Below are 72,089 nucleotides of genomic sequence, written 5' to 3'. Positions count from 1 at the left end.
ACTTACCAATCCAACAACATAGCTCAAATCTGGCCTGGTAATAGTCATATAAATCAAACTTCCTACTATGCGTCTATACATAGTAGGGTCTTCTAGAAGCTCACCTGCATCTGCGCTCAGCTTCACATACTGCTCCAAAGGAATTGAAATAGGCTTAAGCCTGTCATCCCATATTTGGACATCATCTCCAATCCATACTGCCTTTGCAAGAGCCGTATCCCACTTGGTGATCTAATCACCTCAATGCCCAAGAAATAACGCAACTCTCCCAAATCCTTCTGAACTTTGTAAATCAAATAAGTATATAAATTTTGCAATGCATTTAAGTTTCCCTACATGGATTAAAACATGCTTTATGTATCCTTTCCATGCGGGAATATTTTTCAAAACCTGGGCATTCAATATCGGGGCATTGTCCACTCTCGTACTTTGGGTGGAAGCTCTTGCGTGCACTCCTCTCGACTTTTGCTTAGGAGCCAGTGGCAAAGTAAATTTCGACTCAATGAAACTCTCGCTTGTCTCCCTTACAAGCTTCGGGGTTACTACTGCATGAGATCTCCTTCCCTGCATAGGAAACAGGCCTTGCAAGACACGGTCTTTAAAAAAAAAACCAGGGAGCTTCTTAAGCTTCTGGATGGATAGGGATGACGTGTGAAGACGTGATGGTGGAGATGATTGGAGTGATGATGGTGATGATGATGATGGTGACGACGACAATAGTGAGGATGACGATGAGAATGATGATGATGATGATGGCATTGGCAGCGGCTGCAGCTGGCGGCGCAAACAGTATGGCAGCGGCAGTAGATCGATGTTGGTAGCTCCTCACGATGCCCCTCTCCCTTTGAAGCTTGGGAGGGGGGTTCATATATAAGGTGGGGGTGGGGGGGTGGCCACACAGATGGCAGATTGCATGCTCTCCTCCCCATGCCCCTCCGCAAGATCCTACACACACTCTCTCTCCTCGCCATGCAACGGGTGAAGGAGAGGGAGTCAATATTAAAAAAACTTGCAATTTATTGATTATTCCTTTTCCCCCTTGAAGGGGAGTTCTTGAGGTGGGTTACGGTTTTGAGCCACGGTTTCCTATGCACAACACGGGGCTGGTGTTTGTTAGTACACGAGGATGGAGCACTTAGGCCAAAGTTTTTTGTTGCAAGAGATTACTTCGAATTGCTTTTGCACAGGATCTAGGGTCTTTAATGTTTTTCTATGAAAATATTACATTCTCTCCCCCTTAGAGGAATCGAGATGTCCTCATCTCAAGAAGATCTGGGGGTATTGTTGTTTGAGAGTACTTTCATCCATCCAAGTGGCATCCTCTTTGAGGTAATCTTTCCAATGGATGAGGAATTCTCTCAAGGTCTTGGATTTCAAATGAGATTCTGTTAGACTGTAGCTCAAGGACTCCTTGGCTGGTCATTACAATTTGTTGATCATCAAACACGTGACTAGGGTTAGGCACATACTTTTTCAATAGTCTAATATGGAATACATTATGAACTTTTAGGTTTTCAGGGAGTTGAAGTCTGTAAGTATTAGGCCCTAGGCACTTGAGAATCTTGTAGGGTCTATGATACCTTGGACTTAGCTTTTTGCATTCACCCAAGGATAGGGAACTCTTCTTTGGACGTACACAAATGAAGACCATATCACCTTCAATGAAGGATCTGTCTTACCGTTTCAAGTCTGCGTAAGCCTTCTATTTGTCCTTGGCAGCTTGGATGTCCTGTCTTATTGATTTGATTTGGTCATCCATGTCTTTCGGCATTTGCTTTAAAGCTCCAACCCTCAAGGTTGGATCTGAAAATCTCAAAGGACTACGACAATTGTGCCCATACAATGCTTGAAAAGGGGTCATCTGAATGCTTTGTTGGTAAGAAGCATTGTAGGCAAACTCGACCAGTGGCAAATATTGAATCCACTTTTTGGGTTTGTGATAGCAGTGTGCCCTAAGCATATCTTCAATGACTTGGTTGACTCGTTCTGTTTGACCATCGGTTTGGGGATGGTAAGCTGTACTGAAATAGAGTTGAGTCCCAATGGCCTTGAAGATGGCCCAGAAGTGTGAGGTGAAGAGAGAGTCACGATCACTAATGATTCTTCTAGGTAACCCATGCAGTTTGAATATTTCCTTGATGAATAACCTTGCGATGTCTGAAGCTTTATAGTTTGTCTTAACAGGGATAAGATGTGCAACCTTGCTGAGCATATCTACCACAACCATAATGGAGTTGTATCCTCCCTGAACTTTGGGTAGGCCAACAACAAAATCCATACTAATGAATTCCCATTTCATTTGGGGAATGTCCACTGGTTGCAATTTCCCTAGCATTTTGACATGTTCGGCCTTAATGCGTTGACAAGACAAACATTCCATGACATATTTGAGAGCATCACCTTTGAGCCTATCCCGATAATAGCTCTTCTTGACCGCATTAAGGGTCTTGGCAGAGCTAGTATGTCCTGAGAAAGGGGAGTCATGGGCTTCCCACAGTATCTTTTGCTTGAGTGATTGTGTAATATTTCTATGAAAAATATTTGTTGAGGCCATGTGAATTCTCGAAATTGGATCTTAGACGATACGAACTTAGATACGATGTGGCATTATCTCATTTTGCAAAAACCAGGACTCCGAAACTGCAGATGTCGCATGAATTCCCTCTTGGGAAGAGGCCATGGGGATAAGAATATTTGATTTTGATAAATAATAGTGTAATGACTTTTTTTTTTTGTTATTCCCCTTATCTCCCCAGTGGACTGTCGTGCTCGAGGAGGAGGGGAATAGAAGGTATGATCAAGCTCCTCCATGGAGCTTGCAGGGAGAAAGAGGCATGAGAGATGCCACGTAGGGGAGGGAGGATCCACCTCCTCTCCCCTATTTTAGTCTATGCCATGGGATGTGAAAGGAGGTGTGCATACTGAGTGGAGACACTGCCGTAGTGCTGCCAATTCGTTGTCATGAGCTGAGGGCCATGAGGATTTTCAAATCCTCGTCTGCTATGTGGTTGTGAAGGTGAGGAAGGAGAAGCTGCCTTGCACAAATGCCACCATGAAGGGAAGAAGCACGAGTCCCAGCTGCTGCAGCAGCGCCACCCCTACTGCAGTCCGCTTGTCCGTCGACACGCCGCCACAGTCACTCTTGGCCATCTTAACGCCGCCTGGGGGTCATCTCTCCCCCCCACGTGCCCTTTTCTTGAAGCTTTTGGAAGCTTCCAAGGGGGCTTCCTAAGCCCCCTTTCATACCCTTTGCTTTCCCCCCCCTCAAAAATTCCCTCCTAAGGGCTCCCTTAGGCCCCTTCCCCCCCCAATTTGCCATTGAAGGGGCTTCATGTGGTCCTTAGGCCCCTTTTCCCCTCATGAAAAAAATTCCTTCTTAGGCCCTTATATATCTTTATTTCCCCCCCCACACAAAACGAAAAGACCCCTCTTTAAGCCGCACACAAAATCCACTGTTAAGGGTTTTTGGCACCTTCTTCCCCCATACAAAAACCCTCGTAAGGGTCCTTTAAAACTTTTATCTTCCCCTTTCCTGTGAGTCCTTAGAAAGCCATTAAGCCCTTCCCCGTGGATTTAATGGGTCTTACTTGCAGAGGATTTTAAAACACCCTCTTCTCGGGTTTCAAACCCTTTCCATGAGGTTTCACCCCTCCTCCATAGAAATATCCCTTCAAAGAGCTTCTACGAAAGGAAGGAAAAGAAATCTCATAAAGGAAGGTGGAATTTCAAAAGGGAGTTCAGAAAGCCGCATCCAAGACAGAAAGGCTGCATTCGCGATGGCTCCTAAGAAAGGCCAAGGCACAACCGCAGGAGGATCGTCTCCTAGCATCCACGTGGACATCTCAACACAAGTCGAGGTTCCCTTCCAAATTTCATTTGGTATTATTATAATTCAATCGTGCGAGGATAATTGTTGGAGATAGGATGCATTTTTTGTCTTAAATACTTAGGTTAACTTTGAAAGAATTAGCTCACGAGACAAAAAAGTTCGATCATTAGTATTTTCAATAAAACGAACAAATTAAAGTGACGAGAAAATTGATATGCATTTTTAGCAAGTAGTTGTGCATTTCAATGAACTGAACTTAGATTAATGTCCATATTTACAAAAAGGAGCTAAGATAGTGCACTCGGTTTAGGCATGGAAGTATGAGTTGCATGTCGCATTATTAGGACATATCTTCTTCGCAATGAGTCATTATGGAAAGTGCTAATAATCCATAGGAAATTGCAAGGCATGAAATGATTCTTAAGTTAACTCTAGTAAATTGGTATAAACATCGTTTTTCAACTGCATATTTATTAGTAAAAGGCTACATGTCTTAGCATGAACCTTGTTTGCAAGTTATAGGATGATTAATCAGAGTTTGGCTATAACCTAACCTATGCTTGGCCTTAAACCAAAAAGTTAGGGTTTGAAAATCAACTTACGCGTAGACAATGAGTCATGTGGTTATGGAAACGATAGCGTAATTATCGTCAAGAATAAACAGGTTAAATTGGCATAAACCTAAACACCAAAAACCACAGAGTGCTCGTTTAGGAAAAAAGGGTTAATTCAATGCAAAGTATTCCATGGAACTGACTAGGGTTAGAATGGTAAAGATATTTACCTAGTCACACGCATTGCTAAAACTGAAACTCCTATACCCTAAATACGTGCCCATATTCACGGAATGTAGGGATAGTAGGACCTACTTGCGAGAAGTTATCTAGGGATTTCCTAAGAATCTCTCGCTAAAATGATGAAACTCGAAACCCTAGGACTAACAAGTTTCCCTAATGCCATGAGGAACAGACTATTTCGTGACTCCATTCGATGGGTAAATAGTCCCATAGTTGATGCGACACTTGTGCAACAAGTGGTAGAGTCGCATGATCTTGTGTTTTGATCACAAGGGAATGGCCAATTTCTCCGAATGAGATTGGTAGATTCTTACGCAAGTTATCTTGCAAGAGGATGAATAATCATTCTAACATAGTATCTTTCTTGGGTAAAGATAATTGCTTGAAAGCAAAAGACCAACCAATAAATTGGAATAACATATGAATTTAAGGTATTGACCAAGTTGCGTTAATAGGGTACGGCCCTAATCCCAGGATATAGGGGATCTTGCCAAGTCGGAAGTTCCCAGATAGAGTGCCGCATGCATTGGGAAAGAAGGATTCACTCTAGCTGTTGGCCAACAATAGCGACCAATGGAAATGATTGTGCTTGTTATAGATTTAAGAGCACTATTTTTCTTTGTTTGATCAAAGCATTAAAGAATAAATGGATATCTAATGCTTCAGGTTGAAGGCCTGAAGGGAGAGGGAGCTTCAGTTACCCCCAACTGCCTGCCTAACCCTAACCAAGGGGGTTGTTAACTGCGCCAGGAAGGTGGACCGAACCCACTGTGAGAGGTCTCTCCGTTGAGCGCTACTTGGAGCAGGAGGACGCTTGGGTGCCAGGGGGGATCTGGCCATAAATCCCTCACCTTTTGGGCCCTTCACAAGAGGCTAATGTGACTCGGGATTGGATATCGAGGCTCGCATACTAGTCTACGGGTGGAATCTTGGATTAGTGATCCCCGTGGATTGCTGGATAGCCTTCGGGCAGATTGTGGATAAGCCTATGGGGTGGACTTTATGTATTTCAAAGATAAATATGATAACCTATTAAAAGGGAACTTGTTTGACATTGCTTTTCTATGTCAAGTGCTATGGTTACGTGAAAGAACCAGTGCCTAACGGGCTAATTAATGAAGCTGATTGATACATGTCCAACTAAACATGTTAGGTAATTAAATAACTAAAAAACAACCTGAGGAAAGTGCGATGGATGTGGCCATAGGTCCGTCCTATGGATGGGTCGTGCCGGTTGGCCAGGAACTTTTCTAAATCAAGATGGGCAGCAGGAAGATTGTTCAAAGAACATGAACTACAAGAGTGTTGACCTAGAGTTATAACTGATCCTGATTTACGTTGTTTTAGGGAAATGGAATGGGACTACGCTTAATGGCAGAGAGGTTGAATGTCGCATCCTTCTCGTTTTCCCATTCTCCTTGAACCAAGTGCACAGTGAATCCGCTTCGAACCTGGCATTTCTGCATAAATTAGTTCGCTTGGGTTCGACGCTAGTTGTCGTTAGGAAATGACCAATAGGGAAAACCCTAATTCAGGTCGGTCCTAAGGGTGAACGGCTGGAATACTTCTGCTACGTGGTAGACGCGGAGAGTCCTAGATCGCAAACCCCGTAACATTCCATGGGAGTGCCAGGCAAAACCTTCTAGATATCCTTTCCGATGGACTGCTAAGACGTGTCCTGAAGATAACAGGTGGACACGTTACAGTTGGTATCAAAGTGAACCAATAACGGAATTGTTTTCATGAAATCTTAATAAGATGAAGTAAAGCAAATGTTGTTGTTCCAAACATTTCCTTACTTTCAATGCTGTCTTGCAGAGTTACAAAGCATGGAACAAGTTCTTAGTGTTCCAGTCATGTTTATGACTGCAATGCATTACCGGATTATCGACAAAGGGTTGAGATGATGAACATCCTAGAGCGTATCTATAATCCATCACCTTTGTACATGGAACAAAGATGGACGGGTGCCTCAGGAATCTACTATATAGCTGCCCACCGGTTTGCATACCTACAAACCAACCTAAAGAGAATCAAGTGGTTGGAAGACCTAAAAGTCGTGAAGCTATTCATTTTTGTGGAAGCTCATGTAAATTCAAATTTACATAATTGAGGTCGGAGGGTTGAATTAAACTCATATGTATATGAGGAAGTGACTCGTGTAATCCCCGCCGACAGGATTAAAGTATTGAGGCGCCATGAGAAGAATGGGTTCCAAAGGAAAGGATACCTTGGACATCCAATGACTTACTGATTCCTGAAGATCCATGATCCAAAACCATACTATTATACAGTTCCTGTAGATAAATGTAATACAACATTATTCTATCCAAACTAAATGTAAATACTTGGCTTATCATCCCAAGACATGTTGTATTCCAAAAGGGGTATGCCCATATAAATACAATAAGACTTCTTTTTATCAAATGTCTATTTATGCATGAGAATTGATAAGAAGTTAAGTGGTTAGATTACTCGGTTTTGATAGCTAAAATGGAAACAAAATACAAATCACTGCGTTTAACGAGTAATAACGTTAAGAAATCTTTATCCAGGCACAACCCTAGGTACAGGTCCCCAGTTCGCCTCCTACATCAGGTACTGCTGTAATCCATGAGAAGAAGTTTCTTTGCAAGTAGATTCAGCTGCTCGAATTTGATGGGAGAGGTAGGTTCGTCCAAGCAGATGCTGAAATTTGGATTGAATCCATGGAGGATTACTTTGAAGCAGCCGATACTGCAACTGCCAATCAGGCTATGCTCGCCAAGCTGAAGCTCACCGGAGAAGCTAGGCTTTGGTAAAAGCAATGGTGCAGGGATCAAGGGATCACGGAAGGATCCGTTACCTAGGAGAAGTTGAAGAAAGCCGTGCAGGGAAGATACTTACCACCTACATATCGCACATAGAAAATGAATGAGTTCTATGAGCTAAAACAGCTGGGACTCACTCTTGACGCTTACTACTCCAAATTTGTCTCACTTCTTAAGTATGTGCCATAGATAGACATGACACAGCAGGTGCCAAAATTTTGTGCTGTTTTAAATCCAGCAATAAATATCCATCTTGAATCTATGCATCCATTAGATCTTCAGGATGCTCTCATTCGAGCTGCATCTATAATTCAGGAGGTGCAAGCTAGACCAAGGGGCAACAAAACTTGGTCTTATAATGGCCCGAACAGAGGAGAATTTAGGCCTCAAATAAAGAGAGTTCAAGGTCAGAATCAGGGACAAAGAAAGAAAGCAAGAACTAATAACATCAACAACTTTGTTCCTACTCAAAGCAATGGCCGAAACCCTTGTTGTTTCCACTGCAAGGAGCTTGGTCATTTCAAGAGGCAATGTCCCAAGCTTGGAGGAGGACATCGCCAAGCACCTTTCCAAGGAACGGGCCGTGGTCAGGGAGCTGCTACCCGAGGAAAAGGAAGAACCGCCTGTGTTGCTAATAGGCAAATGTGCGAAGAAGAAGAAGATCCGACCATGGAAGCAGAATTTGAAAGGGCGACAGTCGATGCCGCTCTACACAAGAAAGGCCTGAATCGCCAATTCTCGGTGATTCAGACACCGTCGCACTATCAAGGTAAAAGTTTCAAGACCTTGATTGATTGTGGTAGCACACATTCCTTTATCTCACCAGCTTGTACAAAAATATTAGGAATAGCCACAGTAGAAGCACCTATTTTGCTTGTGGAATTGGCAAATGGTCGTGAGGTTACTTGTATAAGGAAAACTGCTAAGGTGGAATTCTTTTTGGGAGAAAAGACGACTTCGGTCAAATTCAGAGTCATGAATTTAGGTATCCATGAGTGTCTACTCGGAATGGATTGGCTTAAGCCTAATGACGCCCACGTTCATTGTGGGAAGGGCCAAATTTCCTTTCGAAACTTTGGAGGGGAATTGGTCACAACTCAATGAGAAGGAGGGAAGCCAAAAATTCAATTGGCCAAAGCATCTCAGATTATAAAGGGAGTCAGAAAAGGACTACCTGTCTACTTAATTAAGCTCAACAAGTTAGATCAAAAGCACGAGTCTAGTGAAGGACCTTCATGGCTAAAGGAATACGAGGATGTATTTCCTGAAGAGTTGACAGAACTCTCGCCTCAAAGAGAAGTGGATCAGGAGATCAAGCTAGTACTAGGAGCTGCGCCAATTGCAAAGAGACCTTATAGGATGTCTATACCGAAAGAAATTGAGTTGAAGGAACAAATCAAGCAACTGCTAGATCAGGGCTACATCCATCCTAGCAATTTACCATGGGGAGCTCCAGTACTGTTCTAGAAAAAGAAAGATGGAACACTTCGACTATGTATTGATTACAGAGGGTTGAATCAATCAACTGTCAAGAACAAGTACCCTATTCTTAGAATAGATGAGCTTCTTGATCGTCTTTAGGGTGCAAAGATCTTCTCCAAGGTCGGGCTACTATCAGATAAGGATCAAGGAAGAAGATATCCCAAAGACAGCCTTCAATACAAGATATGGACATTTTGAGTTCCTAGTTATGTCCTTTGGGCTTACAAATGCGCTTGCCACCTTCAACAGGTTGATGTAGGATATCTTTAGGCCATATCTTGATGACTTGGTGCTCGTCTTCTTCAATGACACTTTAGTATATTCCAAATAGGAGGAAGATCATGAATCCCAACTTCGGATTGTCCTTGAGACAATGAGGGAACATAAGCTGTATGCTAAGATGAAGAAGTGTGTATTATTCAAATGTCAGATTGAATATTTGGGATTCATCGTATTAGTGGAAGGAATTTAAGTGGATCGAGAGATGTGCTAGAATGGCCAATACCAACAACTGTCAAAGAAATACACAGCTTTCTTGGATTGACAGGATGGTATAGGGTCTTCATCAAAAACTATGCTTTGATTGCAACACCTCTGACAGACTTACTAAAGAAGCAAACATCCATTGCAGGGTCAACTCCCGAATAAACTAGCTTCGACAGATTGAAGCAAATTTTGGTATCAGCACCTATCCTAAAACTTCTTGACCTCAATAAGGAGTTTGAGGTAGTAACGGATGCTAGCATGCTTGCCTTGGGTTGTGTGCTCATGCAGGAAGGCCATTCTGTAGCTTACTCTTCAAGGAAATTGAAGAGTCATGAAAAGAATTATGCTATGCATGATCTGGAATTGCTAGCTGTCATCCATGCTCTAAAGCTTTGGAGACACTACTTGTTGGGTAACAAGTTTACTCTAGTAACTGATCATAAGAGTCTCAAATGGATCTTTACCCAGAACGAGCTCAACATGAGGCAACGTTAGTGGATTGAAGTGCTCAAAGAGTATGAATTTGAAATCAAATACCGACCAGGAAAAGAGAATGTAGTTGCCGATGTACTCAGTCGTAAGGCATTCCTAAATTCTCTAATCTTGCAAAATCCATCAACAACTAGATCTCTAGCCACAAAGGTATCTATGCCAAACAATACAATACTCGAGTTAGCTGGAGAGGAAGCATGCCATGATCTAGCCTATCAAAAGATGCTAAGGGAGATCTCTATCAAGGATCACGATAAAAAAATATAGGCTAAGTATCATGAAATCTCTATCAATAGTGGACTTGTCTACTATAGAACAAGGGTGTGTGCACCAGCAAACCAGTCACTTAAGCAGAAGATATTGTGAAAAGATCATGATTCCCCTTTCTCAGGACATCCTGGCTATGCCAAGACTCTCAATGTGGCTAGGAAGAGCTATCATTAGGAGAGGCTGAAAGGTGACGTTCTCAAATATGTCACTGAGTGTTTGTCTTGTCAATGTATCAAAACCAAACATATCAAGATGCTAGGGAAGCTGCAACCACTTGACATTCCCCAAATGAAATGGGAATTCATCAGTATGGACTATTTTGTTGGCCTATACCAAGTTCAGGGAGGATAAAACTCCATCATGGTTGTGGTTGACATGCTAATTAAGGTTGCATGCCTTATTCCCATAAAGACAAACTATAAAGCCTGGGACATTGCAAGATTGTTTATCAAGGAGATATTCAAGCTACATGGATTACCCAGATGAATCATTAGTGATCGTGATTCTCTCTTCACATCACACTTTTGGAGAGCTATCTTTGAAGCCATTGGGACTCAACTCTGTTTTAGCACAGCTTACCATCCCCAAACGGATGGCCAAATAGAGCGAGTCAATCAAGTCATTGAGGATATGCTTAAGGCACACTACTGTCATGAGCCAAAAAGGTGGATTCAATACTTGCCTTTGGTTGAATTTGCCTACAATGCTTCTTACCAACAAAGCATTCAGATGACCCCTTTCCAAGCATTGTATGGTCATGACTATCGAAGCCCCCTAAAATTCTCAGATCCAACCTTGAGGGTTGAAGCTTCAAGGCAGATGTTGGAAGAGATGGATGACCAAATAAAGTCAATAAGATAGGATATCCAAGCCGCCAAGGATAGACAAAAGGCATATGGGAACTTAAAGCGTCAGGATAGAATCTTCGAGGAAGGAGATATGGTCTTCATTCGCGTACATCCAAAAAAGAGTTCTCTATCCCTAGGAGATTGCAAAAAGCTAGGTCCAAGGTATTGTGGGCCATACAAGATCCTCAAGTGCCTAGGACCTAATGCTTATAAACTCCAACTCCTGGAGAACCTAAAGGTTCATAATGTATTCCATATCAGCCTATTGAAGAAGTATGTACCTAATCCTAACCATGTACTTAATGATCAACAAGTTGTAATGCCTAGTCAAGGAGTCCTTGAACTAAGGCGTGACAGGATCTTAGATGTTAGGGAGAGACAACCGAGATCTAGAACCTTGAAAGAAAGACTCGTCTAGTGGAAAGATTATCTCGAAGAGGATGCCACTTGGATAGATGAAAGCACTCTCAACCATCAATATCCCTAGTTTATCTCGAGCTGAGGACATCTTGAATCCTCCAAGGGGGAGAGAATGTAATATTTCTACCAAAAATATTTGTTGAGGCCATGTGAATTCTCGGCATTAAATCCCGGGCGGTAGGAACTTAGATACGATGTGGCATTATCTCCTTTCGTGAAAATCGGGACTCCGAATCCGCAGATGTCACATGAATCCCCTCTTGGGAAGAGGTCATGGGGATAAGAATATTTGATTTTGATAAATAATAGTGTATTGATATTTTTTTTTTGTTATTCCCCTTATCCCCCCAGCCGACTGTCATGCTAGAGGGGGAGGGGAATAGAAGGTATGATCAAGCTCCTTGATGGAGCTTGCAGGGAGAAAGAGGCATGCAAGATGCCACGCAGGGGAGGGAGGATCCCCTTCCTCTCCCCTATTTAAGTCTATGCCATGGGATGTGAAAGGAGGTGTGCAATTTGAGTGGAGACACTGCCATAGTGCTGCCAATTCGTTGTCATGAGCTGAGGACCGTGAGGATTGCCGAATTACTCCTTGTCTGTTGTGTGGTTGTGAAGGTGAGGAAGAGGAGCCACCCTGCACAAACGCCACCATGAAGGGAAGAAGAAAGAGTCCCAGCTGCCACAGCAGCGCCACCCCCACTACAGTCCGCCTATCCATCGACACGCCGCCACAGTCGCTCCTGGCCGTTGTAATGCCACCTGTGAGTCATCTTTCCCCCCCCACGTGCCCTTTTCTTGAAGCTTTTGGAAGCTTCCAAGGGGGCTTCCTAAGCCCCCTTTCATACCCTTTGCTTTCCCCCCCCTCAAAAATTCCCTCCTAAGGGCTCCCTTAGGCCCCTCTCCCCCCCCCCCCCCCCCCCGATTTGCCATTGAAGGGGCTTCATGTGGTCCTTAGGCCCCTTTTCCCCCCATGAAAAAAATTCCTTCTTAGGCCCTTTATATCTTTATTTCCCCCCCCACACAAAACAAAAAGACCCCTCTTTAAGCCCCACACAAAATCCACTGTTAAGGGTTTTTGGCACCTTCTTCCCCCATACAAAAACCCTCATAAGGGTCTTTTACAACTTTTATCTTCCCCATTCCTGTGAGTCCTTAGAAAGCCATTAAGCCCTTCCCCGTGGATTTAATGGGTCTTACTCGCGGAGGTTTTTAAAACACCCCCTTCCCAGGTTTTAAACCCTTTCCGTCAGGTTTCTCCCCTCCTTTAGTTGTCTAATTACCTACCACATTTAGTTGGACATGCATCAAACAGCTTCCTTAATTAGCCCGTTAGGCACCGGTTTCTTCACGTAATCTTAGCACTTGACATAGAAAAGCAGTGTCAAACAAGTTCCTTTTCAACAGGTTATCATATTTATCTTTCGAATACATTCATAAAGTCCAACCCGCAAGCTTATCCATAATCCGCCCAAAGGCTATCCAGTAATCCATAGGGATTACTAATCCAAGATTCCACCCATAGACTAGTATGCGGGCCTCAAGATCCAATCCCGAGTCACGTTGGCCTCTTGTGCAGGTCCCCAAGGGAGACTGTCATTGCCATTGCCATTACCACCGCATCCACTAAAAGAGACGGGGTAACTATAAAGGAGAAGGAGAGAACCCGTGAAGGAGAAGAAGAAGAAGGAGAGAAGCATGAAAGGATTCTTCTTCAAGCTTTGAGGTTAGTGCATTCTCTCATCTCTCTTTGTTTTTCTCTTTTCTTTAGTTCTCTCTTTCTTTTTGTTGATGAAGAGATGTATAGAGAGAAGGCAGAGAAGGGAGATAGATCAACGCAAGGGGGAGAGAGAGAGAGAGAGAGAGAGAGAGAGAGAGAGAGTGTGTGTGTGTGTGTGTGTGTGTGTTATGTACACGGCCTAAGGTGTATATGGAGCAACCTGAGGATCATGCAAATCATAGCTTGTTTACAAACAAGACAGACCATGGTTATGTTTTTTTGGTGGTTTATGTCAATGATTTGATCATCACTAGAGATGATGATCATGGGATTGCTAAAATTAAAGCAAGGTTACAGGCTGAATTCAAAGTCAAGGATCTTGGTGAGATGAAGTATTTTCTCAGGATTGAGGTTGTTTCTACACCTTAAGATATATGACTGTTACAAAAATAATATGCTCATGATATGGTGCTAAAATATAGCATGATGGAGTGTAAAGCCATGGAAACAACATTGGATCAAAATGCCAAACCTACAGTTGATGTTGGGACTAAGATCCAGAATGTCACTATGTATAGACAGATGGTGGGCAACCTGATTTACCTTACTATTACTCATACTGACTTGAGTTATGGAGTGGGGCTGGTTACCCAATTTATGTAGAAACCTCGTAAGCCACATAAAGATGCAGTCAAGAGGATTATGTGGTACGTGAAGGGTATTGCTGATTGTGGATTGTTGTATGAGCATGGGAAATCATTTAACTTGATAAGTTACACAAATGCTGATTGGGCTAGATGTGTCTATGTGTTGATAGGAGGTCAACCACTGGGTGTGCTTTCAATTTGGGTAGCAGTATGATCAGCTAGAGTAGTAAGAAGTAGGCCACCATTGCTTTATCTAATATACAAAGGCAGAATATAGGGGTGCAGCCTTAGCGGCATGCCAAGCAGTTTGGCTTGTGAAACTACTACATGATTTGGGTATTCAGTTGGATATCAAAGTCACATTGCATTGTGATAATCTCAATAATGTGATGCTGGCTAGCAACCCCATCTATCATGCTAGATCCAAACACATAGAGATTCATTAGGGAAAATGGTACTTGCAGGACAGATTGATCTAATTCGTGTCAAGATAGAAGACCAAGTAAAATATATATTTACCAAATCACTTGGTAAAGAGAAATTCATTCATTTCAAGAAGCTACTTGGAGTACAGCAAGTAGTTTGAGTTCAAGAAATGGAGTTTGAAACAGGGGAGGATGAGCTTGATTCTTTTGATATTGAAACACCTCCATCCATTGAGATTAAGGGTGAGGCCAAGAAAGAAGATGAATTATACAAGAACATTCAGTGCATATAACTAAAAGGGTGGCAAGGATGCATGCCCTGTTACCTAAAATTTTCCCCTCTGTAAACTGTCCTTATTTGCATCAGAAATTTACTCTACAACCGTCGCTATTTGCCTCACTATTCGAATTAGCGATGCTAATAGTGACAAAAATAGTGATGCTAATAGCAACAAATTCACCGTGTTGCTAATAGCAACATAAATAGCAATAACGGGGGTAATTTCTTCCATGAATAATTCAGTCGCTTTAAATGTCGTTATTGGGTCTATATGTTGTAGTGTCTCTCTTTCCCTCTTCCTCTCCCTCTCCCTCCCAAGGCTACAATCTCTCTCACTCTCTCTTTTTCTCTCTTGAAAATGTTTGCAGCAAATGCTACACTTGGATTTTTGGTGTTTTGTTTTCTCAAAATGGTGTTACTATTAGCGTCATTGTTAAATAGTGACACCGCTATTTTCCATTGCAAAAGGTCATCAGTATTTTCTCATTCCCTTGTAGTGGCTTTATACAACAATTCTCCCATCGATTTATTACAATAAAACTTCAATATATTCTTCATCAAAAGAACAAGATAACACAAATAAATTCTCCACTTTGAATGAAAATCATCACAAAGTATTCATCTTTAATAGCTTCATAGTCTCCGTAGTCTCTCTCATGATCTCTCACTCATACGTACATTGTTTTACATAAAAAATTGGCTATCTCTCACTCACTCACTCACACTATTATAGGCTCTCTCTCAATAGTACATTGGAATAATGAAAAATAATCGTTCAATACCCATCTTTGGTCATAGATATCCCTTCCAAGAGGTATATTTGATATGAAGAGTCACCAAAGCCACTACAACATCCTTTCACATCTCAATAGTGTCACTGTCACTTCAGTCTTCACTTGAGTCTTTAATGGCTACTTATTCTACTTCTTTGATCTATTTTGAACTTGTATTCATCTCTTTCAAATATTAGAAAACTTCCCTAAGCTACACATTATTCCCACAAAACACTTACAAAGGCATACTAAGCAAAAACAAAACAGAAATAGAGGTTTCAATAGAGGGTCTACAAAAAGTCATAAAAAAGCATTTAGCTCAACTAAAACAATTCAAAACCACGAAGAACTATTCAATAAGCTTCCAAAATCTATTAATTATCATTCCATACTCTCATATATAAGAAAAACATAATTTTAAAAAAGCTCAATAGAACCAATCAAAACTTACCAAACACTCAACAAAACATATCAATACATCATATCTCCACTAAAAAATATCATGAGCTTCTCAAACATATTCAACCTTATCACAAACTCTCTCAAACACTTCCAAAATAATTAATTATCATTCAAATCATACAAGAATCACTCCAAAATCCAACAAAAAATAGTAAATAACTCAGTCATATCATCCCTCGACATATCTGCACACTTAATCAAGGAGCATCCTCGTGATCTTGGAAAAACAAAATAGAAGTTTAAAATAACAGCTCAACTTAATCTTCGACATCAACTTTAGGAAACACCATCCAAGCACGACCCCAACTTATAACCAACATCTAATAAAGAATAGCAATGAAAGGGAAACACCTTTATCCATTAACATAGCTTAGAAACAGAAAAGCATGATAAACTTTTAAAGAATATAAGAGGTTCCTTTCAAAATAAGCATCTATCCATCAAATACAATCATGAACCATCATCAATCAAATTCTTAATAAGATCCATCTTCATCTTTACCTCCATGTAAGAAGTATAAAACACCACATATACATCATAGAACATACACATAACTCACACAAACACAAGACAATGTAGTCTAAATGACACATGGTTTCAAAAATGAAGAGCAAAGAGAAAGATTTTGATTTAAAAGATCAATACAACCAAGAGAGTGTCTACAGGCTTGTAAAATATTACACGGCGCAGCGAACAGAATCTGAGAAAGAGATAGAGAGTACACAACAGATAAGAGGAGAATCAGTAAAATTCTTTAACTCCAAACAACTGATACAAAGATGGCTCTGTCCACCCGTGCGCTTCCACTAAATGAAGCTTAGATGGCGATCTAGACAGAAGATAGGTGAAGAGCTTAAGGCTAGCTGGAACAACAACTCTGACTGGGTGAAAGATGAGTGTAAGATGGCTGCGAAGGGGTTTAGCTTTTATAGCCCGCGAAGGTCGTTAGGTCGGCCTACTGACCGACCTACCATATGAGCCTCCACTAGTCGGCTGCCCCCGGACCCCCGCCAGGGGGGCCGCTGGCCCCCCTGGGACCCCCCAGCCAGGGGCCGCTTCCGCGGCCCCCGGACCCCACAATAGGGGCCCCTTTTAACTCCCTTACTATGCAACTCAATGCAATGTGCCCCGAGTTGCTACCAGCTTAACCACTCTGTCTAACCCAAAGATTAGACCCACAATGGTCACCTTTTTGCCATCCGGTCACATAGACCTCATCTGATATACAAGTCAGGACTCCACCAATGTCCGGGCTCACACTTGGCTTCTCCTCATAATGGGGGCCTTACAACTTTGAGCACCATGGATCATTGGTAGTACCTAATGAGGGTGGGGCATTGATCATATCTAACACCCCCCTCAATGTCCACCCATAGGTGAACTATCTCCTCGGCCCAATACCGAGTCTCTGAAGATGAACTTGAAGCAGATCCTTCGTAAGTGCTTTGGTGAAGATATCTGCTCCATTCTCCTCTGTTGGACAGTAGACCAATTCCACTATCCCATCCTCCATCAAATCACGCACATAGTGATACTGGATCTCTATATGTTTGGTGCGTGCATGAAACACTGGATTTTTGGCAATGGCGATGCAACTCTGATTGTCACATCTCAGCACAGTTGGTTCTTCATCCTGCACTCCCATATGCCATAGAATCCTTCTCAACCATACGGCCTCACATGCAGCAAAACAAGCTGCCTTGTACTCTGCTTTGGTAGAAGACAATGCCACTGTTGGTTGCTTCTTACTAATCCAAGAGAAAATTCCTGAACCCAAAGAGAAACAATAACCAGAAACTGACTTCCTGAAATCAATGTCTCCTGCCCAATCTGAGTCACAGTTCCCCACAAGAGAAGTTCCGAAACTGTATGTGATACCATAGTCAAGAGTTTTCTTCAAGTATCTGAGCACCCGCATCCCAGCCTTCCAATGACTCTCATGAGGTTTGTTTGAGAACCTGCTCAAAACACCAATAGCAAAACTGATATCTGGTCTGGTGTTACACAAGTAGATTAGACTGCCGACCAACCTCCTGTACCTCCCAATGTCTGCTAGTGCTGATGTATCCTCAACGGATAACTTTACATTCACCTCCATAGGTGTAGCTATCTCCTTGCACTCGGTCATGCCAAATGCCTTCAAGATCTCCCATGCATACTTCTTCTGAGAGATGAAGATCTTTCCTGGCTCTTGCCAGACTTCAATCCCCAAACAATAGTGCAGCAAGCCCAAGTCTGTCATTTCAAACTCAAAACTCAAAGCCTTTCGAGTTTGGTTGATCATATCTTCATAGTCACCTGTAATAAGAAGGTCGTCCACATATAGGACAATCACTACAGACTTTTTACCATCCCTGTAAACATACAAGTTAGCATCTGAGGCACATCTTTTGAAGTTTAGGTTTAAAAAGAACCTATCTATCCGCTGGTACCATGCTCTGGGGGCTTGTTTCAGCCCATACAATGCCTTCTTCAGTTTACACACTTTGTTCTCAGAATGGGGGGCCTCAAACCCTGGTGGCTGAGCCACGTACACCTCCTCCTTGAGGTCACCATTTAAGAACGCTGACTTAACATCCATTTGGTACACTGGCCACTTCTTGTGGGCAGCCACTGCAAGTACCGTGCGAATAGTGGTCATTCTGGCAGTTGGGGCAAATGACTCTTGAAAATCAAACCCTTCAACTTGTGAAAATCCTTGGGCAACCAGTCTAGCTTTGTACTTTTCTAAGGTACCATCAGCCTTGTACTTTACCTTCCAGATCCACTTGGTGCCAATAATCTTCCGCTTTGCTGGCCGATCCACTAGCTCCCAAGTGTCATTCTTCATTATGCTGTCATACTCCACCTGCATAGCAGCCTTCCATGATGGATCTGCAAGTGCTTCTTCTAAGTCAGTTGGCTCCTTTACTTCTCTCATAATCTCAACCATCAAGGCCATGTTGACTATGTGAGCAGAAGCCCTCCTTTGCTCCTCTATTCTCTGAGACCTCCTTGGTCCGTCTGCCTTCTCCTCAACAGATGCAGGCATAGGATTATTGTGGTCATAGAGCTGCTTCACCTAGCGCGGCAATGGCTTTTCCGGTGGGGTGATGTCAGGTTGGTGAACTTTTTCCTCATCATCTGAAGATGATGCTTCCTCCTCCTTAAGGATAGGGATAGCTCTCGGGACAGGTTCATAGTGGACTACTTCTTCGCTTGATGATAAAGTGGAAGAACTTGCATTCTCCTCCTCCACTGTATACGGCTCCTCCTTGAACACCACATCACGGCTCGCGATGATCTTCTTTGCCTCTTGGTCATATAACTTGTATGCCTTCTGCTCATCACTATAACCCAAGAAGATACATTTTCTGCTTTTTGGTTGTAACTTGTTTCTCTTCTCATCTGGAACATGTGCATAACATTCACATCCAAAAATTCTGAAATGTGAAACAGATGGTTTCTTACCAGTGTAAGCCTCATGAGGTGTTTTTCCCTTGAGAACCTTTGTATAGCTCCGATTTAGAATGTAGACTGCAGTATTAACAGCTTCAGCCCAAAAATGGTTAGGCAATCCCTTGCCCTTTAGCATGCATCTTGCCATCTCCACAATGGTGCGATTCGTGCGTTCCACAACACCGTTCTGCTGAGGTGTGTGAGGCGTCGTCAATTGACGCTTGATGCCTTTGCTCTTGCAAAAGCCTTCAAACTCCTTTGAGTTGAACTCACCACCACCATCTGTTCTAAATTTCTTCACACTTTTCCCTGTTTCATTCTCAACAAGTATTAGGCATTCTTTAAACTTACCAAAAGCTTGAGCCTTATCACGAAGGAAGTACACCCACATCTTCCTACTGTAGTCGTGGACAATCAACATAAAATAAGAAGATCCCCCCAAGGCCTGTGTAGGCCACTTACCACACAAGTCAGCATGCACCAACTCTAGAGGAGCCTGTGCTCTATTCTTGCTTTCTTGTGGAAATGCCTTTCTCTGTTGCTTGCCCATCATACAAGCTTCACATGGTTCCTTCAATTCAGTTATTGTAGGTAGATGAGCAACCATACCTTGCTTTTGCATCTCCTTCAATACTGCAAATCCGATGTATCCAAACCTTTCATGCCAAAGCTTACTTGTGCCCACTCCAGCGGTGGCTGTAAGAGCACTTAGCTCATACAAGTTGTTCCTTCTTTCTCCTTTGCCAACAATTGTGCCAGCACTATCAATAATTTCTGCACCTGTCTTCTTGAACCTCACTTCATGACCAAGATCAGTTATGGCAGCAACTGATAAGAGATTTCTCCTGATTTCGGGAACATACAACACATTTGAAAGCTTTTTGACTTCACCATTTGCAGCAACAAAAGAAATAGTACCTGTGCCCGCAGCAGGGCATTTAGCATCATTTCCAACCGTCACACTGATGGATTCTTGTAGAGGCTGCATAGAACTGTATAGACCTTTCTTGTTGGTCATGTGACGAGAGGCCCCACTATCCAACACCCAAGAGTCAGTGGTAGATTCTTCTTGCGCCGAGGAGCACACTTCCTCAATGGTCGCCATGAATAATTCCAACTCTGCTTCAGCCGTATTGGCTGTCTCTTTCCCTTTACTTTTAAGGGTACCATTCTTTTCATCTTCCTTCTTGACACGACAATCTGCAATTGCATGTCCTTTCTTCTTACAGTAGAAGCACTCTCCTTGAAACTTCTTCTTGCCGCCCTTCTTCTTTTTGTCACCATCATTTTTGGTGGAGGAAACACCTTTGCCTTTTGCATTGGCAGAGAATGCAGCATCTCCATTGTTGCTTCCTTCTCGGGCTTTCAGCCTCAACTCCTCCTCCATTAATAATGCACAAAACTCCTCAAAACTCAAAGCTTGAGGTCTCACCTGAGTATTAAGGGCAGTTACTAGTCCATCAAACTTTTGTGGACAAATCCGAAGACACCTCCGAGCTAGCTCTTCGCTAGTCTTTTGTATCCCAGCGCCAGCCATCTGGTCGTGCAGATTCTTAATCCGAGTGATGAATGCTTCAACCGTCTCTCCTTGAGCAAACTTCTCCGCTGCTAGTTGATTCTCCAAGTTTTGAATCCTTGTTTGGTTTCGTGTTTCATACTAACTCCTTAGTACATTCCAAGCCTCTGACGCTTTGGTTGTATGCTGAATCAGAGTCAAAACACTGTCAGAACAGCTTGTAACTAAGGCACACAATGCATCTGCATTCCTTCGTTTCCAAGCTCGTAGAAGATCTGCATTCGGAGGAATCATCACACTAGGATTTGATGGGTCGGGGATAGGCTGTGGTTCTGCGTCAGTCCCCAGCACAGTCTCTAGAAGCTCATAAGAATCAAGGATAGTTGTAATTTTGAACTTCCACAAGGTGTAGTTTGTACCATCTAACTTGCCTTCGCTGAAGGTTGGTGGACGAATCCTCAGTGTTTGAATAGTCGGTACAGCAGCACCACCTCCTGCACCGCTTTCTGATGCGCCAGAACTGCTTCCCGGAGTCGACATCGTTTCTCTTTGCTGTTGAAGCCTTTGCCTCTTGCACGCTCTCCGATCTCTAGAGCCCCTTGGGCTCTGATACCATGTAAAATATTACACGGCGCAGCGAACAGAATCTGAGAAAGAGATAGAGAGTACACAACAAATAAGAGGAGAATCAGTAAAATTCTTTAACTCCAAACAACTGATACAAAGATGGCTCTGTCCACCCGTGCGCTTCCACTAAATGAAGCTTAGATGGCGATCTAGACAGAAGATAGGTGAAGAGCTTAAGGCTAGCTGGAACAACAACTCTGACTGGGTGAAAGATGAGTGTAAGATGGCTGCGAAGGGGTTTAGCTTTTATAGCCCGTGAAGGTCGTTAGGTCGGCCTACTGACCGACCTACCATATGAGCCTCCACTAGTCGGCCAGGGAATATTCCAGGGAATATTCCCTTTACTATCGGGCTGGGGGCGCTGCCCCCGGACCTTCGCCAGGGGGGCCGCTTCCGCGGCCCCCGGACCCCACAATAGGGGCCCCTTTTAACTCCCTTACTACGCAACTCAATGCAATGTGCCCCGAGTTGCTACCAGCTTAACCACTCTGTCTAACCCAAAGATTAGACCCACAATGGTCACCTTTTTGCCATCCGGTCACATAGACCTCATCTGATATACAAGTCAGGACTCCACCAATGTCCGGGCTCACACTTGGCTTCTCCTCATAATGGGGGCCTTACAACTTTGAGCACCATGGATCATTGGTAGTACCTAATGAGGGTGGGGCATTGATCATATCTAACAAGGCTGTAGTGTAGGATGAAGATATCTTTTCTTGAACTTCATACTCGGCTTGAGATGTTCCAGATTCTTATCCTCATCCACAAAATGTAGAGGCATATTCTAGAGAAACTGTAAACAACACGTCCTTTCCAATAGGATAATAAACCTAGTAGGAAAAGCTTGTGCAAAATAATATAGGACATCCATCTAAGCAATAGTCACTTCCTCATTAGGATTAATCATCAAGTTTGGAATACTCTTTCAAGTATTTGGATGAGACAACTATTGCATAAAAGCAAGACACCAACAAAAATGAGACACCAAGTATATCAAGGTATCCTTAAAACAAGCATGTGATCTAGCAAATTGAAGATAACAAGTAGAACATTGTGTAGAAGTGTCCCAGGACCCAAGAATGATAGGTCAATTATACATGTCCTGTCAAAAATTCATTCCATGTCCACTACCATTGATGGAGAATATCATTGTCGTACCTAGGAGTATCCATCACTAATTGTGGAGGAAGATTAATATAGTCAGATGGAGATGGTAAGGAAATAAGAGCGGAATAGTGAAGAGGTGGATAAGATAAATCATAGAGTGAATATATTTGAAGGGATAATGATGATGGAAAATAAGGGAAAGAAAGGATTTTTTTTAAAGGGATTCTATTAGAAAAACATAGGGAATAGATGGGACAACAAGAATAGGTTCAATAGGAGTAGGCGAGGATATAGGATTAGCAATAAATGGGCAAGTAGTAAAAACTCGAATTTGAAGAGAAACTACAAGGGTAAAAGATAAAAGAGGAATATTGTCTGGATTAGAAGTGAGGATAACAATACACAAGGGTAATTGATAAGAAATTAGGGAATAAGATAGGATATCATGAGGATCATATAGATAGATGGAACATCAAAAATCAAAAGCTCTCAGTGAACAAGGGATTGTTAGCAATATGGTTCAACACTTCGGGTGAATGTGGGCAAGTATTTAAGGTATAGGCGTTTCTTGGAATTTAACTTATTCCGAACGAGTATTCCGTGGCTTAGGTGTTTTAGGTTTTATGCCAATTCAGTTAACTCTAGAAGATAATTTCGAGATTACTTCCACACGATTTGTTGACTATGTGTAAATTGATTTCTTTACCCTAACTTATCGGTTTGAGGTTAGGCATAGGTTAGGTTAATTTCAACTAATCTTCCTTTTCTTTGCGAACAAAATTCATGCTAAATAAGCAACCTTTTTCTTGCTAATTTATGCAGTTGACAACGATAATTTCATAGAGTTTATGCATCGTAAGAATAGTTTCATGCTTTGCACTTTCCATGATGATTCATTGCAATATGGGTTAATAATGCGAGATGCAGTTTATACTTCTAGGCTTAACCGAAGTATACTATCTTAATGGATAATAATCTAACCTTAATTCATTTCAATGCATAAGCTATTTGCTAGAAATGCATTTATACTTCCTTAGTTTGTATGTTTCACTTAAAAGTATTGATGACTAAGTTCCTTCATCATGAGCAACTAGGACGAGAATATATCCTATTTCCAATAGTTAACCTTGCATGTTTGAATTCCAACAATATCAAATAAAAATTAGGAAGGAAAACCTGGGTTTGGGGTGAGATATCCACATGGATACCGGGAGATGACCCTCCCACGGTTGTGCCTTGGACTTTCTTAGGAGGCATCGCAATTGTAGTTTTTCGGACGTGGAAGCAGCTTTACAACTCCCCCTTGGAATTCCACAGTCGCTCCCTTGCACCATCCGTTGAAAGTAGTTTTTGGAAGGCTCCCTCCTTGAAGTTGGGAATTCAAAAGGGTGTTTCAGAATCTTTTATGACTAAGACCCATTAAACCATGGGGACGGATTAATAGCTTCTGTGGAATCACAGGAGCCACGTGGGGGGGGGGGGGGGGGAAATTTGACGCGACGATGGGGGGGTAATCTATAGGCGGCGGTGATGGCGCCCGTGGGGAGAGAGGATAGAGGCGACAGGCGGCAGCGGTAGCTCCGTAGCACCAGGCGGCGTTCTCCACGCCTTCGTCCTCCCTCCTACAGCTCGATAGCAGCACCACCAGCACCAAGGCTTCGTCCTCTCCTCCCTTGTAGCCTCCCTTATCTCTGCCACCCACCCTCGATTTTATAGGGGAGGGAAGGGAATCCTCCCCCCCTCGACGTGTCCATCTCCATGCCCTGTGGAGCCGAGCAAGCTCCAGCGAGGAGCTTGCTGGCTCCTCCATCTCATTCCCTCCTTCCAGCACGACGCGACGCTAGAGAAGAAAAAAAAGAGAATATTATCTGAAATATTACATTTTCCCGGTTGGTTGGGTTTCCGATTGCTGGGTGAGTTTTTAAATGTGGTTGGGTTTACTTTTGCAAAAAGTAACGGTTTGGATGCATGCCTTTTTTCGGGGTCAACGACAGCCGTTGATCCCAACTCCCGAGGTTTTAAAGACCCCGTGGGAGATAGTGCTGAGGGGCTCTACCCCCTTTTTCTTTTGCAAAAATGTCTATGCCGGGATAATGGGGGGCTCTACCCCCCATTTCTTCCCCAAAAGCTTGGTTAATTTTGTGTCTACCCTCCCTTTTTATTCCCAAAAACGTTTGTGTGTAGACAATGGGGGGGCTCTACCCCTCCTTTTTTTCCCAAAAATGTCTCCATAGACAATGTGGGGACTCTACCCTCCCTTTTTTTCCCCCAAATTTGGTTAATTTTGATGTAATTCTCTCCCTTCCCCTTTCCTTCTAACAAAGGGGGGGTAGAGCCCCCCATTTTGTCCACGCGGACAATGGGGAGGCTCTACCCCCCCTTTTTTTCCCAAAAGTTTGGTTAATTTTGATGTCATTCTCTCCCCTCCCCTTTCCCTCTTCGTGTTAGCAAGCTTTACAAGGCTAGCATGATTACCTATGAATCTTTCATTGTGGCATAACTACAAAATGCAAGAATCAAAGTGCAAACATTTCTACAAGAAAAAAGGGAGGGTAGAGGTTTGCGTCCACATGGATGATGGGGGGGGTCTACCCCCTCTTTTTTTTCCCTTGGTTATTTTGGATGTCATTTTCACCCCTCCCCTTTCCCTCCTCATGTTAGTAGACCATCTTTGGGATTTAGAACCACTCCACTATCAAATTCTTGTCTTCACAAGGCTAGCATGACTGCTGTGCATTTTTCCTCATTGCACAACTAGCAAATGCACGAATTAGTGTGTTCACCACAAGAAGATCAAGATCAAGTCATGGAAACTACATCAATAACATCCAAAATAACCCCTCATGTCACATTTGCATGTATAATTTTAAGGCTTTTCCCACCTAACCTTTGGTCAATACATGCAACACACACAACTTCGACCAAACAACCCATCAAATATACTGTCTGCTTCTACAATACTTCCACATTTGCCAAAAATGGAAACAAGGCTACTACCAACAAATGGATTGGATGACAAACTCTTCTACTGAGCATCAAGATGCAAGCCCCTTACAATATCTAAAGGCATGCTTGTGGTCGATTGTCTATTGCTAGTAGCAGGACCTTTGTGTACAAGAGAACTACAAGCCTGAAAAGTAACTACAAGTGTTGTGATTTGGGCTGCACCCCTCTTCTTGCATCTGCTGATGATACAACTATAGTGCTGTAACGTTCTAATTTTATTTTCCTCCTCTCACGCGTGAACTACTTCTAATAGGGCATAGGGATAATTTTTATTATTAAATAAAGGTTTAAAAAAAATTCCCTCTCCTCTAGCCGACTGTCGAGCTAGAGGAAGAGGGGAATAGAATGTAAAGCAAGCTCCTTGCTGGAGCTTGCTTACACTCTGAGCATGCAGCTCGACGCATGGGGGAGGGAGGATCTTATCCCTTCCCCCTATATAAACCATGGGAGGCTAGTGGCTATGGTAGCCTAGGGAGGTGGACGAGATGGAGTTGAAAATGCTGTGAGGAAGGGAGAGGTTGAGGTGCTACTGCCACTGTCTGAGGGAGAGGAGGAGTTGAGGGGAGACGCTGCAAATCAATGCCAGGAGGGCCCATCATGGCCTGGACAAGGAGGAGCCGCCTGCAAAATGCCATCGTCTACGTCTGTCAATTGTACCTCCCCCCCACGCGTGCTTTTAGAAGCTTCTAAGCTTCTAAGGGGGGGCTCTATAAGCCCTTTCCCCCTAAATTTCCAAAAAAGGTCTTCATATGGTACCTTTAACCTTTATTTTCCCCCATATAAAATTCCCTCATGTGCCTCTTTAAGGCCTTTCCCCTTCTCACAAAAAATAACCTTTTGAAGGTCTTACACACTTTTTTTTCCCCTTTCTTTTCCACCCAGCCCCAGGATCCAAAGCCCTTTTCCGTGAGCCCTCGTATTGCCCTCTCAAGTGGGATTTAAAAGCCCATTGCCTCATTGAGATCAAGGCCTTTTACCCACTTTTAAGCCGGGGTTTTAAAGACCCTTCCTATAGGAAATCCCCACTCAAGTTGGCAGGAGGAAACCTTCTAGAAACCGTTTTCGACGGATAGTGCAATTTATCGCAAAGGAAGCCACGGTGGAATTTCAAAAAGGAGTTGTAAAGCTGCTTCCACTATCGAAAGACTACAATTGCAATGCCTCCTAAGAAAGTCCAAGGCGCAGCCGCGTGAGGGTCGTCTTTTTGGCATCCACATGGACATCTCACCCCAAGTCGAGGTTTTCATTCCTTATTTTTAGGTATGTTGCTAGGTGGCACCTATGCAAAGGGATGAGTGCCTTAAATGGTTCTTTGTTGATGCAGGGCACGTTCCTAAGAATTGTCTTAAGCGAAAGGTCGATGGGGATGCCTATTCTTTCCGGGCATCGATGCAAGTGTGAACGTGGGTGGTACCATTTTATCCACATGAGTATTAACATCTTCGTGAACTAATTATTGTATAGAATTTCAATTTAATTGATTTATGAGGTTAGTTACAATTATTTAGTTGGTTATTATTTTAACATGATTTTCTGAATTTTTGGCAGCTGATGTGTAGAGCAAGGAGAATTGGAGAGGCGTGCCATACACAAGCATTCTAAATATTATTTCCTCAAGAATTTGTTTGGCAATTATTGGATTATTGTATTAGATGCACCGCTATTTCTTATAAAGCATGCACATAGCCTATATGTAAATATTTATTAGCAAAATAGATTTTTAGAAGATATGTTCAAATAAAATATTAATGGTTCTAGAGAGTTGTGGGATGCACAACTGCTAGCATCCATTAATTCAAATTACTCTATCTCTTTTTCAGTTCAATCAAACTCTTTATGCAAAGAGTGATTGTAAAGGGCCTAAGTCTTGGGCAAAGAAGATTTCATAATATTATTATAAATACGACATGAAGGGAGCTACCCACTTCATGTCGGGGGAGATTGAAGCCAATCTTGAGTCGCTTCATCTTACTTTACCTTCTCTTTTAGTATATTTTCAATTTCTCATTAGTCGACGTATGTAATTTTATGAGTAAAAGAGAGAAAGAGGGAGCTTCTTTCATTCGCTATGCGCAAACCACGCATCCGTTGCTCGCAACAGTGGTATCAGAGCCCAGCCTACCTCTTGGGCTTCTAATCACCTACCCTTTAGCGTGAAGGCGAGCCCTCTGTTGCAAACGGGCTTTACGGTCTGTCTCAACGCGAATTGACTACACGGCTGGATTCCCAGGCCTTCAAAACCCCAAACCCCTCTATCACAATCAATAAATTCTGTGATTTTTCTAGCCATTGAAGAATACCCTCTCCTACATCATGGCGTTATATTTCATGAGGAATTGGAGCTCTCAGGAGGTTAGTAAGCTTAATTAAAGCTTAAGTAAAAGCCTAGTGTAAGCTTAAGCGAGGAGAGGCCATTTTTTGATGCCACGGCAATATCCACGACATATTCTTGTCCAAAAACGTCAAGTTTTTTTTGTCTTAAAAGCCTTATCAAGCAAGTTACATTACTAACTTGATCAACTTCAACCTCTCTTACTCCGTGTCATATATAGACCCTGCAAATCTTCACAAGTCACAGCCGACTATCAAGTGAAATCATCCATTGCTCACAACACCTATGGCTTTGCCTTTACCACCTGAAAGTGATGGGTTGAATGAAAAAGTGTATCAATAACCTAGGTAGAACAACAGTATTGATGGTTTGCTGTAGAACAAGCGTGAAATCATACATATTTGTGGTCTCTCAATCTGCATCCATGAGGCAGTTGACAAGCATGGGGCCCATACTTGGGGAAGCTACTATATGTATATCCTCTACATCACGTGCATTCAAGACCTATTTATAAATATCCTTATCTATGAATTTTTCTTAAATAAAACATAATCATTTTCTATTCAATATGTAAATAATCCCTTTATATTACACCCTTCTGTATGTAAAAAATGTATAAAAATGGTATTTTAAAAATCCCTTATTTTGAACCCACATGATGCACACATATATTTATGAGTAAGTTACCCGAGGGCCCATACTACTACTGCATACAACAAAGTTGGGGTGACCATACTATCATAGAGAGACAGAACATAACTGGACAACAAATGGGTAGCGTGGGGGGGTACTACGGCTAAGGCAACTGCGGGTACTCAGTGAGGGTGCTGCTGGAATTGTTGCTAGGAAATGATAGAAGATTGTTGGCTTCGATGGTGTACTCCTAGGCCAAGTCGATTTAGGAAACAATGCTTGATTGCAAGTACTAAAGGTTGAGATGTTGATACTGGGGTTGAAATGCGAGATAGAAGCCTTGGTAGAGGAGGGGAATCAAACCCCGATATGAACTTTCTTTTAGTGAAATTGAAGCTAAGATTACGCTGTACATAGCTAGAGAAAGAAAAAGTAGTCTAAGGGGAATCAAACCCCGACACTAGCCATATGAGGCTATCACCATGAGACTCCCAACCACCCACCCTTGTTAGTAAGTTTTCAAAAGAATAAAAATCATGACTTCATAATGAATTATTTTGAGATTAAATCTTACCGAACATAGAACATAGGTTGATCCATGAGTTGACACATAAGACTAATAGTCCTCATCGTCATCTTTGAGATTAACCATCAAAAAAATTTCATCTTCATTATCCTTGTTGACTTCTTCAAACTTCTCCATCGTTAACGTTCATTTCCTTCGTAGACTCAACATCCATTATTTCTTCCTCTTTGGTGTTTGTAGTGTCAGAGTCTAGATCGTTGTTGTTCTCATCATCAACAACGTCATCATGATCCGAAAGAAGAATTATATGCCTCTCTGATGTGGATGTGTCTAGATTTGAGGATGTAATCAGTTCATTCTAATCCGCTTCCTTAGGGTCAACACTATCAAACAAGTGTTGACCTCTAGGTTGGACATGCACAACCTGGCACCATGGATGAGCATTTGTATTCTTGCAAAAGAACACTTGTTCAAAATGAGTTGGCAGATCAATGTAAGGCTCTTTTGTTGCACGCAATAACTTCGAGAAGTCGACAGTAGACCAAAATCTAGATAGTTCTCTTTTCATTGTGACATTATTGCCTTTATACTTGGCACGAAACCAACCCACCTTTAAAACCACCTATCAAAATACATGAATAAAAACTTTAGAATTATGTATAGCTTCAAGAAATCTACATGTCATTGTTGCATGGAGAGAGATTTCATTTACCTACTTGAAGATACGATACGATGCTTCATAAATGCTGACTATGGTTCCCACGTAACCAAGTTCACTGTCGATAAGATTGGTGTTCTCTTGAACTTGCATGTAATAATTTCTTTAAAGAGGCAACAATGTAAGAATCTTGAGCTAGATGTAAGTTGTCAATAGCTTTTATCTGAAGATTTCATAAGCCCACATGTTGAGAGTGGAAAAATACTAAAATTTTGACTGATTTTTGTTGTTTTTGAGGACTGAATGATTGATTTTTTATGGATTTAGAGTGATGTATGGTTGATAATGGAAGTGTTTGAAAGTGTTTTGGATGATATTGATTATGTTTTGGAAGCTCATGATGATTCTCGGTGGAGATATGAAGCTCTGTGTGTTTTGATAGGTTCTCATTTATTCTGTATAGCTTCTATTTTGTTTTGATTTTCTTCTACATAAAGCATAGATTGATGATTGATGAAGATTGAGATCTTCTGGAAGCTTATTGAATAGTTTTGATAGTTTGGAATGGTTTTAGTATGAGTTATGAGGTTCTGATGACCTTCTGTAACCCTCTGTAAACCTTCTGTAGAGCCTCTGTCTCTACTCTGTCTCTGCTCTGGAATTGTTATGTATCTGCTCTGGTACTGTACTATATTGTTCTATAGACCTTCTCTAAGTGTTCTGTAGAATGTATGTGTGACTTTGGGAAGGTTTTCTAACTTTTGGAAAGGATGAATCTAAGTTCAAAAGAGCTAAAACAAATGGAAGAAGCAGCTGTTGAAGACTGAACAGAAGACTGAAGTGACAGTGACAGTAGTGATGTGTGAAGAGACACTGTAGTGGCTCTGGTGACCTTTCACATCAGACATACCTCTTGGGAGGTGCATCCACGACCTAAGAAGGATTATTGAGAGTCATTATGAGAGTATTGTAGTGAGGAGGTGATGTACTATTGATAGAGAGAAAGAGAGAGACAGAGAGTCAGAGATAGTCAATTCTATCAAAAGAGTGTAACTATATATGAGAGATTGAGAGACAAATCTATGAAGACATTGAAGATGAATAATATGTGATTGATTTCATTCAAAGATGGTGTATTCTTTTGTGTTCTTTGTTATATTGATGGATTCTATGAAGATGTTGAAGATTATGATTGATTGTATCAAATCCGTGGGAGATATCTACTATGATGCTGTGTGAAGATTTGTTGTTTTCTTTGTTTTGATGATCAAAAGAATGAAATAAAAGCTTGTTGATGTTACAAGATAGATTTTCTTGCAGTAGAATCCCCTTTTCCTTGGTGTCTCTCTTGGGGATCCAATATACATTCGAGCCTAGACCAATAAATAAAGTATTAGAAAAATGAAATTTTCTTGTTTAGTTCAAAGTTTTCAAAACCCAACAAGTTACCTGTCTTTCACACCCGATCATAAACTCTATATTCTGTTGAGATTGGCTCACGATCACTAAGCGCATGTTGCATACAGGTGTATAACTAATCCATAAAAGTAGGTACGTCCTCATCGTTATTTACATTGGTTTGACATTTGGATCACCTCTTTTTACGTTTTCCAACTCATTTGCTTGCAAGTTCCTCATCATACTCATCAACAAATTGTTGCATGCATTCACTATTATAGACACTGAAAGTAGAAATATCCAATTTATCTTAGACCTTAAGTCAAAAAGGGACTCCCTTACCAAACAATACCTCGTCTGACATAGTAGACGACGACTCATTTGTCCATATGCGTGGAGCTTCAGAATCAGCTTTCTCAAGGTATTCACAAACATAATAGATGCATTCTTCAAGCATCCATCCCTCTGCCATAGAACCCTCTGGTCTTGCTTTTTGACATACATAACCTTTCAATACTGCCATAAATCTCAAAACATCCATCGAGTGCTCACAACACCAGCGAGCTCTATCTCATCCACTAGATGGATTAGAAGATGAACCTTGATATCAAAAAAGGAGGTTGGAAGTTCCTTTTCCATTAAACAAAGAAACTCTATACTTTAACGCTTCTTTTGTGGAATTGACCCTTTGGCAATCTCTTTAGATGTAATCCATCTATTAGTAAAAGAAAGAAGATATTAGAGATGTTTTTGAATTAAGAAGATATCAAATAAAATTTTATACTAAAAATTAATGAGCGATAAATATCTTGCAAGTGATCCAAGGTGATATATTACATCTCAGGCTCCTCTTGTAGTATATCCATCAATAACAAGCGGTAGAATATGCTGCACACATGATTAATCTGATCAAAAAAATATGTAAGAAAATAAATACTTACAAAGATCTAGATAGATTTACCTTCACAAAATTGTTCCAATCATGTATTTTTAAACTAGACAATCTCTTATCGTCTAGAGTGAACATGTTTCGACAAGATGCTCCATATCCTGTAGGCGTACAAATCGACCGAATCTTCCTATTGATAGTCTCTAGCTCTTTTGTTGTGGGCACCCACCATGAGGTAGGCTTATAGGTTTTCTCACATTGAGTTTCATCATAAAGTGGCCATGGATTGGGCTTTGAGTTTCGATACTTTAAGTCATTTCTTATTGCTGATGTGTCTTTCAAGCCAACGAGCTATTGCCATAATGAATGACCAATGTTCTTGAATATATGCATACGATCAAGAAGATGACATAACTTCAAATCCTTCCAATATTCCAAAGTATACCATATTGAAGGACTTTGAGCTAGAGCACGTTTTACTCTCGCTCGCTTCTTCACAGGGTCATCATCATTGCCGCTTATGATCTCCGACTTCAGATCAATAGCATGTCCAACAGACCACTTTAAACACCAATCCTTCGGTGTCATTGGTATTGGACATCTCCCTTCTTCTACCTTTCCATTAAAATGTATGGCTTGCCTTCTGTCTCATAGATAATGATTTTCAGATAAAAATCATCTATGTCAAAGATATATATTTTTGTTGAGGTTTTTGCTATAAGTTGATCTCAACCAATCACCACAAATTGGATAAGCTTTATAACCCTTAGTACATATCCTAGCATGGAAAACATAACAAAGGTGATTAGCCAATGATTTATCATACAAACTATGAGACAATATATATATTTAAACCATTTACATGAGCAAAAACCATATCTTGGAAAGTCGTGGACAGTCCATGCTAAAATTCCACAAACAATGAACTATCTCTAACCGATGCTTCTAGACATATCCATGACATTAATCCCTCTCCCCACAAATCTTAAAGATTGTCAATAAAAGGGGCCAAATAAACATTTAGGTCTTTAACCTGTTTTTTTCTGTAATGTGTCCACCTGTTCCCTTCAGGACACGTCTTAGTAGTCCATCGGGAAGGAGGTCTAGAAAGCTCCTCCCGGCACTCCCATGGAATGTCATGGGGTTTGCGATCTAGGACTTCCCGCGCCTGCCATGTAGCGGAAGTATTCTGGCCATTCCCACTTAAGACCGACCTGAATCAGGGTTTCCCCTATTGGTCATTTCCTAAACGACAACCAGCATCGAACCCCAAGCAAACTACTTTACGCAGAAATGCCAGGGCCGAAGCGGATTCACACTGCACTTGGTTCAAGGAAAATGGGAAACAAGAGGGATGCAAAGCTCGACCTCTCTGCCATAAGGCATAGCCCCATTCTGTTCCCCTAAAACAGCATAAATCGGGATTATTATAACCCAGAGTCTAGGTTAGCGCATTTGCTATTCATTTCCTTTGAGACGATCTTCTTACTGTCCATTATGATTGAGAAAAGTTTTCGGCCAACCGGGATCACCCATCCGTAGGACGGATCCATGGCCACATCCACCACACTTTCCTCAGGTTGTTTTAGCTATCTAATTACTTGCCACATTTAGTTGGATATGCATCAAGAAGCTTCCTTAATTAAGTCCGTTAGGCACTGGTTCCTTCGCGTAATCTTAGCACTTGACATAGAAAAACAGTGTCAAAACAAGTTCCTTGTCAACAGGTTATCATATTTATCTTTGGAATACATTTATAAAGTCCAGACGACAGGCTTATCCATAATCCGCCCAAAGGGTATCCAGCAATCCACAGGGACTACTAATCCAAGATTCTTCCCGTAGACTAGTATGCGGGCCTTGAGATCAAATCCCGAGTCACGTTGGCCTCTTGTGTAGGGCTCGAAAGGCAAGGGATTTATGACCAGAGCCCCCCTGGCACCCAAGCGTCCTCTTGCTCCAATTAGCATTCAACGGAGAGACCTCTCGCGACGGGTTCGGTCCACCTTCCCGGCGCGGTTAACAACCCGCTTGGTTAGGGTCAGGCAGGCAGTCACGGGTAACTGAGGCTGCCTCTCCCTTCAGGCCTTCAACCTGAAGCATTAGATATCTTTTCAACCTTCAGTTCCTTGAGCAAACAAAGCAAACAGTGCTCTTTAAAGTGTTACAAGCACAATCATTTCCAGTGGTCGTTATTTGGCCAACTGCTAAGGAGTGAATCCTTCTCTCCGAATGTAACTAGCACTCGATCCAGGATCAATTGCGACTTGGAAAGATCCCCAAGGGTTTGTTTGTTAACCCTTATGTCCTTGGGTTAGGGTCATACCCTATTAACCCAACTTAACCAATACCTTAAGTTCTATTAGCAGTAATTATGTTATTCCAAATTACTGATTGGCCTTTTGCTTCCAAGCAATTTATCTAATCCCCTTATCTTGGTCACTTTTCCCAAGAAAGGTACTATATCAGAACGACTACTCATCCTCTTGCAAGACAAACTTGCGCAAGAATCTGTCAATCCCATTCCGAGCAATTGGCCATTCCCTTGTGATCAAATCACAAGATCATGCGACTCTTCAACTTGTTGCACAGGTGTCGTACCTAATCCATGGGACTATTTTACCCATCCAACGGCATCTTCTAATCACAGAATCATGATTAGATAGGAAACAGGGTTAGGGTGTCTTCATATCCAATCTGTTCCTGATTGCACTAGGCCGATATTGTTGGTCATAGAGTTCCAATTCAAACCGAGTTTCATCCTTTTAGCGAGCGATCCTTAGGGTAAAAACCCTAGATCGTCTCTTGCAGGTTTGTCCTATTGTCCTTACATTCTGTGAATGTGGACAAGTCTTTAGGGTATGAGATTTTCAGCTTGGAAATAAGAGCGACTAGGTCACGTCCTCAATGTGCTAAACCCTAGTTAGCACTTGGGATATGTTGCATCCATTTAATCATTTCTAAGTGAATCCTTTGTGGTTTAGGTGTTTAGGGTAAAACCATTATGATACCATTCTCATAAGCACACGATTCATTGGCTATGAATGATTAGATTTACAAACCTTTTCTTTATCGGCTAAGCTCCAAGCACATGTTAAGTTACGACACAATTTCTATTGATCCTTCTAGAACATGCATTCAAGATTCCAACTACTAAGCTTTAGGGTTTTATGTTAAAACGAACCATGCAACCTTTTCCTAATTTTCATTTATGAATGAATTATTTGTATGCTGAATGAGCATTACAAAACCTTTCGTAACTACTTATGTAATTGATTTGAGTTTTATGCCAACTGACTAAAGTTTAATCTACTTCATGCCGCCCTAGAATCATTTCCATGCCTTGCAAATTCCTACGATTGTTAGCAATATTCTTTAATGAATTTTTTTGCAAAGAAAGAGATGTCTAATAATGCAACATGCGATTTTATCTTTCCATGCATAATCTAAGTGTACAACAATAAATTTGACTTTGTAAAGATGATCATTAGTTGATCTAATTTCGTTACTTTGCAATACATAAAAACAACTTGCTAAGAATGCATAGACATCTTATGTCCTTCTTTCATTTGTTTCTTTGAGAAATACAAATGACTGATTTATCAATTTGTGAGTTATTTCCCCTAAGATAGCCAATGTTTTTCAATCATAAAAGTGCATCTTACTTTCGTGAATTAACCATGCATAATTACAATATTACGACGTAAATCAAAAATAGGAAGAAAACCTGGACTTGTGGTGAAATGTCCACATGGATATTAGGAGATGATCCTCCTGTGGTTGCGCCTTGTACCTTTTTAGGGGCCATCATGAATTCAACCTTCTTGCCTTGGCCGTAGACTTATGATCTTGGCCCGTCTCCCTCGCACGCGCAATTCCTTTTTGAGATTCGACTTCCTTGAGCAATTCCACCGTCTTTCAGAACCAGGCTTTAGAAATGGAAACTTATGAACTCCCCTTCTTTTCGTCGAAGTTCCGGGAATACAATTGATCTTCACGGAAAGGGGCTTAACCGTCTAGTGTGGGGATCCATAGAAAGGAGAAAAATAGCTTTGTAGTATGCAAGGGGGGAAAGGTTGCTTAAATTCCAGGAGTTATAAAGACCCCTTGGAAAGGGTTTATAAAAGTCCCCAGGAAGGGCTTTAAAAGAGCTTATGAGGGGGAAATCCACGGGAATGGCTTTGTGGAAATGCTAAGGGGAGGCTTTGAAAAACCCCGCTATGGTGTCTTTTGGGGAAACCAAGGGGGGGGAAAGGGTTTAATTTCCAGAGTAAGGTGAACTTTAAGGGACTTGGGTGGAACCTCACGGGAAGGGGTGCTTAGATCCTAGGGGTGGGAGGGAGGGTTATAAAAACCCGCTTGAGAGGGCAATAGGAAAGGGGGCTTAGAGAGGTCCCCCCCCTTAGAAGTTTCCAAGAAGCTTCTTGGAAGCTTCTGAACTTCTATAACGTGGTGTGGGCTTGAGGATGGCGGCCAAACGAAGCAGGCGGTGGCGTTAAATGGCTTCGAACGTTGGCAGCGGCGTAGCACATCAATGCTCTTCAGCTCCTCACCTCCACGGCCTAGTGCAGTCTATGATCAAGGAGAGAGAGAGGCGGCGCTCTGACTGGCAACGACAGCTCTATGCGACAAATCCTCCCTGCTCACGGCAGTTCCACCTCTCCTCTCTCAAGGTCTGTCACAATCAACACACGACTCTCTCCTTCAGCCCTCTCACTCTCCTTCCTCCACATGGGTTTATATAGGATAGAGACAGGACACCTCTCTCCCCCACGGGGCCAGTTGCATTGCCATTCTCCCTTCTACAACCTCTAGCAAGCAAGCTTACGCATTCGTGCTTCACTCCCTCCCCTCCAGCACACCCTTCGGCTGGGGGAAAGAAGAATATATAAGAATAATTTGCCTTGTTGAGGTAGTACTAATGTGTCATTCTTATTTTGGTGAAATTTTGTAGAGTCAATGATTACAAAACCACTTGGATAACGTCTGATTATGCAATGCTTACCATTTGTTACCACTTCTTTAAACCACTTCACATCGAGTACATATATAAAGAATCGTCTGAAGTCAAGCTTCACAATATCTTGGATCAAGCCACAATAACCTTCCATGGTACCATTGGCAGCCTCGAAGTAAGCAAGGACACCACAATCTTGGGTATTTCTCTTTTCATCTATACATTGAGTTCAAAGATGTTTACCCTCACACCAAAGTGCATTGAATAATGTGCACTAGTAGTAAAAGATAAAAGATCAAACATGTCAATTATTTATATAGAATAAAACTTATAAAAACAAATTAATTGATAGTATGTCTCACCTTTGATAAGCAACCTTGTGTGTATTCCCACTCTTCTTGAGATATATTAATTTCCTCCTCTTTTTCCATTCTCTCCATTTCCTCATGTAACCAATCTATGTCAATATGACGTGGGAGAGCATTTAGATGATCAAGAAATGAGACATTATGTCCATATCTAGTGCGAAATTCTTGTCTTTCGCTTTTTATTATTGCCCTTGCTTCATTATATAGTGTCACCCATTTGCTCATAACATCACTATTGAGCACACAAAAACTATTTAACTTATGAAGCTCTTCTTTTGTTAGCACTTTACTCATTCCCTTTCCTTGAGGTACTATGGAGGTCATCCTCAAGTCTTCATCACCTATCCATAGTCGTGGTTGAGAGGGATCCACTTCACCAAGATATTCAGAGATATAAACAAGGGATGATTGCACTAACCAACCCTCTGCCATGCTTCTCTCAGGCCATGCTTTTTGCCTCACAAAATCTTTCAAGGTTTTCATGAAGCGCTCAAGAAAAAACATCCACCTTACATGAACTGCCACACAAAGTGCGATCTCATCAATGAAATGTACGAGTAAATGTAATTGGGTAGTCAAAATGGATCGATGAAAAATTTCATCCACCAAACAAACCACCTCAACAGATAATACTCGAGCATCTTGCAATATGTTTGGATCAATTTCCTTCAAGCTCACGTATCTGTCAAGATGTGTTTGATAATTGTTTATTTTTGTGTAGAAATTCAAAGATATATAATGAAAAAATACAATGTATACACGCCTCACAAGCTCTCCCATCTTGTAAATGATATCACGTACATCTTTGGAGGCACAATGGGATATGCTAGTAGGAAGTACGAACTGAATGTAAACAATATTCATAGATCAAATGATTAGTTGAGGAAAAAGTCATCATACCCCAAAGTTTACACATAGTTACTCCACTAATTACTATATTCATGGTTAGAGATACCCTTACTTGAATCATTTTGTGCCAATCGTGGGACTTCAAACCAGATAGTTGCTCCACACCTATTTTCTTTTTCTTTATGAAGGCTCCCTTGAGACATCTCATACATCCTGTGGGTGTTCGAAAGATATATTGTTGTTCCTTTACTATTTTTTCCTCGTTCTTTGACAACATCCAAGGTGCATGGGGTAGCTCAATCTTTCCTCTGGGTCCAATGCATGGCCAGGCTCGTCTCATGCGACCAATGTTACGTAAATCCTCCCTTACATTAACTGAATCGCGAGCCCCTATCAAGTGATCCCATAATGTAGATACAACATTTTTGAATATGTGCATGGGGTCCAACAGGTGATTGATCTTGAGTTCAGTCCAGTACGGAAGATGAAAGAATATAGAGAACCTAACAAACAAACAATATATTATGTAAACAATTCATCATGCTAAATACTTTAAAGTCAATCGAGAGAAATGCACTTCTTACTGACTCATGCCAAGTGGAGGGTGACTGTCGGCATTAATCCATCTCTCCTTCCAATCTCGAATGGTTAGAGATTGTGGAGTCTTTCCATTAGTAGGAAGAACATATTTGGGATGGTCAATAGGAAGAAATCGATAATGATTGTCGTAGATAACCTTCTTTAAACGTGCCGGCCTAGAGGAAACTAGAGAGGGACCGCAAATAGGACATGCATGATATCCTGACGTGGTTAAACCTAAAAAAACAAGAGAATTAATAAAATGAAATTGATTCAAGTCTTGAATTTCAAATATAGAGTTATATACATATACCTGAATACTCTCCGTATCCTGGAAAGTCGTGCATGGTCCACAACAACATGGCCTTCAATGTGAAATCTCTAGAGGATGCAGATGCACTTGTATCTTGCACCTCAATACCTTCCCATAACATTTCTAACTCTTCAATCAAAGGCTCTAAGTAAATGTCCATGTTTTTTACCTTGTGCTTTCTAGGAATCAGAAGGGACAACATCACATGTCCCTTTTTAATTGCCAGATTCCATCCATACCTAAACCAAATCTCAAATTTCTTGGCTCTTCTTTGAAAACAGGCCACAAATTATCTATATGTTACCATGTGGGTGTGTCTACAGGGATCCTCCATTTTCCATCACTTGAACGATGACTAGTATGCCATGACATGAGCTTTCCAATAGACTTACACTTGAACATAAATTTTATATGTGGAACAATCGAAAAATGTCGCAAAACCTTACGAGGCACATCCATTGACTTCATCTCCACTTCGTATCTTGATTCGCCACAAACAAGACACTCTCGTGCGAACTCATGAATCCCACGAAATAAGACACAATCATTGACACATGCATGGATCTTGACATAATCGAGGTCTCCCAGAGATGTCAAGTAATGTCTTGCTTGCTCTCTCTTAGTTGGCAAATTGTTTCCTTTTGGAAGCATTTGTGATAATAACCTACATATATTTTTAAAAGTGAGTTAAAAAACCACCAACATATATTTCTGTCTGATTTCAAAATAGAATTAACAATTAATATTATGATTCATATATAAGCCAAACTGAATTGATATCTACTTCAATAACGCATCCCAACTGACATTACTCCATCCATAAATTGTTTGCAAGTTAAGTATCTCGAGGGACGCACGAAGAACGGAGTACGTACAACCTTCATACAAGGGAGTAGAAGATGCTACATATAGTGGATCATCTGGCTTCGTAGAGTGACCTTCTCCCTGAACCGGTTGCGAAAATAGATGGTGTACCATGTTGTCCAAAATCTCATCCTCTATGACCTGATGGGGCATTTCATGAGGGCTACTATCATGGTCGTCAGTCTCTACTCTTCTTGAAGACTCTTCCTCCTCGTGTCGACGTTGTGCAGCCTCTCGACGCCCGGGAGGGAGCATCTGAGGATGGGGCACCGCATCTTGCTCAACCACAAAAGGGAGTTTCATGTACGTTGATATATAATTCCCGTAACATAGACATGCAATCTTAGTAGTAAAAAAAAACTATGAATATCGGTGATTTTTCTCAGTCCCATTCTCCATACAAGCTGAGGTGTGACATTGCAATTCGACGTGCTCGAAAAATACACCCTTGATAATGATCACACATGCATTTAATTTTTCATCGTAGCCATGCATCTCGATTATGAAGACGCAATGTTTCATCCTCACTTGAGGATGTGCTCATTGACTCACCAGCTTGCACCGCACTAGGTGATGACGACGTCGACATGATTAAACCTAATTCATGACAACATCAAAATATTTGTCATTCATATGTTTACATAAGATCTTAATTTTAAATACACAAAAATCATCATAAATACATTAAAACTTATGATAAGAATTCACTATCAAAACTTATCTTAAAAACAAAAAATTATGATAAATCCCAAATGTGCGTCTATATCCGCGTTTAACTACGTGTCTATATTCGCGTTTATACTCACGTCTACCTGAACAATAGACGCACATATACACGCGAAAATAGACGCACATGTCAAAATTCAAACCATACTTAAATCATTTCTTTTCAAACTGCGCCTTTTCTTTCCTACATTTTTTGCGGTTCTGAAGCTTGAGTTTAGCCGATATGCAATCTCTTCATGCCTCACCTCCTCATGACTCACCTCTTCTTTCATTTCAAACACACAAGAAGGGAAAAAGGAATGCCAAGGAGAGGAAGAAAGAGAGAACAAGAAAGAGGAGAACAAGAAGAAGCAGCAAGCAAGCAAACAAGCATCAAGGGAGGGTAACTTACAAAGGAGAGGAAGAAGGAGAAGGAGAAGCGCCACCACCCGCCACACCAAACACCCAAGGTGAGTCTCTCTCTCTCTCTCTCTCTCTCTCTCTCTTTCTCTCTCTCTCTCTTTGTTTCTCTCTTCCTCTCTCTGCTCTATTTGTGTATTTAGGATTTGTGATTCCATTATGTATTGCATTTTCTAAATCGTCAATGGCAGTCGTTGGCCTAAAATCGGATGACCAAGCGCGTCTACTAGCGCGTCTACATCTCAGTGTAGACGTTGATATAGATGTGAAAAAATGTTTCCTTTCATAGCATCTGAGGGCCCGTGTTAGAGCGCGTGTGCTCTGTAGTGTACACATGATAATACACACGCTGCACAGAAGGTTGACCTGCAGTCTACATGCGGGGATACATGCGCATTGACTTGGGAGGTGCGTCTGGCAGCGCGTTTGTGCTGCATGTTAGATGCGGAGATAGACCCGCTGGACAGAAGGTTCACTCTGGAGCACGTCTGAGAGCGCGTCTAACCTGCAACGTAGATGCGGGGATACACGCACGAGGTCTCCCAGTTCTAATATTAAACAATATATTTTTGCAATGATGAATGTGACCAATCCCATGTTTGTGTTTATTAGTTTTCTTATTTAAGAGAAGCATCAGCACTTAAGTGTTATGCTCAATGTCTAAAGAAAGCTCTTTGAAAATGTAGGTAATATATGATTTTTTATATGCAAATAAATTTGTCTTTTTCCTATGTTTTTTTTGCAAATGTCGTATCCTGGTTCATCTAGCAAGGACCCAGATGTGGATCGCATGAATGATACATTGGCCTCCTTTGGTAGGGGGGTCAATGCATTTTTTGGAGGTTTTCCTAGTAGGGAGGACTTCATGGAGAGATGACCAGACACCTTGGCTGCTCTCCCACAGCGGAGGAGGTGTTCAGTGTCATGTCTGGGACACCTCTGGCATCTTTGCCTGGCACTATTTCTCAGACTCCACATGCAGGTACTCCACATACAGGTACTCCATATGCAGGTACTCCATTTGCAGGTACTCCACGTGCTCCACGTTCATCGGCTAAAGCACAAGCATCTCTAGAAGCACGTGCATCTGCAGAAGCTCGTGTGTCCAGCGAGGCAGAGGGCAATCAACAGAGAGGGAGGAGGGAGAGTCGAGGAGGAGGACAAGGGTTGTATGGGGGTTTCCTAGGAGGTGGCGAGCGATCACCCTCACTAGTAGATCATGTAGAGGAGGTTGTATGCCAATACTATAGAGTTACAGATGCTAGTGGCATCTTTCATGATGATGAGGGAAGGGATGTAATGGCATACATGAGGAGCATCGTGCATGCGACGTATAAAGATTGTTTCATTGCCTTCAAAAATCAGAAAAGCGGCTTGTGGCAGGAGGTGTTGAGGGCAGTCCATAGGAGGTACCCAAATCCTGAGAGTCAGCGATTCTCGGATGATTGGGGACGTACAAAAGTGAGGGATATGCTTCACAACAAAAGATCCCACCTCATGACACGGGCCAAGGACTCACTGTGGAGGCTGGAGGAGGGGCATGGAGCCTACAGCCAACCACCTATGTGCCACCGCATAGAGTGGAAGAAAGCCAAGAAGAAAGCAGCTGAGAAAGTGAAGAGTCGCCAGCATGCAGAGGCGCGATGGATCCAAATGGAAACAATGGGATCATCGCATTACGCATCGGGCGGCAGAGAGTCGTGGGAGGCAGAGTTTGTAAGTATATTTTGATTTTTAGTTTTTTTAAATTTATATTTCTTTCAATTTTTTATATATTTTAGTCTAATATATTGTGACGTCTAATTGTTTGTATATCTCTAAATGTTTTGCACTCTACCATCGTTGGTAGGACACCTACCCCTAGAGAGGTAGGTTACCATCGAGGCCATAATCGCGTAGTGACATGGCTTCACTTTTATGAGGAGGGTCTCATCATTAAGGACCAATACAACCAAGCCATGAGGATTCGATAGCCAGAGGAGGTATGTTTTTCTTACTTTCCTATTAAAAGTATAACTAATTATAACTTTTTCTCCACCTTGTCTATGTAAGCAACCCTGATCTTTTGTGTGTGTAGGCGAACTCGGATGTGGAGCATAGCGAGGAGGGGGATAGCGACGCTAGTAGCCATGGTGGTACTAGCGAGGATGTTTCCTCTTTAGATTCGTAGAGGAGCACCATACCTCCTCATGAGGCCTTCTTTTCTTGTATATGTATGATATCTCTTTGAGCCTACTGCTTGCGGCCATGCTTTAGGTCGCAAGCACTCAAAACTTCCCTTGTAAATGCTTTGATATATAATGAATACATGGACTTTTACTTTTAATTCTTGTGCCCGTAAGATACATTATCTTTTTCCCAAATACATAATCTGATGTATGGGAGGGGGAAAAAAAAAACTAGAGAGTATGCTCTCTGGTTTTTTTTTCCAGTTTTGTTTTGCGCGTCTATCAGCGCGTCTAAATTACAGATAATTCGCGTTTATTCGCACGTCTATAATGCAGACTACACGCGCTTCATAATTCAAATTAAAATAAATAAATATATATATATTTTTTAAAAAGACATTTTTCGTTTTTCGTTCGCGTCTATCAGTGCTTGTAAAAGCGCGTCTACCAGGTGTCTATATGCGCGTGTATATGTGCATCTATTGCACGTCTATTTGTGCTTGTAAATTAGTTGATACATGCGATTATAGACGTGGAATGATAGACGCGCAAATAGACGGGCGGATAGATGCTCCAGTAAGTTTTTCTCTGTATTCAAAAATCGCGTCTAAATGTGTGTCTATGAGGCCTTTTTGTTGTAGTGTTCTGGAATAGTACTGGAGCTCCCCATGGTGAACTGCTAGGATAAATGTCGCCCTGATCTAGCAGTTGCTTGAGTTGTTCCTTCAGCTCAATTGCTTCCAGGATGGACATTCTATAAGGTCTCTTTGCAATTGGTGCAACTCCTGGCACTAGCTTGATCTCATGATCCACTTCTCTTTGAGTCGGGAGTTCTGTTAACTCTTCAGGAAATACGTCTGCATATTCCTTTAGCTATGAAGGTCCTCCACTAGACTCCTGCTTTTGATCTAACTTATTGAGCTTAATCAAGTAGACAAGTAGTCCCTTTCTGACTCCCTTTATAATTCCAGATGCTTTGGCCAATTGAACTTTAGGCTTTCCAGCCTCTTCTTGAGTTGTGACCAATTCCCCTTCAGAGTTTCGAAAGGAAATTTTGCCCTTTCCACAATGGATGTGGGCGTCATTAGGTTTAATCCAATCCATTCTGAGTAGACACTCATGGATACCTAGATTCATGACTTTGAATTTGACGAAAGACGTCTTTCCTCCTAGAAAGAATTCCACCTTAGCAGTTTGCCTGGTACAAGTGACCTCACAACCATTTGCTAATTCCACAAGTAAGGTAGGTGCTTTTACTGTGACTATTCCTAATTTTCTTGCACAAGCTGGTGAGATAAAGAAATGTGTATTGCCACAATCAATAAAGGTCTTGAAACCTTTACCTTGATAGTCCAATGGTGTCTGAATAACCGAAAACTGGTGATTCGGGCCTTTCTTATGAAGAGCGGCATGGACTATCGCCCTTTCAAACTCTGCTTCCATGGTCGGACCTTTCTCTTCGCACATTTCCCTGTTGGCAACGCAGACGGTTCTTCCTTTGCCTCGGGTAATGGCTCCCTGTCCATGGCCAGTTCCTTGGAAAGGTGCTTGGCAATGTCCTCCTTCAAGCTTGGGACATTGCCTTTTGAAATGACCAGGCTCGTTGCAGTGGAAACAATGGAGGTTTCGGCCATTGCCTTGAGTAGGGACAAAGTTGTTGACATTATTAGTCCTTGGTTTCTTTCTTTGCCCCCGATTCTGACCTTGAACTCTCTTCATTTGAGGCCTATATGCTCCTCTGTTCGGGTCATTATAAGACCAAGTTTTAATGCCTCTTGGCCTAGCTTGCACCTCCTGAATTATAGGTGCAGCTTGAATGAGTGCATCCTGAAGATCTGATGGGCGCATAGATTCGAGACGAGTATTCATTGGTGGGTTTAAACTAGCACAAAATTTTGACACCTACTGTGTCATATCCATCTGTGGCACATACTTAAGAAGTGAGACGAATTTTGAGAAGTATGCGTCAAGAGTGAGTCCCAGCTGGTTAAGCTCATAGAACTCATTCATTTTTTGCGTGTGATATGTAGGTGGTAAGTATCTTCCTTACACAGCTTTCTTCAACTTTTCCCAGGTAACGGATCCTTCTACGATCCCTTGATCTCTGCACCATTGTCTCCACCAAAGCCTGGCTTTGCCGGTGAGCTTCAACTTGGCGAGCATCGCCTGGTTGGCGGGTGCAGTACCGGCTGCTTCAAAGTAATCCTCCATGGATTCAATCCAAATTTCATCATCCGCTTGTATGGACTTGCCTTTCCCGTCAAATTCAGGTGGCTTAATCTTCTTGTGAAGAAACTTCTTTTCCTGGATTACGGCAGTACTTGATGTAGGAGGCGAACTGGGAATCTATACCTGGGGTTGTGCCTGAATAAAGGATTCTTAACATTGTAACTCGCTAATCGTTATGATTTATATTTCATACCCAATTTAGCTATCAACCAAGAATCCTTAACTTTTTATCAATTCTCATGGACAAGACAGAAATTGATAAAAAAGAAGTCTTATTGCATTTATATGGGCATAGTCCTTTCAAAGTACAACATTTCCTGATATGATAGAGCAACCGTTACATTTAGTTTGGGAAGAATAATTTTGTATTACATTTATCTATGGGAACTGGGTAATAGTATGGTTTTGGGTCATGGATCTTCAGGAATCGGTAAGTCATTGGAAGATTAGGGTAACCTTTCCTTTGGAACCCATTCTTCTCATAGTGCCCCAACACCTTGATCCTGTCAACAGGGATTACATGGGTCACTTCCTCATATACATATGAGTTCAGCTCAACCCTCCGACCTTGAATATATAAAGTTGAGTTTACTTGAGCCTCCACAAAAATGAACAGCTTCATGATCTTCAGGTCTTCCAACAACTTGATCCTCTTTAGGTTGGTTTGAAGGTATGCAAGCTGGTGGGCAGCTATATATTAGATCCTTGAGTCACCCGTCCATCTCCATTCCACATACAAAGGTGATGGGTTATAGATACGATCTAGGATGTTCATCATCCCAACCCTTTGTCGATAATCAGGGGAATGCATCGCGATCAAAAACATGACTCGGAACACTAAGAACCTGTTCCATGCTTCATAATTCTGCAAGACAGCATCGAAAGTAAGGAAATGTTATGTTTCCTTTACTTGTTCTTATTAATATTTCTTTAAAAAAAACAAATCCTTTGTTGGTTCACTCTGATACCAACTATAACATGTCACAAGTTCCCTTCAGGACACGTCTTAGCAGTCCATCGGGAAGGAGGTCTAGAAAGCTCCTCCTGGCACTCCCATGGAATGTCATGGGGTTTGCGATCTAGGACTTCCGGCACCTACCACGTAGCAGAAGTATTCTGGGCATTCCCACTTAGGACCAACTGAATCAAGGTTTCCCCTACTGGTCATTTCCTAAACGGCAACTAGCATCGAATCCCAAGCAAACTAGTTTACACAGAAATGCTAGGGCCGAAGCGGATTCATGCTGCACTTGGTTCAAGGAGAATGGGAAACGAGAGGGATGCAAAGCTCAACCTCTTTGACATAAGACATAGCCCCATTCCGTTCCCCTAAACAGCGTAAACTAGGATTATTATAACCTAGAGTCTAGGTCAGTGCCTTTGCTATTCATTTCCTTTGAGACAATCTTTTTGCTGTCCATTATGATTGAGAAAAGTTTTCGGCCAATCGAGACCACCCATCCATAGGATGGACCCATGGCCACATCCATCGCACTTTCCTCAGGTTGTTTTAGTTATCTAATTACCTACCACATTTAGTTGGAGATGCATTAAGCAACTTCCTTAATTAAGTCCATTAGGCACTGGTTCCTTTGCGTAATCTTAGCACTTGACATAGAAAAACAATGTCAAAACAAGTTCCTTGTCAACAAGTTATCATATTTATCTTTGGAATACATTTATAAAGTCCAGTCCGTAGGCTTATCCATAATCCGCCCAAAGGCCAAGATTTCACTTGTAGACTAGTATGCAGGCCTCGAGATTCAATCTCGAGTCATGTTGGCCTCTTGTGCAAGGCTTGGAAGGCGAGGGATTTATGGCTAGAGCCCCCCTGGCACCCAAGCGTCCTCCTGCTCCAAGTAGCACTCAATGGAGAGACCTCTCGTGGCGGGTTCGGTCCACCTTCTCGGCGCGGTTAACAACCCCCTTGGTTAAGGTCAAGCAGATAGTCGGGGATAACTGAGGCTGCCTCTCCCTTCAGGCCTTCAATCTGAAGCATTAGATATCTTTTCAACCTTTAGTTCCTTGAGCAAACAAAGCAAAAAGTGCTCTTTAAAGTGTTACGACCACAATCATTTCCAGTGGTTATTATTTGGCCAATTGCTAAGGAGTGAATCCTTCTCTCCGAATGCGTCCAGCACTCGATTCGGGATCAATTGCGACTTGGCCAGATCCCAAGGGTTTGTTTGTTAACCCTTATGTCCTTGGGTTAGGGTCATACCCTATTAACCCAACTTAACCAATACCTTAAGTTCTATTAGCAGTAATTATGTTATTTCAAATTACTGATTGGTCTTTTGCTTCTAAGCAATTTATTTAATCCCCTTATCTTGGTGACTTTTCCCAAGAAAGATACTATATCAGGTAGACTACTCATCCTCTTGCAAGATAAACTTGCGCAAGAATCTGCCAATCTCATTTCGAGGAATTGGCCATTCCCTTGTGATCAAATCACAAGATCATGCGACTCTGCAACTTGTTGCACAGGTGTCGTACCTAATACATGGGACTATTTTACCCATCCAACGGCATCTTCTAATCACAGAATCATGATTAGATAGGAAACAGGGTTAGGGTGTCTTCATATCCAATCTGTTCCTGATTACACTAGGCCGACATTGTCGGTCATAGAGTTCCAATTCAAACCGAGTTTCATCCTTTTAGCGAGCGATCCTTAGGGTAAAAACCCTATATCGTCTCCTGCAGGTTTGTCCTATTGTCCTTACATTCTGTGAATGTGGACAAATCTTTAGGGTATGAGATTTTCAGCTTGGAAATAAGACGAATAGGTCACGTCCTCAACGTGCTAAACCCTAGTTAGCACTTGGGGTATGTTGCATCGATTTAACCATTTCTAAGAGAATCCTTTGTGGTTTAGGTGTTTAGGGTAAAACCATTACGATACCATTCTCGTAAGCACACGATTCATTGGCTCTGAATGATTAGATTTACAAACCCTAGCTTTATTGGCTAAGCTCCAAGCACATGTTAAGTTACGACACAATTTCTATTGATCCTTCTAGAACATGCATTCAAGATTCCAGCTACTAAGCTTTAGGGTTTTATGTTAAAAAGAACCATGCAGCCTTTTCATAATTTTCATTTATGAATGAATTATTCGTATGCTGAATGAGCATTACACAACCTTTTGTAACTACTCATGTAATTGATTTGAGTTTTATGCCAATAACTGACTAAAGTTTAATCTACTTCATGCTGACCTAGAATCATTTCCATGCCTTGCAAATTCCTACGGTTGTTAGCAATCTTCTTTAATGAAATTTTTTGCGAAGAAAGAGATGTCTAATAATGTAACATGCAATTTTATCTTTCTATGCATAATCGAAGTGTACAACAATAAATTCGACTTTGTAAAGATGATCATTAGTTGATCTAATTTCGTTACTTTGCAATACATAAAAAAAGAATACATAGACATCTTATGTCCTTCTTTCGTTTGTTTCTTTGAGAAATACAAATGACTGATTTATCAATTTGTGAGTTATTTTTCCTAAGATATCCAATGTTTTTCAATCATAAAAGTACATCTTACTTTTGTGAATTAACCATGCATAATTACAATATTACGACGTAAATCAAAAAAAGGAAGAAAACCTGGACTTGTGGTCAAGTGTCCACATGGATGTTAGGAGGTGATCCTCTTGTGGTTGCGCTTTGTGCCTTTTTAGGGGCCATCATGAATTCAACCTTCTTGCCTTAGCCCGCAGACTTATGATTTTTGGCTTGTCTACCTGGCACGCGCAATTCCTTTTTGAGATTTGTCTTCCTTGACCAATTCCACCGTCTTTCAGAACCGGGCTTTAGAAATGGAAACTTATGAACTCCCCTTCTTTTCGTAGAAGTTCCGGGAATGCAATTGATCTTCATGGAAAGCGGCTTAATTGTCTAGTGTGGGAATCCACAGAAAGGAGAAAAATAGCTATGTAGTATGTAAGGGGAGAAAGGTTGCTTAAATTTCGGGGGTTATAAATACCCCTTAGGAAGGGTTTATAAAAATCCCCAGGAAGGGCTTTAAAAGAACTTGTGAGGGGGAAATCCATGGGAATGTCTTTGTGGAAATGCTAAGGGGAGGCTTTGAAAAACCTGGCTATGGTGTCTTTTAGGAAAACCAAGGGGGGGAAAAGGTTTAATTTCCAGAGTAAGGTGAACTTTAAGGGACTTGGGTGGAACCCCACGGGAAGGGGTGCTTAAATCCCGGGGGGGGGGGGGGGGGGGGGGTTTATAAAAACCCACTTGAGAGGGCAATAGGAAAGGGGACTTAGAGAGCCCCCCCCAAGAAGCTTCCAAGAAGCTTCTTGGAAGCTTCTGAACTTCTGTAACGTTGTGTGGGCTTGAGGACGGCAGCCAAACGAAGTAGGCGGTGGCATGTAAATGGCTTCCGATGTTGGCAGCGGTGCAGCATATCAATGCCCTTCAGCTCCTCACCTCAACGGCGTGGCGCAGTCTACTATCAAAGAGAGAGCGAGGCGGCGCTCTGACTGGCAAGAGCGGCTCTATCACAATGAGCACATAACTCTCTCCTTCAGCCCTCTCGCTCTCCTTTCTCCACAGGGGTTTATATAGGATAGAGAGAGGAGACCTCTCTCCCCCACGTGGGCAGTTGCACGGCCATTCTCCCTTCTACGACATCCAGCAAGCGAGCTTATGCATTTGTGCTTCACTCCCTCCCCTCCAGCATGGCCTTCAGCTGGGGGGAAAGAAGAATATATTTTAAAAAACTCCATAAATCTAACCTTATCCTCTTGACCTCCTCCCAAGAGGAGGTTCTCATGAAGATATGTGGGTTTTTATTAAACCTTAGTCTCCATTTTTACTAGTGGAGGTTCATGTTTTGTACAACATAAAGATCGCAACGTTCGTATCTTTGACGTCGGAATTTCCTTGCAGGAGTCTCACACGGGTTAGTAATATTTTTCAACGGAAATATTACATTTTCATGGAATTAAGAGTGAGAGCATTAAACAATCTTTCTTAATGCTAAGATATGGGGGTAGATTATAGTTAATAACTACCACTGGCCATATAGACCATTTACTCGATTTCATTAAAAATGGATTCACACCATCTAATGCTACACCCATCTTTAAATTGCATGGTTCTTTTGCAAAATCTAGCCATTGCAAATCAATATGCTCAAATGCAGGACTATTTGATGGAATTTGCATTACTCCATCTTTGCTCTTGTGTTCCACTCCCCATGTCATAAGCTTAGCTAATTCGGGACTTTGGAACATATGTTTTATACGCAAAGCTAGGGGAAAATGTCTCAACACCTTTCTAGGGACCTTACCTTTCTCCTCTTTATAACAAAGCGTTTGATATTTTTGACACGTCACATTGTCCTCATACTGACCTCTATATAAAATACAATCATTTGGGACATGCATTTATAGAAGAATAGTCAAGTCCAAGACTACATATCATCTTCTTCACCTCATCATGTGATGCAAGAAGGGAATTTCTTATCGGCAAGAACTTCTGAGAGAGTAGCCTGCAAGTTCATTAAAAATATGATCAATAACAAGCAAACATGTTTAGAATATAACAAAAAAAATATGTTAGATTATTACATACTTCAAAAGTGCTGAAATGGATAGATTAATCCATCCAAAAAGGTATTGAAGATTAAGAATAAGTAAACTTGCACTTAGTTGTCTTAGTTGACTTCCTGCATGGATACGCTTTAGGGCTTCTTCTCAAAGATACTTCTCATTGTTAGGAATATCGCACACACTATCATTTGGATACCAATCCTCAATAAAATAAGACATGCCATTATCGTTATCAAAGATATCATCATGCTCATTAAAGTCCTTAGAATATTGTTTCTTTAGTCTCGCATAGGCATTAGGATCACTCCTGCATAGGATCCTCATGCACTCTATTGACATGTGAGATACGTCATGTGAATGTTGATTTGTGACATTATTGATGTCATAATCCAAAATCTACATATTTGAAGGTAAAGAAGATTGTATCAATAGCATGCTTCTATATAAAAGGAAAGAGATATGTGCATGGATTTCAATAATTATCACATATATAAAACATTTAGAGACAATAAAATATGATTATCAAATGAAATTAGAGACAGTAGAGAACGTGGTGCAAATTAAAGTGTAGAATTAGGGTACAAGAGGCCAAAATAACATTATTAATCGTAGACAATGAAGCTCTCAACCCTCATTTGTTAAGGGTGCTCGTGGAGGTCTACGTCATCCATAATTTACTAGCAATTCATCACCAGCCTGTAATGATCTAATACCATTGACAACTATGTATCTTTGTGCATCCCTACTCATATGTCCTGGTTCATGACTATTCTCACACTCCACAAATGTGCAATTGGTTCTTGCACTCATCCCTCAAGTACTAATTAAACCTTCTATGTTTCCTTGAGAGTAAGCTTTTTCATCAACATAGAGTCATTGTCCTTCTGCATGTGTATTCCCTCTATCAGAAAGAGAGGCTGCACTGAGACATAGCCCATAAGTACTCATGCTCTAAATGTTGTGAGTAAGCTGATGCCATGGACCCCATCTATATATAGGTCCACAAAAAGACATAAGGGTGACCTCAGAATGAGGGGGCACATGCAAATCTTGTGCAATAAAGAATCCTCGTCCTGCTCCACTAATGGTAGATGAAGCAATCATGTAGCGATTGCCATAGAAGCTAAAAACCACTCCATCCAAAGGAAGTGATCCTCTCTGCCATCCTTCGTATCGTCTTCGATCATATGTCTGTACTAGAGAATGCAAACCAGTAGGCAACGGATGATCTCCATCCATCTTAGCCTCCAAAGCAAGAAGTAGAGGATGTTGAGAAACCTCGAGCTGCAACTGACAAATGACTTGTCTGTGCCGTGTGTGAGGGACATGTACACCACTAATAGTGAATTCACCCTTGTCATAAAGTGAATATACCTACATATATAATATGGTTGCATTACATATGGACCTTTGATTTATAGAATAACCAATAATAAAACTAAGGGAGAATAGTCACATACCTTAGGTCGATGTCACTCCTCTGGTGGTGGTGCTTGCTCAAAAATACCATGGGTCATCTCATGTGAAAAGCAATCCCATTGTGGCCTCGGATATGTGCTACGACAATGAGTGCTCTATCATATAATAGACTCATCATGGTAGAAATAATCATAAACAGGTTCATGTGTAGTATTGGAACTTTGTGCACCCCAACCATCACCAATAGGAGGTGGTGGTGCACCCTCTTATTGGTCTGAATCTGATTTTCAAGTACCATAAAAACATGAGACATTTATCAAATGATCAAAGTTAAAGAATCAATTAAAGTTTCAAAATTTGAAATCTAACAAGTTCTTTGGTATATTCTAACACTTATTGTAATATGAAAAATAAACAGATACTACTGTATGGTAGAGACAAATAAGAGGAGGACAAATACATGCATGGAGACATGGGAATACTTCCACAAGAAGAGACGCATATGCATCAAGTTTCCTTAGCAAAAGTGTGTGCCTTTGCTAACGTATATTAGTATTAATAAAAAACTTTGCTAGATTGATTCTAACTATTCTCTAATCTATGTTATTTTGTTTAGTCAAATTTACATAGGAGGTAGCACGAAAGAGAGTGCAAGCTGGTCAAACATCTAGACTAGGCATGATTAATTATAACTATTCTCTAATCTATGTTATGATTAATTACATATGAAGGAATCAATAAGTCTTTGGATTTATCTTGATGCAGACCAAAGACTATGGTTGTGCACCTACGATGCAGGAGAAGGAGTACGCCGCATACTATGACTACCGCACTTTGGAGGGGATACTTACTGAATGGAAGAGCAGTATGGCAAGGATGACATGACAAAGGTGGCTTGATAGGAGGCCTAGGGGTGATTCCGAGAGGCAAAGAGGGGCAGTGGCCAGATCAATGGCCATGGTGGTGACGATCTTGGAGATGGGGGCAATGGTGGTGTTCCGAGTGGAGGCAAGGCTGGTGACACTGGTGATGGTGATCATGAGTCTCATACTAGTGACTCGTACAATGATGACTCATATAGTGATCATGCCTAGGGATTTGTTATGTATATTTGAGAATGGGACTTATATATTTGAGGATGTAAGGATGACACTTGTTTTGTATGCTAGCTGTATATAGTCTGTCTATATATAGCGCCCCAGGTCCCCTCTACATATTCCTATCATGTGTGCTCTGCTGACACACTTCTGGGGTTTCACTTCCGGTGTCTCATGTCTCTCTTCTCCTCTCTCTTCCTCCGTTCCTTGTCTCCCTCATGCACTGTTCAACATGGTATCAGAGCTGAAGCCCTGGGCCGCTGCCACTGCTATTGGAGGACAAGTTTTTTAAAGCGGGGGGGTACTTTTTTGGTTTTATTTGTTTGCCATGAACTTTTCGCTGTATATGCCCATATCGTTGTGTTAGTTGCTGCAAGAAGGTGTGAATCCGCTCAAGCAACAGGAGTGTATGAGCCCCCCGTGCCAGAAAGGATGCAAAATTTGCTGTTGAAACTGTGAGTCTCTATCTAGGGCTCACTGTGCTGAGTAGTAAATCTGGCCAAGCCGCTGTTCAATCTGTGTCTGTAGCTCACTGTGCAGAACAACAAATCTGGCCAAGTTCCTGTTCAATCTGTGTCTATGGCTCACTGTGACAAATAGGAAGTCAGGCGAGTCTTCTAAAACTGACTCAGCAGAATCGAATCCTATGGGTAGGACAACCATGTGATGCCCCAAATCATGTGGATAGGGCAGAACACAGTTGCATGATGCCTTGGGCAAGAGCATGAAGTGGCCTAGGAGAGGCAAATGTCATCCAGAAGCTTCACAGTCAAACCATCTCCTCCTCTTTCTCCTGCTGCTGCTGCTTCCTGATGCTTCTTTCTCTTCGGCCAGTCGATGGGTTACCACTTCTGCGTCGAGTTCTCAAAGGACCTTGCACGCTCTGCCGTGGCTTTCCTACGGCTCTGCGACCTCATCCATGTCAATGGCACCCTCAGCCTCTCCACTTCAAACATCCAAGCTCCTCGTTTGTCATTGATGACTTCAAATAAGCTTCACAGTCGAACCATCTCCTCCTCTTTCTCTTGGTGTTGTTACTTCCTGATGTTTCTTCCTCTTCGGCCATTCGATGGGTTACCACATCTACGTCGAGTTCTCAAAGGACCTCGCACGCTCCACCGTGGCTTTCCTATGGCTCCGCGACCTCATCCATGTCAACGGCACCCTGAGCCTCTCCTCAGCCTCTCCACTTCGAACATCCCCGGCTCCTGTTTCAACTCCAAGATCAAGGCACATGACTTCCACTTTGTGCGTGTCCACCACTGAGACTGAACATGATGATGACTGCTTTGCTAACCGGGAGGCTTGGACCATAATGCCTGGCCTGTAGACCCTTCATAGTATGGGAGTAAATACGAGCGATGGGAGCAGTATTTCAAAGACCCTTCACAGTGGCTGGACTTGTGGCACCGCAAACGGTGCTCGACGTCACCTGATTTTAAGCATAAGACAGAGGGCTATGGGTTGTGGCTGAGTCCAAGGATGTGCTCAGAGTGGGTAATAAAGCGGCTCCATGAAGTGGATGCAAGGAAGGCAGCCTCCATATCTAGTGATACCAATAAAAGAAGGGCCATAGGGCTATGGGTTGTGGCCGAGTCCAAGGATTTTGTTAGATTCAGGGTCAACATATCGTACGAGCATAAGCTCTATTATTACCCTACCTAATCCACTGCACAGGGATGCAGGTCCATGCTTATTTTGACAGCATCCTTATAGCCTTTGGTGGTAAAGGTTGCTAGAATTGTCATAACCAAACGTGGCATTGTAGCAAATGGTCGTGAAGCTATAATGGATAGCGATGAGCTTAAAGATTTGGAAACTCTGGATAATACTCATCGGTCGTGAGATGGAGTAGAAAGATTTTGGCAATACCTTCATCTATAACAAATGGAAATTAGGAGGCACCATAAGGCCAACTACGGTTGTTTTAATCCTGAATGAAAGGAGCATATTGCAGCATTGTGGCATTCGGTTTTCAAAGCTCCATGGGCGTGGTGGGATCACACACAAAGCAAGAAACATTGCAACTATCCAGATTACAAGCACAAGATAACTGGAGAAGGTCTTTGGATTCATTCTTTCTTGCACCCACCATGGGTAGGAGGTCAGCTTGCAAACATGAGGGTCAAGCCTACACAAGCTGGGAAGTCTTTGAATAAAGGTACTTATAATTTGAACTTGAGCGAGGTGGTTAGCTATATATAGTCTGTCTATATATAGCGCCCCAGTTCCCCTCTATATATTACTATCATGTGTGCTCCGTTGACACACTTTTGGGGTTTCACTTTCGTTGTCTTGTGTCTCTCTTCCTCTGTTCCTTGTCTCCCTCACGCACTGTTCAACATTGTATATGTGAGAATTGATCACCACACACTCTAGACACATGTACATATTTTACTGATGATATATATTGACATATGTTCATTGCATCATTGAAGTTTTCTATTGTCAAACAATTAATGATTTGTCTATTGTCTATTTTCTATTGTCTTTTGGAAAGCTAGATAGAGACAAATCAAATTTTTTATCACAGTTTAGTGTTTTTCTATGTTAGGATCTAATATTAACAAGATTTTCATTTCCATAGTTTCTACAGACACTACAACAAAAAGGCTCCATAGACGCGCTTGTAGACGCAATATTTGAATTGTATTTAAAAATGTCATGTATATTTATTACCGCGTCTACTAGCGCATCTAAAATTTCACATCTACAAGCGCGCTTATAGTGAAAACTACATGCGGATATAGATGCGAAAAAATACACAAATATAGACGCACCTATTGACACTCTCCATAAATATATAATCATATTTATAAAAAAGTAGATATATTCATATTCTGTGTCTATAGGGGCGTGTAACTGGGCGTCTAAAAAGGCGTGTACTCTGCAATTTTTTGACGATTATAGGCACACATTTTTCCTGCAATTTAGATGCCAAATTGTATGCTTAGGGAAAACAGAGAAAGATTATTATACTGAAAGAAAAAGAAAGTGGAGAGCCAAAGTCCATATATTGATAATAACACATGCTGAAACATTTGTACATATTTTGAAGATTTTTGCACTGAAAACAAAACAATGTAGAACGAAATTTCATATATAAAGATGAAACGTTTTTACATGACGAGTTCTAGTGCTTGTGACCTCAAGCATGGTCATGGTCGCAAGCACTAGTTGAAAGTAATACATATCAAAAATGAAAACTATAAGGCCAAGGGGAGGCATGCATGCATGGGGCTCCTCTACATCTCCTCAAAAGAGGCATCATGGTCGCTACCACCACCGCTGCCAGTGCCGGTGCCGGTGCCGCCACCGCTACTGCTAGTCCCCCCTTTGCTATCCTTGACTGCATCAGGATTCGCCTACACAAAGGATTAAGGTATATAAATACCATTATAAACATTAAATTAGAGTTACCTATACTTTTCATGGCACGATTATATTTCTCCTCCGTGATTAGTCCCTCCTCATAGATATGTTGCCAAGTGGACGCCCGGTTATGACATCGATGGTAGCCTACCTCTCTAGGAGTAGGCATCCTACCAACGATATGATACTACAAAACAATTTTAACATATAACGTATTAGAACACACTACATAATGAATTGAAATAAATTACAAATTTTAATTTAAAAAAATAAATCAAATAATACTTACAAACTCAGTCTCCCATGACTCCCTGCCACCCGATCCATAATGCGACGATCCCATGGTTGCTATCTAGATACGTCATGCCTCTGCAGGCTGGCGACTTGTCCTTTTCTCTGGTGCTCTCTTCTTGGCCTCTTTCCACTCCCTGTGCTGGCAATTGGGTGGTTGTCCGTATCCAGGGCGCCCTGCTCTTGTCTTCACAGTGACTCCTTGGCACGTATCATAAGGTGATACCTCTTGTTATGAAGCGTGTCTCTCACCTTTGACCGTCCCCAATCATTTGAGAATCGTGAATTCTCGGGATTAGGATACCTTCTATGTATTGCCCGTAGCACCTCTTGCCACAAACCACTTTTTTGGTACTTGAAGAGAATCATAAAATCTTTGTATGTGGTATGCATGACACTCCTCAAGTAGGCTATCACTTCTCTTCCCTGAGGGTTATGCAAGATACCACCAACATCTATGAGGACAGAGTAGTACATTTGTGGAGGCTCACCTCTCTCATTTATGAGGGTGATCGAGAGCCACCTCCTAGGCAACCCCCACAAAGCCCTCGACCTCCTTGTCCTCCCGCACGACTCTCCCTTCTCCCTCGACGCAGGCACTACCCTCTACCTCACTCGATGCACATGCTTTTGCAGATACACGTGCTTCGGTCGATCCATGTACTTTAGTTGATCCCTGTGCATCAGGTGATCTATGTGTATGCATAGTGCATGGAGTACCTGTTAGTAGAGGTGTACCAAGGTTTGGTGTTTGTGCGGCAGTGCTAGGCAAAGATGTGATAGGTGTCCTAGACATGACACTAAAATCCTCCTCTGCAGTGGGAGGGCGACCAAGATAACTAGTCATCTTCCCCATGAATTGCTCCTTGTTCGGAAAACCTCTAAAAAAACTACTAACACCTCTTGAAAACTCCGCTAATGTGTTATTCATGCGTTCCAACTTAGGATCAATGCTAGAAGATCCAGGATTCCACATCTACACACTCTCTGGCTCTTCCTTCCTCCTATCCTCTTTTTACTCTTATTTCCTTCCCTCATTGTCTTCATGAAGTGATAGATAGACATGATTAGTGATGTTGAGCTCGAACTGCAGAAAATGCGCAAAAAATGTAGGAAAGCACTGGTTTGAAAAGAAAGCCACAAATTTTTTTTTAAAAAAAATTATATTCGCATGGCATTCTGTAAGCACGTGTAATTGTGCGTCTATATGCACAGATAAAACATATTACACGCCCTGATAAATGCGCAATTATAATTAAACTTATTAAAATGCTAGCTTATGGTTGTTTTTGGATCAATATGACTTTCCTAGTCTTTCAATATCAAAATGTTTGTCTCCATGTTGTAAGTATCAAAATATTTAGGGAATATGACATATATACCAAATGAAATCATATATGTCCTTATGATTCAGGTGTAATTATGTCGTCATCTTCTACTAGTATGGGACATGCTGAGTCAACAAACAGTACATCCTCCAGTGAGGATGAGACATTGCGTCTTCATAATCAAGATGCTTGGCTACGACAAAAAATCAAATGCATGTGTGATCATTGTCGAAGATGTTTTTTTCGAGCACGTCGAATCACAATGTCACACCTCAGCATGTACGGAGAGTGGGACCAAGAAAAAGACCCAATAAATTTTACTACTTTATTTGCACAAATATTATTGGTCTATGTTGCGTCTTCACCATTAAACAAAACCACATTTTTTTAATTGATCAGGATGCGGTACCACATCCTCAAATGGTCCCTCCAGGGCATCGAGAGGTTGCGAAGCGTCGACGCAAGGAGGCAGAGTCCTCAAGAAGAGTAGAGATTGATGATGACGATAGCAATCCTGTTCAAATGCCCCATCAAGTTTTGGAGGAAGATATTTTGGACAACATGGTGCACGATTTATTTTTTCATGAGGTTCGGAGGGAGGGTGCGACTAGAGAGATAGATGACCCGCTACACATAGCGTTGAGAATTCCATTGTACGAAGGTTGCACATATTCCATTCTACGTGCATCGCTCGAGATACTGAACTTACAAACCATTTATGGATGAAGCTAGCTTGAATGCATTATTGAAGTATGTATCATTTGATATTAATTCATAAATGCTTCTAGACAATATTCGCGGTTTGTTAACTCTGTTTGTCCAAGATTCTTCCCATGCGGGCCTTGAGATCAAATCCCGAGTCAGGTTGGCCTCTTGTGTAGGGCTTCAAAGGCAAGGGATTTACGACCAGAGTCCCCCCTGGCACCCAAGCGTCCTCTTGCTCCAATTAGCATTCAACGGAGAGATCTCTCGTAGCGGGTTCGGTCCACCTTCCCGGCGCGGTTAACAACCCGCTTGGTTAGGGTCAGGCAGGCAGTCGCAGGTAACTGAGGCTGCCTCTCCCTTCAGGCCTTCAACCTGAAGCATTAGATATCTTTTCAACCTTCAGTTCCTTGAGCAAACAAAGCAAACAGTGCTCTTTAAAGTGTTATAAGCACAATCATTTCCAGTGCTCGTTATTTGGCCAACTGCTAAGGAGTGAATCCTTCTCTCCGAATGTGTCTAGCACTCGATCCAAGATCAATTGCGACTTGGCAAGATCCCCAAGGGTTTGTTTGTTAACCCTTATGTCCTTGGGTTAGGGTCGTACCCTATTAACCCAACTTAACCAATACCTTAAGCTCTATTAGCAGTAATTATGTTATTCCAAATTACTGATTGGCCTTTTGCTTCCAAGCAATTTATCTAATCCCCTTATCTTGGTCACTTTTCCCAAGAAAGGTACTATATCAGAACGACTACTCATCCTCTTGCAAGATAAACTTGCGCAAGAATCTGCCAATCTCATTCCAAGGAATTGGCCATTCCCTTGTGATCAAATCACAAGATCATGCGACTCTGCAATTTGTTGTATAGGTGTCGCACCTAATCCATAGGACTATTTTACCCATCGAACGGCGTCTTCTAATCATGGAATCATGATTAGATAGGAAAGAGGGTTAGGGTGTCTTCATATCCATTCCTGATTGCACTAGGCCGACATTGTCGGTCCTAGGGTTCCAATTCAAACCGAGTTTCATCCTTTTAGCGAGCGATCCTTAAGGTGAAAGCCCTAGATCATCTCTCGCAAGTATCTCCTATTGTCCTTACATTCTGTGAATGTGGACAAGTCTTTAGGGTATGAGAGTTTCAGCTTGGAAATAAGAGCGACTAGGTCATGTCCTCAATGTGCTAAACCCTAGTTAGCACTTGGGATATGTTGCATCCATTTAATCATTTCTAAGTGAATCCTTTGTGGTTTAGGTGTTTAGGGTAAAACCATTATGATACCATTCTCATAAGCACATGATTCATTGGCTATGAATTATTAGATTTACAAACCCTTGCTTAATCGGCTAAGCTCCAAGCACATGTTAAGTTACGACACAATTTCTATTGATCCTTCTAGAACATGCATTCAAGATTCCAACTACTAAGCTTTAGGGTTTTATGTTAAAACGAACCATGCAACCTTTTCCTAATTTTCATTTATGAATGAATTATTCGTATGCTGAATGAGCATTACAAAACCTTTCGTAACTACTTATGTAATTGATTTGAGTTTTATGCCAACTGACTAAAGTTTAATCTACTTCATGCCGCCCTAGAATCATTTCCATGCCTTGCAAATTCCTACGATTGTTAGCAATATTCTTTAATGAATTTTTTTGCAAAGAAAGAGATGTCTAATAATGCAACATGCGATTTTATCTTTCCATGCATAATCTAAGTATACAACAATAAATTCGACTTTGTAAAGATGATCATTAGTTGATCTAATTTCGTTACTTTGCAATACATAAAAACAACTTGCTAAGAATGCATAGACGTCTTATGTCCTTCTTTCGTTTGTTTCTTTGAGAAATACAAATGATTGATTTATCAATTTGTGAGTTATTTCCCCTAAGATAGCCAATGTTTTTCAATCATAAAAGTGCATCTTACTTTCGCGAATTAACCATGCATAATTACAATATTACGACGTAAATCAAAAATAGGAAGAAAACCTGGACTTGTGGTGAAATGTCCACATGGATATTAGGAGATGATCCTCCTGCGGTTGCGCCTTGTACCTTTTTAGGGGCCATCATGAATTCAACCTTCTTGCCTTGGCCGCAGACTTATGATCTTGGCCCGTCTCCCTCGCACGCGCAATTCCTTTTTGAGATTCGACTTCCTTGAGCAATTCCACCGTCTTTCAGAACCAGGCTTTAGAAATGGAAACTTATGAACTCCCCTTCTTTTCGTAGAAGTTCCGGGAATACAATTGATCTTCACGGAAAGGGGCTTAACCGTCTAGTGTGGGAATCCATAGAAAGGAGAAAAATAGCTTTGTAGTATGCAAGGGGGGAAAGGTTGCTTAAATTCCAGGAGTTATAAAGACCCCTTGGAAAGGGTTTATAAAAGTCCCCAGGAAGGGCTTTAAAAGAGCTTATGAGGGGGAAATCCACGGGAATGGCTTTGTGGAAATGGTAAGGGGAGGCTTTGAAAAACCCCGCTATGGTGTCTTTTGGGGAAACCAAGGGGGGGAAAAGGGTTTAATTTCCAGAGTAAGGTGAACTTTAAGGGACTTGGGTGGAACCCCACGGGAAGGGGTGCTTAAATCCTATGGGTGGGGGGTGGGGGGGGGGGGGGAGGGTTATAAAAACCCGCTTGAGAGGGCAATAGGAAAGGGGGCTTAGAGAGGCCCCCCCCTTAGAAGTTTCCAAGAAGCTTCTTGGAAGCTTCTGAACTTCTATAACATGGCGTGGGCTTGAGGATGGCGGCCAAACGAAGCAGGTGGTGGCGTTAAATGGCTTAGGACGTTGGCAGCGGCGTAGCACATCAATGCTCTTCAGCTCCTCACCTCCACGGCCTAGTGCAGTCTATGATCAAGGAGAGAGAGAGGCGGCACTCTGACTGGCAACGGTAGCTCTATGCAACAAATCCTCCCTGCTCATGGCAGTTCGCAGCTCTCCTCTCTCAAGGTCTGTCACAATCAACACACGACTCTCTCCTTCAGCCCTCTCACTCTCCTTCCTCCACATGGGTTTATATAGGATAGAGACAAGATACCTCTCTCCCCCACGCGGCCAGTTGCATTGCCATTCTCCCTTCTACAACCTCTAGCAAGCAAGCTTACGCATCCGTGCTTCACTCCCTCCCCTCCAGCACACCCTTTGGCTGGGGGAAAGAAGAATATATAAGAATAATTTGCCATAAACCTAACCTTATCCTCTTGACCTCCTACTAAGAGGAGGTTCTCATGAACATATGTGGGTTTTTATTAAACTTTAGTCTTGATTTTTGCCAGTGGAGTGTCATGTCGTGTACAACATAAAGATCACACCGTTTGTATCTTTGACGCTGGAATTTCCTTGCATGAGTCTCACGTGGGTTAGTAATATTTTTCAATGGAAAATTTACATTCTCTCCCCCTTGGAGGAATTGAGATGTCCTCATCTTGAGATAAACTGGGGATATTGATGGTTGAGAGTGCTTTCATCCATCTAAATGGCATCCTCCTCAGGATAATCTTTCCACTGGATGAGGCATTCTCTCAAGCTTCGGGATCTCAGTTGTCTCTCCCTAACCTCTAAGATAGGCTGGATCATAGCATGCTTCTTCTCTAGCTAGCTCAAGTATTGGGTTGTTTGGCATGGATACCCTTGTGGCTAGAGATCTAGCTGTTGATGGATTTTGCAAGATTAATGAGTTAAGGAATGCCTTGCAACTGAGTGCATCAGCAACTACATTCTCCTTTCCTGGTCAGTATTTGATTTCAAAGTCATACTCCTCCAGCACTTCAATCCACCGACGTTGCCTCATGTTGAGCTCCTTCTGGGTAAAGATCCACTTGAAACTTTTATGGTCAGTTACTAGTGTAAACTTATTACCCAACAGGTAGTGTCTCCAAAGCTTTAGAACATGGATGACAGCTAACAGTTCTAGATCATGGGTAGCATAACTCTTCTCATGGCTCTTCAGTTTCCTTGAAGAGTATGCTACAAGATAACCTTCCTGCATGAGCACACATCCTAAGGCAAGTGTGCTAGCACCAGTTACTACCTCGAACTCCTTATTGAGGTCTAGAAGTTTTAGGATAGGTGCTGATACCAAACTTTTCTTCAATCTATCAAAGCTGGTTTGTTCGGCAGTTGACCATGCAATGGATGTTTGCTTCTTCAGTAAGTCCGTCCAGAGGTGCTGCAATCAAAGCATAGTTTTTGATGAATACCCTATACCATCCTGTCAATCCAAGAAAATTGCGTATTTCTTTGACAGTTGTTGATATTGACCATTCTAGAACATCTCTGACTTTGGCTGGGTCCACTGAGATTCCTTCGACTGATACGATGAATCCCAGATATTCAATTTGACGCTTGAAGAATGCACACTTCTTCATCTTAGCATAGAGCTTATGTGCTCTCATTGTCTCAAGGACAATCCGAAGGTTTGGTTCATGATCTTCTTCCTATTTGGTATAGACTAAAGTTTCGTCGAAGAAAACGAGTATGAAGTCATCAAGATATGGCCTAAAGATATCTTGCATTAACCTGTTGAAGGCGACAGGCGAATTCGTAAGCCCAAATGACATAACTAGGAACTCAAAATGTCCATATCTTGTGTTGAAGGCCATCTTTGGGATATCTTCTTCCTTGATCTTTATCTGATAGTAACCAGACCTGAGATCAATCTTGGAGAAGATCTTCGCACCCTGAAGATGATCAAGAAGCTCATCTATTCTAGGAATCGGGTACTTGTTCTTGACAGTTGATTGATTCAACCCTTTGTAATCAATACATAGTCGAAGCGTTCCATCTTTCTTTTTCCACTACAACAGAAACGAGGCATAGACGCGCACATTAGACGTGCAAAGTCGGGCGCGTCTATCAGAGCGTCTATAAATGCGTGTAAATCTGCATGTAAATAGACGCGAAATTTGCGTCTATATATCCACGCAAATAAACGCTAATATAGACACGCCAACAGAGGCACAATTATTTAACCATCTAAAATTAGCAATTCACATAATTGAAAAATGAAAGTTAATAATTATTTAACCACCTGAAATTGATTCTTGAGCATGCACATGTGCGCATGATAAAAACCATAGAATTAAGAATACACATTGAATCATTGAATTAAAAAAATAGAGTTAATAATTACTTTTTCATTGCTCTCTAATGAATGGTAGTTCAAGCCTGATATAAGTAATTAGCGGCAAGCAACAGAAACCTTACAATTAGTAGCAAGCATTGCAATATGTATCTTGTAATTTCTCTATGTACTTGAAGATGATAAAAGATACTTCCTTTTTATTATGGAAAATTCAATGCTTGCTTTAAAATTGACTATTGATTCTTGAGTATGCACGTGTGCGCATGATAAAAAGCATAGAATTAGGAATACACATTGAATCAATAAGCAAATTAAGTATGTTACAGTGAATGATCCATCTCATCTTCAATGAGATCAGCCCTTGCTAAACTATCTACTTCAAGGTCTATGTTACCAAGAGGTAACGAAACAAATAAGTCTATCCCACTATCAGATGTGTTGCTATATTGCTCAATAACTTCATCAATATCATCGACAATCACATTATTGTCTTCTTTTGCGTTTCCTTGAACATCCTCGCGAGGTTCATCTTGTATTATATCACGCATATAATCCATTATGGTGTCATCATGCACATCATCATTAATTGTTGGATTGTCATCTGCTATCTCCATGTCGGTAATATTACCATATATTGGTTTTGAACGATTAGATATAGGGATGACATACCACCATCGGTTATTGTTTACCATTGGATGATATACAACCTGTATTTGAAAAACAAAAGCAAAAAACTTAAGTACTTATTATATTGTGTATATGTATCACATGTATACATATAAAAAAATTAGCCTTTGCATAATACCTGCTCACATTGTTGAGATAGTACTAATGTGTCATTCTTGTTTTGGTGAAATTTTGTAGAGTCAATGATTACAAAACCACTTGGATGACGTCTGATTATGCAATGCTTACCATTTGTTACCACTTCTTTAAACCACTTCACATCGAGTACATATATAAAGAATCGTCTAAAGTCAAGCTTCACAATATCTTGGATCAAGCCACAATAACCTTCCATGGTACCATTGGCAGCCTCGAAGTGAGCAAGGACACCACAATCTTGGATATTTCTCTTTTCATCTATACGTTGAGTTCAAAGATGTTTACCCTCACACCAAAGTGCATTGAATAATGTGCACTAGTAGTAAAAGATAAAAGATCAAACACGTCAATTATTTATATAAAATAAAACTTATAGAAACAAATTAATTGATAGTATGTCTCACCTTTGATAAGCAACCTTGTGTGTATTCCCACTCTTCTTGAGATATATTAATTTCCTCTTCTTTTTCCATTCTCTCCATTTCCTCATGTAACCAATCTATGTCAATATGACGTGGGAGAGCATTTAGATGATCTAGAAATGAGACATTACGCCCATATCTAGTGCGAAATTCTTGTCTTTCGCTTTTTATTCTTGCCCTTGCTTCATTATATAGTGTCACCCATTTGCTCATAACATCACTATTGAGCACACAAAAACTATTTAACTTACGAAGTTCTTCTTTTGTTAGCACTTTACTCATTCCTTTTCCTTGAAGTACTATAGAGGTCATCCTCAAGTCTTCATCATCTTTCCATAGTCGTGGTTGAGAGGGATCCACTTCAGCAAGATATTCAGAGATATAAACAAGCGATGATTGCACTAACCAACCCTCAGTCATGCTTCTCTCAGGCCGTGCTTTTTGCCTCACAAAATCTTTCAAGGTTTTCATGAAGCGCTCAAGAAAAAACATCCACCTTACATGAACTGCCCCACAAAGTGCGATCTCATCAATCAAATGTACGAGTAAATGTAATTGAGTAGTCAAAATGGATCGATGAAAAATTTCCTCCACCAAACAAACCACCTCAACAGATAATTCTCGAGCATCTTGCAATATGTTTGGATCAATTTCCTTCAAGCTCACGTATCTGTCAAGATGTGTTTGATAATTGTTTATTTTTGTGTAGAAATTCAAAGATATATAATGAAAAAATACAATGTATACACACCTCACAAGCTCTCCCATCTTGTAAATGATATCACATACATCTTTGGAGGCACAATGGGATATGCTAGTAGGAAGTATGAACTGAATGTAAACAATATTCATAGATCAAATGATTAGTTGAGGAAAAAGTCATCATACCCCAAAGTTTACACATAGTTACTCCACTAATTACTATATTCATGGTTAGAGATACCCTTACTTGAATCATTTTGTGCCAATCGTGGGACTTCAAACTAGATGGTTGCTCCACACCTCTTTTCTTTTTCTTTATGAAGGCTCCCTTGAGACATCTCATACATCCTGTGGGTGTTCGAAAGCTATATATTTGTTCCTTTACTATTTTTTCCTCGTTCTTTGACAACATCCAAGGTGCATGGGGTAGCTCAATCTTTCCTCTGGGTCCAATACGTGGCCAGGCTCGTCTCATGCGACCAATGTTACGTAAATCCTCCCTTACATTAACTGAATCGCGAGCCCCTATCAAGTGATTCCATAATGTAGATACAACATTTTTGAATATGTGCATGGGGTCCAACAGGTGATTGATCTTGAGTTCAGTCCAGTACGGAAGATGAAAAAATATGGAGAACCTAACAAACAAACAATATATTATGTAAACAATTCATCATGCTAAATACTTTAAAGTCAATCGAGAGAAATGCACTTCTTACCGACTCATGCGGAGTGGAGGGTGACTGTCGGCATTAATCCATCTCTCCTTCCAATATCGAATGGTTAGAGATTGTGGAGTCTTTCCATTAGTAGGAAGAACATATTTGGGATGGTCAATAGGAAGAAATCGATGATGATTGTCGTAGATAACCTTCTTTAAACGTGCCGGCCTAGAGGAAATTAGAGAGGGACCGCAAATAGGACATGCATGATATCCTGACGTGGTTAAACCTGAAAAAACAAGAGAATTAATAAAATGAAATTGATTCAAGTCTTGAATTTCAAATATAGAGTTATATACATGTACTTGAACACTCTCCGTATCCTAGAAAGTCGTGCATGGTCCACAACAACATGGCCTTCAATGTGAAATCTCTAGAGGATGCAGATGCACTTGTATCTTGCACCTCAATACCTTCCCATAACATTTCTAACTCTTCAATCAAAGGCTCTAAGTAAATGTCCATGTTTTTTGCCTTGTGCTTCCTAGGAATCAGAAGGGACAACATCACATGTCCCTTTTTAATTGCCAAATTCCATCCATACCTAAACCAAATCTCAAATTTCTTGGCTCTTCTTTGAAAACAGGCCACAAATTATCTATATGTTACCATGCGGATGTGTCTGCAGGGATCCTCCATTTTCCATCACTTGAACGATGACTAGCATGCCATGACATGAGCTTTCCAATAGACTTACACTTGAACATAAATTTTATACGTGGAACAATCGAAAAATGTCGCAAAACCTTACGAGGCACATCCATTGACTTCATCTCCACTTCGTATCTTGATTCGCCACAAACAGGACACTCTCATGCGAACTCATGAATCCCACGAAATAAGACACAATCATTGACACATGCATGGATCTTGACATAATCGAGGCCTCCCAGAGATGTCAACTAATGTCTTGCTTGCTCTCTCTTAGTTGGCAATTTGTTTCCTTTTGGAAGCATTTGTGATAATAACCTACATATATTTTTAAAAGTGAGTTAAAAAACCACCAACATATATTTCTGTCTGATTTCAAAATAGAATTAACAATTAATATTATGATTCATATATAAGCCAAACTGAATTGATATCTACTTCAATAACGTATCCCAACTGACATTACTCCATCCATAAATTGTTTGCCAGTTAAGTATCTCGAGGGACGCACGAAGAACAGAGTACGTACAACCTTCATACAACGGAGTAGAAGATGCTACATATAGTGGATCATCTGGCTTCGTAGAGTGACCTTCTCCCTGAACCGGTTGCGAAAATAGATGGTGTACCATGTTGTCCAAAATCTCATCCTCTATGACCTGATGGGGCATTTCATGAGGGCTACTATCATGGTCGTCAGTCTCTACTCTTCTTGAAGACTCTGCCTCCTCGCGTCGACGTTGTGCAATCTCTCGACGCCTGGGAGGGAGCATCTGAGGATGGGGCACCGCATCTTGCTCAACCACAAAAGGGAGTTTCATGTACGTTGATATATAATTCCCGTAACATAGACATGCAATCTTAGTGGTAAAAAAAAACTATGAATATCGGTGATTTTTCTCAGTCCCATTCTCCATACAAGCTGAGGTGTGACATTGCAATTCGACGTGCTCGAAAAATACACCCTCGACAATGATGACACATGCATTTAATTTTTCATCGTAGCCATGCATCTCGATTATGGAGACGCAATGTTTCATCCTCACTTGAGGATGTGCTCATTGACTCACCAGCTTGCACCGCACTAGGTGATGACGACATCGACATGATTAAACCTAATTCATGACAACATCAAAATATTTGTCATTCATATGTTTACATAAGATCTTAATTTTAAATACACAAAAATCATCATAAATACATTAAAACTTATGATAAGAATTCACTATCAAAACTTATCTTAAAAACAAAAAATTATGATAAATCCCAAATGTGCGTCTATATCTGGGTTTAACTACGCGTCTATATTCGCGTTTATACTCGCGTCTACCTGAACAATAGACGCACTTCTCCCAGTTTTAATATTAAACAATATATTTTTGCAATGATGAATGTGACAAATCCCATGTTTGTGTTTATCAGTTTTCTTGTTTAAGAGAAGCATCAGCACTTAAGTGTTATGCTCAATGTCTAAAGAAAGCTCTTTGAAAATGTAGGTAATATATGATTTTTTATATGTAAATAAATTTATCTTTTTCCTATGTTTTTTTTGCAAATGTCGTATCCTGGTTCATCTAGCAATGACCTAGATGTGGATCACATGAATGATACATTGGCCTCCTTTGGCAGGGGGGTCAATGCATTTTTTGGAGGTTTTCCTAGTAGGGAGGACTTCATGGGAGAGATAACCAGACACCCTCGCTGCTCTCCCACAGCGGACGAGGTGTTCAGTGTCATGTCTGGGATGCCTCTGGCGTCTTTGCCTGGCACTACTTCTCAGACTCCACATGCAGGTACTCCATATACAGGTACTCCATATGCAGGTACTCCATTTGCAGGTAGTCCACGTGCTCCACGTTCATCAGCTAAAGCACAAGCATCTCCAGAAGCACTTGCATCTGCAGAAGCTCGTGTGTCCAGCGAGGCAGAGGGCAATCAATAGAGAGGGAGGAGGGAGAGTCGAGGAGGAGGACAAGGGTTGTGTGGGGGTTGCCTAGGAGGTGGCGAGCGATCACCCTCACTAGTAGATCATGTAGAGGAGGTTGTATGCTAGTACTATAGAGTTACAGATGCTAGTGGCATCTTTCATGATGATCAGGGAAGGGATGTAATGGCGTACATGAGGAGCGTCGTGCATGTGACGTATAAAGATTGTTTCATTGCCTTCAAAAATCAGAAAAGCGGCTTGTGGCAGGAGGTGTTGAGGGCAATCCATAGGAGGTACCCAAATCCTGAGGGTCAGCGATTCTCGGATGATTGGGGACGTACAAAAGTGAGGGATATGCTTCACAACAAAAGATCCCACCTCATGACACGGGCCAGGGACTCACTACGGAGGCTGGAGGAGGGGCGTGGAGCCTACAGCCAACCACCTATGTGCCACCGCAGAGAGTGGAAGAAAGCCAAGAAGAAAGCAGCTGAGAAAGTGAAGAGTCGCCAGCATGCAGAGGTGCGACGGATCGTTGCATTACGGATCGGGCGACAGAGAGTCGTGGGAGGCAGAGTTTGTAAGTATATTTTGATTTTTAGTTTTTTTAAATTTATATTTCTTTCAATTTTTTATATATTTTAGTCTAATATATTGTGACGTCTAATTGTTTGTATATCTCTAAATGTTTTGCACTCTACCATCGTTGGTAGGACACCTACCCCTAGAGAGGTAGGTTACCATCGAGGCCATAATCGCGTAGTGACATGGCTTCACTTTTATGAGGAGGGTCTCATCACTAAGGACCAATACAACCGGGCCATGAGGATTCGATAGCCAGAGGAGGTATGTTTTTCTTACTTTCCTATTAAAAGTATAACTATTTATAACTTTTTCTCCACCAGCAACCCTGATCTTTTGTGTGTGTAGGCGAACCCGGATGTGGAGCATAGCGAGGAGGGGGATAGCGATGCTAGTAGCCATGGTGGTACTAGCGAGGATGTTTCCTCTTCAGATTCGTAGAGGAGCACCATACCTCCTCATGAGGCCTTCTTTTCTTGTATATGTATGATATCTCTTTGAGCCTACTGCTTGCGGCTACGCTTTAGGTCGCAAGCACTCAAAATTTCCCTTGTAAATGCTTTGATATATAATGAATACATGGACTTCTACTTTCAATTCTCGTGCCCGTAAGATACATTGTCTTTTTCCCAAATACACAATCTGATGTATGGGAGGGGGAAAAAAAAAACCAGAGAGTATGCTCTCTGGTTTTTTTTTCCAGTTTTGTTTTGCGCGTCTATCAGCACGTCTAAATTACAGATAATTCGTGTTTATTCGCACGTCTATAATGCAAACTACACGCGCTTATACACGCGCTTCATAATTCAAATTAAAAAAAGAAATTAAATATATTTTATAAAAAAAGACATTTTTTGTTTTTCGTTCGCGTCTATCAGTGCTTGTAAAAGCGCGTTTACTAGCGTGTCTATATGCTCGTGTATATGTGCATCTATTGCACGTCTATTTGTGCTTGTAAATTAGTTGATACATGCGATTATAGACACGGAATGATAGACGCGCAAATAGACGGGTGGATAGACGCTCCAGTAAGTTTTTCTCTGTATTCAAAAATCGCGTCTAAATGTGTGTCTATGAGGCCTTTTTGTTGTAGTGTTCTGGAATAGTACTGGAGCTCCCCATGGTGAACTACTAGGATGGATGTCGCCCTGATCTAGCAGTTGCTTGAGTTGTTCCTTCAGCTCAATTGCTTCCAGGATGGACATTCTATAAGGTCTCTTTGCAATGGGTGCAACTCCTGGCACTAGCTTGATCTCATGATCCACTTCTCTTTGAGTCGGGAGTTCTGTTAACTCTTCAGGAAATACGTTCGCATATTCCTTTAGCCATGAAGGTCCTCCACTAGACTGCTGCTTTTGATCTAACTTATTGAGCTTAATCAAGTAGACAAGTAGTCCCTTTCTGACTCCCTTTATAATTCCAGATGCTTTGGCCAATTGAACTTTAGGCTTTCCAGCCTCTTCTTGAGTTGTGACCAATTCCCCTTCAGAGTTTCGAAAGGAAATTTTGCCCTTTCCACAATGGATGTGGGCGTCATTAGGTTTAATCCAATCCATTCTGAGTAGACACTTATGGATACCTAGATTCATGACTTTGAATTTGACGAAAGTCGTCTTTCCTCCTAGAAAGAATTCCACCTTAGCACTTTGCCTGGTACAAGTGACCTCATAACCATTTGCTAATTCCACAAGTAAGGTAGGTGCTTTTACTGTGGCTATTCCTAATTTTCTTGCACAAGCTAGTGAGATAAAGAAATGTGTATTGCCACAATCAATAAAGGTATTGAAACCTTTACCTTGATAGTCCAATGGTGTCTGAATCACCGAAAACTGGCGATTCGGGCCTTTCTTATGAAGAGCGGCATGGACTATCGCCCTTTCAAACTCTGCTTCCATGGTCGGATCTTTCTCTTCGCACATTTCCCTGTTGGCAACGCAGACAGTTCTTCCTCTGCCTCGGGTAATGGCTCCCTGTCCATGGCCAGTTCCTTGGAAAGGTGCTTGGCGATGTCCTCCTTCAAGCTTGGGACATTGCCTTTTGAAATGACCAGGCTCGT

General features: G+C 41.4%; 3 pseudogenes; all 3 read right to left on the bottom strand.

The window, feature by feature from the left end:
• Window positions 1–29,016: 29,016 nt before the first annotated feature.
• LOC148031661 (uncharacterized) lies at window positions 29,017–29,494 on the bottom strand (annotated as a pseudogene).
• Window positions 29,495–31,199: 1,705 nt separating this feature from the next.
• On the bottom strand, window positions 31,200–50,509 carry LOC148031660 (uncharacterized; annotated as a pseudogene).
• Window positions 50,510–51,520: 1,011 nt separating this feature from the next.
• On the bottom strand, window positions 51,521–52,135 carry LOC148031659 (uncharacterized; annotated as a pseudogene).
• Window positions 52,136–72,089: the final 19,954 nt, after the last annotated feature.

This window comes from Lygodium microphyllum, chromosome 9, assembly GCF_053477565.2.
Source record: "Lygodium microphyllum isolate KBCC chromosome 9, Lygodium_microphyllum_v1.1.10, whole genome shotgun sequence".
Taxonomy (NCBI): domain Eukaryota; kingdom Viridiplantae; phylum Streptophyta; class Polypodiopsida; order Schizaeales; family Lygodiaceae; genus Lygodium; species Lygodium microphyllum.
The sequence above is the reverse complement of the archived record's forward strand: the minus strand, read 5'-3'. Positions and strand labels throughout refer to the sequence as shown.